General features: G+C 35.4%; 1 protein-coding gene and 1 pseudogene across 1 annotated transcript; both read left to right on the top strand.

The window, feature by feature from the left end:
• Window positions 1-27,199: 27,199 nt before the first annotated feature.
• LOC149553877 (linamarin synthase 2-like) lies at window positions 27,200-28,859 on the top strand. Its single transcript, XM_089789957.1, has 2 exons — window positions 27,200-27,722; window positions 27,808-28,859. Exons 1-2 carry the CDS (start codon window positions 27,200-27,202, stop codon window positions 28,827-28,829), a joined length of 1,545 nt encoding a protein of 514 aa, XP_089646083.1. The 3' UTR covers window positions 28,830-28,859.
• Window positions 28,860-44,023: 15,164 nt separating this feature from the next.
• On the top strand, window positions 44,024-60,089 carry LOC149553876 (linamarin synthase 1-like; annotated as a pseudogene).
• The last annotated feature ends 12,000 nt before the right edge of the window (window positions 60,090-72,089 follow it).

Raw genomic sequence — 72,089 nt, 5'->3', positions numbered from 1 at the left:
CTTCCTCAAAATGTGAGTCTCCTATCTGCTCTTTCAACATATGTCCCCTGTTGTGGCCTCTTGTCGTGGGCTAATTTCAAGGTGCCTCCCCTATTGTTTTCATGGAGCATTTCATTGCTTCCATCTTCCTCTTAAACTGAGAAGCCTCTCACACTCTATTTCTTCTATATTTTCAGTGGCTTCTTCCCTTCAACATGGAAGACTCACCTTTATTCTTCAATCGTGGGAGCTCCTCCCCTATCATGGATGCTCTCTGATGATTGTATATAGTAGTTGTGAGGTGTCTCCTCCTTAACGTGGTCTTTTTGAATGATTGTTCCCTTTGTACTACCATGGTAGTCATCTTCCTTAGTGGATTCTACCTTTATATGCAATGTGGATCTCCTCCATGAGCTGACTGCCTTCCTCCATCATAGCTGACTATATCCTCTTGTATCTTTCATCACCAATCTATAAAAATTATTTTTTGTCACATGTACACATAAGGCACCTTTCCTTCATCCAATAGCTTTTTCAAGAGCCTTATATTGTATGTTTTTAAATTCTAAGTGAAACATTATTTATATGATATTTGTGAATGCAAGTAGATAAACCCTTCACAATCTGGAGCAAGAGGACGTCCATGTGGTACCCATCTCTTTCTTTCACTTGTTAAACCCCCTCTACAATATACCTGGCTGTGGTCCACTTCAAAACCTAGTTCAGCTTCTTCTTCGAGAGGTTCAATCCAAGAGCTTACTAAAGTATGACCTTGTCCATGTACAATCATGGCTCTTGGTGCAATGGATTGATTTTCACTTGCCATTTCTTCCAAAGCTTCAAGTAGTTCAACAACTCTTCCTTCAAGATATACTACTCAAAGATACAAAGAAAGTGGATCTCCATGCTTCCCATCATTGTGAAGAATTTTCATTGCTCCCTGATAATACTTGGGTGCATGAAAATGTCTTAATGCTTCATTTATAATGCCATACTTTGTGAAAGATTCTACCAACAACACATAAGTCTTCACATTTGGCTGCACATGTTTATGACCTTCAACCATGACTCCAACCATATTAATGATTTCTTCACACCTATTACAAGAATTTTCTCTTAAGTATGCTTTGAAAACCCAATTGTATGTCTCCATTTTAGGCTTTATAAAATCTTCACCACACTCCATCTCCTCAAATGTATTTTTAGTTATTTTTGGGAATCTTGATGGAATCAGTCAGACCCCAAAGTGGGTCCGGCTAAAAAAAAAATCATTTTTGAACAACTGACAATGAAAAGTGTTCCATTGACCATCTCAAAATGACTAAAATAAAAAATAGGCACTGAATCAAACTTTAAAACTTGTTTTAACATGTTCTTTGCAAACGATGATTTTATGATAACAAGGCTTGTTGCCTAGTTTTAAAAATTGACATAAACACCTAGACGAGCTCCGAAACTCTGGATATCCTATCCCTCTAACATATTCAACAATCCTACCAAATCTCATCACTTGAAAAATTCTCAATAAAAATATATTGACTATCAAATTTGCCCTTTCAAAATTGCCCGCAAGAAAACAAGTCAGAAAACCATAAAATGCTTTTGGATTTGGCTTTGAAAATTGGGCAAACCGACACATTGAGGTACAAAAATTGGGGCATTGGTTCACTTTCATGAGGACAACATAAATATAGGATTAGGGCTCATGAAAAATAAAAATATGCAAATGGCACGCGGTTAAAGTGGGCTACTCGGATTTGCAAACTGGAAACACTGATAGAAAAACATTTTTTGCAAATGGAATGGACCTGGAAAGGTGTGCAGATAGATTCATCAAGACTTGAAAATTTGCACACTTTAATTATTTATAGAGTAAAATGTAGTGGTACAATCCTTTTGATTTCACCTATTTCAATATATGACATCATGAACAGGGGTTCCGACTAATTTGCACTTCTTGACACTAGTAAAAAGCTACAAGTTGTGTTTGGAATTGCATTTGAAAACTGATCAAATGGATTTGTGATAATCTCAAAATTGAAACATAGAAAATAACTAACCTCTAAAATGTAACACAAAAGGAATTTCATCATTTTAGTTTACTAGGTCAAAGTTATAACAAATCAAACAGGGCTTCCCAAAATTCAGAACAATTCATATCAGCATGACATCAATAAATGACCAACTTTGAGAGATTCAAAACCTAGTCAAACAGATTCAAAATGACTCAAAATATGAAATATAGGCTCTCTTATATGGACACTAAACACTCCCAAAGTGGAAATCTATGACACATTACTGGGTGCAAGATATTCAATTGCAAACACAACCTCCTGTCATTGTTTGACACTTAGGCAAAAATGCAGATTTGGACATTGCTCAAAACGAGACTTCACGAAATGGCTTGGAATGGAAATTTATCTTCATGGAACACATAGATGCACTAAATGCAAGGTGTTAGAAACATTAAACACCTAATGGGTCTCAAATGAACAGTCAGGTACATATGCATCAAAAGCGTTTAAGGGCTTGATTTTTTCAATGGTACTCAAAATCAAGGCTTCAATTTTGAATCCCAACAATGGCTCTGTTTGGGGATGCATGTCCCTTGTGTGCATGACAAGGATTCAAATCTCTGGAAGAAGTAGACCACACACCAAAACTTCAAAAATTTCTCTCTCAAATAGCTTTATTGAAAGAAAGAAACAACTACTCCTACTATGTACATACGATGGCCCCAGGCCACCGAACTTCATCAAAACTTCTTACCCCTATCATAAATCTAATTTTTGTCTAAAATTTTGTGATGTAAGTTGGAAATATTATTCATATCAGTCTTGCCAATCAGATTAACATCTTGAATCAACTCACTTGGCAAAACTAAATCTCCACCTTGACTTTCATAACGCATATAGAAACTAGCTTCACTTTCAACCACTCGCTCATTATGAAAGTTATGATCAGCATGATCAAAAATATCAAACTCAAACTGAAACTCTTCTTCAAAAAATGAATCATGCATGCTATCCATTTTGAATATGAAAGCTTCATACTCAACTTAGGGAAAAGGATCACACATACCTTGAAATTGTCTATCCTATTGTATAGCCAGATGATACTCAAGTGAGCATCATATTTGTGCTTACACATGTCATCAATGTCAGCATTTCAAACTAATCCGAGATCCTCTAGTGATTCATTGAAATTAGAAAATGGATTAGTCATTACATTAGAGTATTCATCATAAAACTCATTACAAGGTGCATGTTGATTTTCACTAATAACTTCATCAAACACCTTGTTATCCATATTATGAGATGCAACATCATCATGATAATCACTATCAAACTTGAAAGAAGAACAATCTGATCTCTCACAGTAGTAGGATAATGTATCATCATTAAGATCATCCTCAACTAAATCTAAACATTCCATGTCTTCTTCAAACAATGGGTTGATAATTCTATGTAATGATCCTCTTTGAATATCTTGACAAAATATAGGTTTATCATCATCAGGATCTTCATCATATAAAGAATTAGCATATAATTTAAACTCACTACCCATTTCATCTTCATGGAGACTTTCAACATGTGAAGAAAAATTAAAACTATGTGAAGACTCACTTTCTACTCCATCAATGAAGCTTGTAGAAAATAGATCAATATTAGTTGCATTGTCTTCATGAAGGTGATTCAAATATCTTGCAAACCAATTATCTTTAGGTGTTGATGCATTAACCTTAGAATCATTTGTATATTGATTATCATTGCAAGCATCCTCAAGACATTCATCTACACAATCAGGTAATCCATTCTTATAGATAATCTCTTTGTCTTTATAGTGTGTAGACAACTCTTCTTCACCACTTTCAGATTTAGAAAAATAACTCATACCTTTGCTTTCATAAGAGTATTCACTTATGTATTTGCTTTCTTCTTCCCTATTTGCATCAGATTTATGTGAAGAAAAACATTTACTACCACTGTCCTATTCTTGACTTGAGAAACAACTCTCATCATTGTCTTTGCATGAGGCTTCTTCATAATACCTCAGATCAACAACTTCACCTTTATCACTTGAAAATTTTTTAGCTTCTTCATCCTCATACTGTGATGAGTGCCTTTTCTCTTCATGACTAGTTATGTTTTCAACATAATGCAAATCATCAATAGAAGAATGAATAACTAAATTTATATCTTATATGTATACTTTGTCAAATGAATCAACTATATCATCTGTTGCTTTAATACTAGAAACATGTGCATTACATTCTAAAATAATAGGCTCATCTCTTCCTTGAAACCAAGAAACTTCATCTGCACATGTCTTTAATTCTAAATTTTCAACAAAATCATCTACCATAGTAGGGATATCTACTTGCTGATCTGAATTTCCCACTTGATTAAAACTTACAGCAGGGGTATTGAAAACTAATTTGAAATTGAAGCATTAATACCACATTCATTCTTTCTTTCAAACACATTAATTCTAGCAAAATGACTTCTAGTCAATCCATATTTCAATTTTTTTCCAATCTCTATAGTGGTCATAAAAGCTTGATATAATGTCCTAGGTTCTTTATCCCTTAATAAATAATGCATTTTCTTGTCAAATGCATCAAAATCAACAACTAAAAACATTTGATCATTCGGTCTATGATTCTTAAAGCTATCATTCAAAAAATTTACAAATCTGATATTGAATTGAGGCACAAGTTTATCACACTTAACATGAATCTTCAAGAAATTATCATAAGAATCAAATATGCTTACTCTTTCTCCAAATTTCTCCATGAAGGTGGAATGCAACTCATCCCAAGATGAAATAAAACATGCTGGTAGAAAAGAAAAACAATCTCTAGCATCACCTTCCAAAGTTTGAAAAAATAACTTCATGTGCAAATCCTCATGAGCAATCTCATAGTCACCCATCAAATCATTGAACAACTCAACATGATGACTAGCTGAAACAAGATGGCTCCCACTAAACTTAGGCAATTTATTTCTAACATCATTAGGACTAACATTCGGGAAACCATGAATGCCATGAAAACATAATGGCATATACCGCTTGGTAGAAATAGATCTAGAAATTTCACTGATAGACTGCATACTAGATGAAAGGAAACTTAACATTCTTCAAAGATTTGAAACTCATTCACCAATAATAAATGTTAGATTCACAACTTTCAGTAGATCTATACAACCTTCTACCAAATAAATCTCTTCAAATACACTTCACAAACTTTATACATGTAAGACATGCACGAGTACCCTATTTTAGATTTCATAATTATGAGATCCTATTAGAGCCTATGCAGACTCTAGCAATGATAAGTGTAATCACCATTAAAGAACTTTAGAAGGAATAACTAAAATCACCTGAAAATGAAACTCTCTAGTTTCAATCTAAGAACTTGATCAAGGATTTACATAATAGCTCCCTAGCCAAATTAGGAAGGATGAATTAACATTTACTCTTCTAGGGGATAACAATGAATGTAGGTTAAAGCGGAAATAAGACATGATTACATGTGAAACTTGTGTTTAAAGAATGATGACACACTTTTGAAAACATGTTAATAGATTGAGGAATTTAACCCTAGAAATTTACTCACAAACCCCTCGTAATGTGATAAAGGGATATTGCTAGGAATGTCGGTATGTTTAACTTGATTGAAAAATACTAGTTAATACTTCTGCATATTAGTGAGTTTCACTTAAGACATGTGTACTATAGTCCATTTCATATGTTTTGATTTTTTAATGATTATAAGAATGGAGATAGTACTTAGAACAATAATTCATTATGCTAATACCCATATGTTGATATTGCAATGTGTTGAATATGAATCAAATGAAAGTTAATTATATATGTATTTAGACGAAAGTTAAATGGATAGAACGAGAATGATTAGATAAAGTAAAATGTATATGTTAATGTGCATTATGTGACATCAGATTTATTCTGCATTTATCTATATGTATTCTTTTATTGGGCTACTAATGTTTAAGTCAAGTGTGTAGGAAAGTTGAACCATGGAGATAAATGGGGGAAACAAGGTTCAACCTTATGTGAACACGGTGAAGCCAAGGTGAATCTTTGGAAGATTCAAAACCTCATTGTATTGTGTTTCTTTTGTAATGTGATTTCCCATGAGTGTTATAGTTGGAAAGTATGGTTAATTAAAAACATGTAATCATGATGTGTAAAGTGTTTTAATGTGTGTGTGTGTGTGTGTGTGTGTGTGTGTGGCATTTGATACTTGTAATGTTTATGTGTAAATGACATGTCCAATAGGATTCTTTGGCATGAAGTCACTTAACTTGACCTTAATTCTCATTATGAAATCACTTAACCCACCTTGGAGATAGTTAGGAAGAGTCACCTTCGTGATAGAAATTCAAGTTAGAATTTGATAGGAACTTTAGAGAGCCTAACATGATTCCCAAGTGTTAATTTTGAGAAAATAAGTTACCCACCTGGTAATAGTATGTGTTGGGAGTTTAAATATAAACATAAGTTGGTCTAGGGGACCTAGGAGACCCTCAAAAATAGTCATTTCCAAACCAATTCGAAAATCATATTGTAACATGACTTCTTACCTTATTACACCACTTGGATAAGTTCTTATTGGTGGAAAATACAAGAAAGTAAGAGGGGTAGGTGAGGAGGAAAGTGAACGTCTTTATAGGGAGCTTGTGCTAACCTTGGTAGTGGCTACCCACTCTCTAGTTGTAGAGACACATATGGTTAAGGAGGAAAAAATTTTAGAAGCCAAGGAAAAATAGAAAGAAATCTTGTTCACCATTGTAGAGCCATAGTTGAAGAAGGTAAGTGCTTCATGCCATGGTTCTTCCTTTCATGATGTTGAAGTTAGACATTGTAAGAATGCTTCTCGTAGGATCTATGAGTGTAGTATGGAACCATGTGTTGTCATTGGAGATTTTGTGTTGTGTTGTGTTGTGAGGGTGTATGTTCTTTCATGAATTTTCTTGGGGCTTCTTCTTTGATTTCCTTATGTTGTTTGAGTGCTAACTTTGTTCATGGGTGTGAAGGCTTCACTCACCCTTGGGAGGGAAGAGCAAGCCTTGGTTGAAGGGATTAGTTGGGCTTGAGATATAGTTGAGAACCTTGGAGTCTGGCCTCCATTGTACGCCATATGCCTTCATAATTTGTTATGGATAGTAAGGAGAGTGATGGTGTGGTAAGAAGGTTGATGAAGTATGGTTTTCAAGGTGGTTGTAGTTGATGGTAGTATGAAGGGAGAATTCTTGTGGATAGCCCCAAAAGGGCATGAAATTATTGTTTTGTGAAAGCTCGAAAGGCATGAAAATCATTGATTTATGAAGCCCCGAAAGGGCATGGAAATTTTTGTTACAAATTTTATAGGATATGGCGAATCTCCTAATTGAGATCTCACCTTCACCCAATATTTATGATTCCATGTGTGAATCATTGTGCAAGCCTTGGTTGGGAATTGTAAATGTGATGTTAAACTGAGATATTCCTATTGGTTTTGTTATTGTGATGATGTTTGAGTGTAACCTGGTTGAGCCTTGTTTCTCCTAGTTCGGGGGTCATCTCCTTGAGGCCTAGGTTGGGAGGTGAGCCTCCATGGTTCCATATTTTTTTGTATTTGCAGGTTATTTGATGTCTTGGATGCTTGGAGGTTAAGAGGATTTCATTGCATAGAAGAAAGGAATGTTGTTGTAATTGGTTTAAATGCGATCTCCAACTTGATATGTGTTTCTTCTTGTGATCAAGGTGTTTGGTGTTGTTTATATCCAATTGGAAATAGAGGAATTGAGGAAACATCTGATTATGTTAGCAAAGTCTTTCCATTTGTGTAATATTGTTATAGTGATTCCACCACCTTTTTGTGTATCTTAGAAATTATTGGAGAAAGTTTCCATTTTGTGTTTGAGGATAAACTATCTTGTTCCTTTAGTTATTGTATTCTTGCATCTCTATGTGGATAGTAGGAATGGATTTAATCATCATGAAAGAATAGAAACACTGAAAGATTTGGATTATGGAATGTTATTTTTATTTTAGTTTCATTGCATAATAGTTGTATATCCAAGTTCTCATGTAAAATGCATTGATATTAGAATAAGTGAATGATCAAGGTTAAAAGAATTCTTTCCCTAACAATAATCTTGGAAAAATCATATAAAAGTTGCCTTGGGATTTAGGATAGAAAAAAAAATAGTTGGCATCAATGCATAAGTGCATAATCTTAACCTTGTTGTAGGAGCTCATCCAACATTCTGGAAAATATACGAGAAAGAGAATAACCTTTTTCTCTTGATTACAGATCAATAAAATATTCATGGGAGGATATACTTGGCATCCTATCTAGGACCCTAGGTGGCTTAGGAGTTAGGATAGGACTGAGTTAACACTAAACTCTCCAAATTAACCTAGTCCCATTATGCAATATTTGGGAAAAGACATATAATCCTAGTCAAATCAGGGTATACTACACATGTAGTAGAAGAAATAAAATATATATTAAAATAAGTCTTCACATCTAAAACAAATAAAAACTGAAATTAAAAAAAATATGTTGCTCACTTTAATAAGGAATTCAATCAAGTCAACAACAATAAATCAAATAAATCTAAAAGGGGACATGGTCCCACAAGGCACCCAACTCCCTAGCCCACTTCTAATCACAAATAGTGATGTATTCTGACTCATGTCAGACCTTAATCCATTATGGGTGCCACATCATAATTAAAGATGGTAGGAGTTTTTAGTTCAAAACAAGACTTGGGTAAACGTACCCTTCTCACCCATTATCCTCCACCTTGGAAAAGAGTACATACCCTCTTAATTGCTACTCATGTTTTGGGATGAGGCGCCTATCCATGTTCAATGAGAATGGAATAAAAGTTGCATGAATTTCAACTACCCATGCCTAGGAAAAAGGAAAGTAGTCAAGTGGAAGTTAAAGCCTAACTACCTTGCTAGCCACTTGGCATGACCATCTTGAATGGGGAGAAGATTGCGCTGCATTGTTTGAAATATGAGAAGTGCAAGAAACAAGGGAAAAAAAGAAAAAAAAAAACTTCAGCAAATCTTTGACCTGACAAGACCCTCCTTCATCCTAGGCGCTCAACATGGAAGCATATTTTGTGGATTCCTTCCACTTACACCTAGGGATTAGTTAGAGGCTAGTACAAGGTATTAGGTTGTAATGAGTATGTGGGTTAGGATATAAGGAGCTTAGGGTAGTAATAGTATCGTTATTATAGCTATGTGTCATAGTTGTGGTATAGAAAAATTAGTGAGCTGAATATATATAAATATTAGATTATTATACTTTCATCAATAAAAACAAGAGACATATATATTAAGGAATAAATTTGGGTTTTTGATATATCATTAAATTTTGAACATAAGGAGTTGTAAATCAGGGGTATCGTTTAATGGATAAAATCTCATTGTTTAGTATAGTAAAAGAACTTAAAAAGATTAATATGATTAATATGAAAAGATTAATATGATTAATATGATTAATATTAAAAAGATTAATATGATTCTATAATGAAAGATGTATGGGGATATTGAGGAGTTATTAATTAGCATTTTAAGTTTTCCTTATAGATTTATTAGAGAAAAGAAATAAGAATGTTACCTTTGATTGTGAGGATTGAGTTGGAAAAACAATAATTTAGAGATATTATTTACATAAAATGTCAGTATCAACAATATTCATGAAGCTTGGTTACAAATAATATCCAATTATATATATCAGTCAGTGCTATAAAGCACATGTAAAATATCAAGTATAAGTATAGTGAATTTACTAAAGAACGACCTCCATCAAATTTAGTCTTCAATTAAGTCAGCCAATGTTAGTGAACAAAGTAGAATGGTAAACATCATAACAGCTATATATCCAAAATGTAGTGTGAGGAAAACCTGATATTATAAAGGCAAAATCTATTGTGTGAGTAATGCAAAAGTTCCATGTCTATCTAAAGAAGGACTTAGTGTTAACAAAGTAGAGAGTTAAAGTGCAAGGGTGTGTTGTTCATTTGAGGGTGTTCCTAATGTCAAAGAGAGTTACAAGTAGTTGGATTGATGTCATGTATTAGGTGCAAAGTTAAGTAAGTAAAGGTTAACCTGATAATAATATTAATATAAAACTAATTAAACCAAAAAAAAATTTAAAAAAATTGTTGTGCTTGTTTTGTTTACCTTGTCAGGTTTTGGGCATGACAATACAACAAGATGAAACTCAATCCAATGAAGTGCATAAAACTTTTCAAACTATTCTCCTCCTCTTAGGGCTGAAACTCACTTGATGGAGAACACTGCCTTTTAACAATCAATTTTCATGACAAGATAATACATGAAAATAAAAATACCTCAAGATCTGGATGGCTGAAATTTCTCTGTCCACTATTTACAACAGCAGACCCAAAATCTCATCAATTCTTTATTGAACCATTTGAACTAGCACATAACAAATCTTACCAACCATTTGAATGTTTCAAAGTCTTCAAAACTGCTCTTCTCCTACAACAACTCATCACAATTCATGTATAGAACTACACTAGTGCATAGATTAACTTTGAGTTGCCACTCACATTAAGTGAGACATGAATTGCATTAGTCTTGAAGATACCACAAACTAATTTGAAACAATAGCAGATAGAAGACACCTCTTCATATTTATCTTAAATTTGAAACCTCTACACAAAGTTGAAACATAACTTTCTTGACTCTAAAATTACAATAGCAACTCACACCAAATTGAACTGATTGAAGGCATACTCATTTCTCAATACAATTTGCATCCAATTTAAGAATTACTATTGTAAGAGAATAAAGCTTACTAGGGAACATAAAATTTCAGCAAGGATATGAAAATAACACCATAATTCCTCGTTTTTGTAGCAAATTCTTCCTATTGTATTGAATCCTTTTCAAATTCTCAAGGTTTATCTATCACACAAATTCAGAAAATGCTATTTATTTTCTAACAACTGAAATATTCAATTAACACCAAAGGTTCTTGTCCTTGTAATAAAATTTATTGCCATCTTATTTCCCTAGAAAAGTCACCATTTTGTTGGTTCTTTGATTTAACAGAGTTTGAATAATCAAGTATGCAAGGCAAGAATGTATCTATGGGTAACTATATCCAATAATGGACACAATTCACCAAGATCTTGGGCTAACTATAAGGCTACACTCCTTCACTTTGGGCTCTGCAAAACCTAGGCATGTGAACCTCTTAAGATCTAATTATGTAACTAGTGTAATGAGCATAATTAGGATCTAGAATAACAGATGAAGCCCCTAAATCTTCTATACTTAACCAAGAAATCACAAACATGAAATAGCTAATGGCATGACTCATGAAACTAGTCAGCTGAGTGAGGGTTTTCTATTGTAACTCTTCAACATGAAAGGGAAAAGCATTTGATTAATGATGTTGATAACAACAAGACCTAGGTATGAGCAACCAAACTAAATGGTCCTGTGCCTGATTAGTACCTTATCTATTGGGCAATTACATGAATTACAACCATACATCTTCTAGAAATATTTGACATAACTTCTACATCAAGATCCCTGATCTATCTTTCACCTTGTGAATAGACATCTGCATCAAAATGAATCTCATACTTCAAACTATCCCATCATGAAATCTACACACCCTATGATAAATATCAAGCAATTACATGGCCCTTTGTTCCACAAGAAAAATACTTCAACCACATGCACTTTTGAACAAAATGCAACCTAATTTATGCTCTTGGTTCACAAATTAGAAGAAATTATAGATCCATGAATAGGAGACAAGATTCAAAATGAATGTAAACCCTTTGCTATGTTTTATTCATTTTCCTTGAAAACAAATAGCTGAAAGATGTATAGAAATGATTCACAAATCACCTAACAAATAAGAACTATATGCATAAAACTTAAATGCTACTCAACATATGAGAAATTTCTGAAAGAATTGGTATCACAACAATAAGAACATATCAAATACTGGAACCAATGGTCTCACAGTGAAAAACTGGAACCCCAATGGTATCACAGGATTGAATCTTTTTTTTCTCCCAAACACTAGAACCATTACAAAGAATGAGAAAGAGAATCATATAGAGGAGAGTGAATTCCCAAATCTGTTATGCATTTGACATGTGTCCACTTGAAAAACCTCCTTAAGAAGTGAATAAAATCTCTCTAATCTCTCTCTGCAACTGCATATCAAATCCTTGATCATTTTGGCTCCTAAAAGTATAAAGTATCTCAAAATATTTGATTGGAGAGGTAACTAATTTTGATGCTAGATTATGAAACTAAAGACCTAAAAGTAAAAATCAATTAAATATGACCTCTAGAAGCCAAGAAAACCTTTTAGAATCAATTTTCTTCACATTCATACTTCAACAAGCCTTTATTTCTGCCTCCTAACCAACTTTGATGCACAATGACAAAATCTGCCCATTCTACTAAGAATGTCCTAGAAAACATAAATCTACTTATAACTTGAACCAATGAGCACCTATGCAAAATCTGATCTCATATTTGGAAAGTTCATTTTCTCCCGATTCCAACAATATATTGAAGTGCCTATTTTGGACAAAAATTTCCCTTGTGATGGCCATTTAAAATTCAGGCTCCTATTCATGACTTTCATAGCACTTTATTATTGCAAAAATTTAAATTTTTCTATAGTTTAAAACCATATTATAATTCAAACTTTATCTAAAATTTTCAGTGCACATTCAGCCAAAACATAAAAAATTAATTTTATGACTCATTTTTTCCTTTATTTTCTCATTTGGATCAAACTTGGTTTGACCACCCTTGCCATGTGTCAGCATTGGATTGGTTCATTTTTTGCTTTATCATTAGACTCCTCCAACTGGGCAGCACATGGCATCATTTTATTCATCCTCTATTTTACCATGTCAACATGCCATGTCATCAGTCACTATGTTGTTATTGTAGTTAGCATTCTGCCATGTTAGCAGCAACATAATGACCTCATGATGCATATCACTCTCTGTCATGTCAAAACCATGCCATGTTTGAAGCCTCTACTACATGTTAATTTCTGACTCGTCCACCTCACTACTAGCTCGCCGCCACATGTCAATTCTTGATTGAGTCACCATGTCATTATGTTAATGATTGAGCAACTTTATCTTGGTGACATAGTGACCACCGTTGGATTTTCCACGTGTTGCAATCTGTTGACTTTTAATTTCAATCAACCACATTAGCATTTTATTCATAGTCTACTCGCCACATGCTACCAGTTGTCATCACACGATTGGTCAAAATTCCACATCAGCATCTAGTCATTGCACACATTGTTCTCTCATTAGATTTCAAGGTTTTCTAGTGGGTTGTTTGCCAAAATTTTAATTTTTCAAGAGGTCACCATGTCACTACCAGCGTGATCCTCCCATTTTCTAGTGGCGACATGGTGACCACTTGAATTCTGAAATTTTTCGATGACTGTTCTAACTTTTTTGGCAACTTTTTTCATTTGCTCTATCTATCAAAATATTGTTCGTTATGTTAGTTGTCATCCACTTTTGGGCCCCTCCACATGCTCGCAACTTACAAAATCTATTGTCTCAAAGACAACAAGCACACTGTGGGCAGGAGTATTTAAAAAGTATAAAACTTCCCCACGGCACGAATGTGGGATAAAAGTTCCCTCACTATTTTGCCTTGTTCATACGGCTTCCTCTTTCTATTGGTCTATTTTCGTGCATGGGGTTGGCTCTTTCTTCCAACTACTAAATTACTTGCTCACATACATTGCTCCAAGATGTATTTTCAAATGAGCTGGAGCCACCTCTAATCTACTCATACTTCCATCTCTCCACCCACCTTTTGACAATCCTACCCCTCAATTACCATTTCCAGCTAGGTGGAGTGAAGAGTCTGCTTTTTTATTATAGTTTTCAGTTGGGCAGAGTGAAACTTTACACTTGAAATTGATGCAGGGTCACAATGAAGGGATGTTCAATATGAATGAAGTCATTAATCACATTTTTCTACCCTACAATTCCAAAAGAAAATGTAACTCGTTCAACATTCATCTATGAGCTGATTTCCCTCTATAATTTTGTCATGGAATTGCTTGGATTTTTTGTAGCAAAAAATTCAATGGCTATTTAGGACCTTTTTCACATATCTTTTGGACACCGGGAAACAAATTACTCAAGATTTCTTCCAATTCCTGATGAGCAGAACCTTTGAGAATTTTTCATAAATACACACCTCCTATAGATGTTTGTTGAAAAATGACACCCAATATAGCTCCTTCGCTCATAATTTTATTCCCTTTGTATGCAGCCATTACCAGGAATGTTGGCATCCACCTCTTGCCATGGATTGCCTTCCCAACACTATGGCTAACTTTACTTGGCATTAGAAGTCTTCCTCAAAATGTGAGTCTCCTTTCTTCTCTTTCAACATATGTCCCTTGTTGTGGCCTCTTACCATGGGCTAGCTTCAAGGCACCTCCCCTGTTGTTGTCATGGAGCATTTCATTACTTCCTCTTAAACTGAGATGCCTCTCTCACTCCATTTCTTCTATATTTTTAGTAGCTTCTTCCCTTCAACATGGAAGACTCTCCTTTATTCTTCAGTCATGAGAGCTCCTCCCCTATTGTGGATGCTCTCTAATGATTGTAGATAGTAGCTGTGAGGTGTCTCCTCCTTAACATGGTCTTTTTGCAAGATTTTTCCCTTCATACTAGCATGGTAGTCATCTTCATTAGTGGCTTCTACCTTTATATGTAGCATGGATCTCCTCCATGAGCTAGTTGCCTTCCTCCATCATAGTCGATTATATCCTCCTACATCTTTCATCACCAATCTATAAAAATTTTGTTTTGTCACATGTGCACCTAAGGCACCTTTTCCTTCATTCAGTAGCTTCATCAGGAGCCTTATATTGTATGTTTTTAAATTCTGAATGCAATTTTCTTTATATGATATTTATGAATGTAGGTAGATAAACCCTTCACAATCTAGATCAAGAAGACATCCACGTGGTACCCACCTCTTTCTTTCACTTGTTAAACCCCCTCTGTAATATACCTGGCTATGTGGTCCACTTCAAAACCTATTTCAGCTTCTTCTTCAAGAGGTTCAATCCAAGAGCTTACCAAAGTATGACATTTTCCATTTACAATCATGGCTCTTGGTGTAATGGATTGATTGTCACTTTCCATTTCTTCCAAAGCTTCAAGTAGTTCAACAGCTCTTCCTTCAAGACATACTACTCAAAGATACAAAGAAAGTGGGTCTTCATGCTTCCCATCATTGTGAAGAATTTTCATTTATCCCTGATAATATTTGAGTGCACAAAAATGTCTTAATGCTTCATTTATAATGCCATACTTTGTGAAGGATTCTACCAGTAATGCATAAGTCCTCACATTTGGCTACACACGTTTATGATCTTCAACCATGACTCCAACCATATTAATGATTTCTTCACACCTATTAGCAGGATTTTCTCTTAAGTGTGCTTCAAAAACCCAATTATATGTCTCTGTGTCAAGCTTTATAAAATCTTCACCACACTCCATTTCCTCAAATGTATTTGTAGCTATTTCTAGGAATCCTGATGGAATCAGTCGGACCCTAAAGTGGGTCCAACTAAAAAAAAATCATTTTTGAACAACTAACAATGAAAAGTGTTCCATTGACCATCTCAAAATGAATGAAATAGAAAATAGGCACTGAATCAAACTTTAAGACTTGTTTTACCCTATTCTTTGAAAATGATGATTTTTTGATAACAAGGCCTATTGCTTGGCTTTAAAAACTAACATAAACACCTAGTCAGGCTCTGAAACTCTAGATATCCTATCTATCTAACATATTAAATAGGGCTACTAAATCTCATCGCATGAAAAATTCTCAATCAAAAGATATTGACTATCAAATTTTCCCTCTCAGAACTACCTACAAGAGAACAAGTCAGAAAAACAAAAAATTCTTTCGGACTCAGCTTTGAAAACTAGGTAAACTGACACTTGGAGGTACAAGAACTGGGGCATTGGTTCACTATCATGAGGACAACATAAATCTAGGATTAGGTCTCATGAAAAATAACAAGACACAAATGGCATGTGGTCAAAGTGGGCCACTTGGATTTGCAAACTGGAAACACTGACAGAAAAGCATTTTTTTGCAAACGAAATGCACCTAGAAATCTATGCAAATGGATTCATCAAGACTTGAAAATTGACACACTTTAAGTATTTTCAGAGTAAAATGTAGTGGTATAATCCATTTGATTTCACATATCATATATTTTAAGATATGACATCACGAATAGGGGTTCTAACTTATCTGCACTTCTTGGCACCAGTAAAAAGCTACAAGTTGCATTTGGAATCACACTTGAAAACTGATAAAATGGATTCTTCATAAACTCAAAATTGAAACATAGCAAGTCTCTAACCTCTAAATTGCAACACAAAAGGAATTTCATCATTTTGGTTGACTAGGTCAAAGTTATAACAAATCAAATAGGGCTTTCCAAAATTTAGAACAATTTGTATCAGCATGACATCAATAAATGACCAACTTTGAGGGATTCAAAACCTAGTTAAATAGATTTAAAATGACTCAAAATTTGAAACATAGGCTCTTTGGTATGCACACTAAACACTCCCAAAGTAGAAAGTCATGACACATTACTGGGTGTGAGATATTCAATTGCAAACACAACCTCCTATCATTGTTTGACATTTAGGCAAAAAAGCAGATTTGGACATTGCTCAAAACAAGACTTCACGATAGGGCTTAGAATGGAAATTTATTGTCATGGAACACATAGAGGCACTAAATGCAAGGTTTAAGAAACATTAAACTCCTCATGGGCCTTAAATTAATGGTCGAGTACATATGCATCAACAATATTTAAGGGCTTGATTTTCTCAATGGTACTCAAAATTAGGGCTTCAATTTTGAGCCCCAACAAAACTAAGCTCCAAGTTTGTTTCTTTTGTATCTACTCAATCTCCTCTTCCATGGCCATGTACCAATCATCACTTTCTAGTGCATCACTCACTATTTTGGGCTTTGTCTGACTCAACAAGCATGATTCACTTCTTAATCTATTCCTTGTCATTGGTTTGGAATCTCTAATTCCAATGATTTTTTCAATAGGGTGATGCCTTTTGACATATTTGGATAGTCTTGGTTCTACCCTTGTTTCTATGTTTGTTCTTTTAGCTTCAGAGTCACTATGTGCATCTCTTTCTAGTAACTCAGCATCTTTGTTATGTGTGCTGACTTCAAAATTAGAATGAGCATTTTCTTCATTCTGTAACTCAGCATCTAAATGCAACTCAGTATTCACTGGCTATGACTCGGTACTTGTTGAGACTTGTTTCTAATTCCCAACTTGATTGGCAACATATTCTTCAGTAGGCATTCCCTCATAGAAGTATACACATGATTTGTATTCCTCTGGTCTTTTGATGGGTTCATCATTATGAACTTTTGTATATTCATCAAAACTTACATTTGCACTTTCCATAATTTTGTTAGTGTTAATGTTCAGACACTAATATGCTTTACTTCTTGTGGAATAACTAAGGAATACACCTTCATCACTTCTTGCATCAAATTTACCATTTCTAGTATCCTTAAGAATATAAAATTTTCTACCAAATACTTTGAAATGTTTGACATTGGGTGAGTGACCATACCATAGTTTAAAAGGTGTTGCATCTGTACTTTCTTGATTTGTACTCTGTTCAAGATGTAAATAGCTATACTTACAGCTTCTCTCCAATACTTTAAAGCAAAATTCTTTTCCATCATTAGTGTTCTAGCACAGTCCATCACTGATCTATTTCTTCTCTTAGCAATTCCATTCTGTGGAGGGGTTATTGGTGCAAAAGTCTGTCTTTTGATTCCTTTGTCATTATAGAATGTCTCAAATTCTTTTGATGTGAACTCTCCTCCTCTATCTGATCTTAGAAACTTCAAACTCTTTCCTATTTCTTTCTCAACCCTAATCAAATACCACTTAAATATTTGAAAGGCATCAAATTTTTGCTTTAAAAATGTGACAGTCATCATCCTAGAGTAGTCATCAACAAACAACATTATATATTTGTCTCCTTTTTAACTTTGTACTTTTATTGGACCACATAAGTTAGTATGAACTAACTCTAATACTTATTTGGAAGTATAGGTTTTTCTTTTGAAACTTGACTTGGTCATTTTGCCTAACTAACATTGTTTGCATATTGCATTATCAAGCTTCTTCAATTTATTCAAACCTCTAAATTTCTTCATATTACTGATGCTGATCAGATTGTCAAAGTTGACATGATATAGCCTTTTATGCCATAACTACACATCATCAAATCTTACAATAAGATAGGTAGAATCCTCCATACCTAGGTAAAATAGATTACTCCTAGTTTGTTCTCCTTTTCCTATCAGATTTCCATCATTTTCATAGATCTTGGCAATTTTGTTTCCAAACTCTAATTTACATCCTATATTGCTTAACTATGACACACTCAATAGATTGTAGTTCAATCCTTCAACATAATATGCATTATCACATGAGATCTTCTCTATAAGCTTAATGGAACCTTTCCCTTTTATTAGACATGGAGCATCATTTCCAAATCTAACACTATTTCCATCATATTGAGTTAAGGTAACAAACTTACATTTGTCTCTTATCATGTGATGTAAGCATCCACTATCTATGATCCATTTATCATTCTTGTTCATATAGGTTACTAGTGTTGTTGCCTCATCTTCATCTGACTCACCCTTCATAGCTACATAAACTACCTCATCTCTTCTATTTTTGTACTTGTTGCCTTCTTTGTAGTTCTTCTTTTGTGTGCACCTTGCTGCAATGTGACCAACTTCATTGCAATTAAAACAAATGATAGGAAGATTACTTTTGAATTTACCTTTGCCTCTATGAAATCTTCTAGCCAATAGTGCTTCCACATCTTCTTCATCTACATTATTGTCACTAGATGCATATTTTATCTTTCTTTTCTTCTTCTTTGGTTTCACTTCTTCAGTGTCTTTCAACAATAGCTTGGCCTTGAAAGTAGATTCAAGACTCTCAGGTTTGTAGTTATCAAAGTTGGATAACTCAAATGCAGTAAGTCTTCCTACTAAACCTTCAAGACTTGGTTTGTTTCCTGGTGTGCACCTCAGTTCTTGAATAGCTAATACTCTAATAGCATAAATAGGTAGCAAGGTTCTTAAAACTTTGCTAAGGACAGTTAAATCATTTAAATGACTAGCAGAACTTCTAATTGCACTTACAACTTCTTTTTATTCTGGAGGCATATTGAGCAATGTTCTCACCTTCCTCCATTCTCATGTCGTCAAACTTCCCTCTGAGGCTTTCTGACTTGGCTCCTTGTACATTCTTATCTCCTCCATAAATGGTTGACAGGGCATCCGGCCACATCTTGAATGCAGTATTACATCCCTTGATATCATCAATTCAATATAGCTGAGGGCAGAGGCAATCTCCAACATTTCCTGGTGGTGCTCTTTTTTCTTCATATCTTTAGTAGTAAGCACACCAACTGGATCAACATGTTCCACTGTGATTGAGGTTTGTGCATGATCGCCTATAGATCTAAAGTGCAACTTCATTAGACTTTTCCATGTAGCAAAGTTGTCTCTATTGAGCTTGGAAACTTCTCTCTTAGAAATATTGATCTTTATGCTTCTACTACCTTCAAACTAAATCAGCAAATGACTTTGATACCACTTGTTAGAAATGCTTTAGAATAATTGAGAGGGGGGTGAATCAATTATTCAAGGTCCAAATGTCCCAATAAAACTTTTTCACCAAGTGTAGTGAGCCCATTAAACATTTTATACATCCAAGCTAAACATTCTAACTAGCAAGTTACTGTTAAATCAACATGCAGCAATAAGACATGAAAAATTAACACATAACACAATGATTTATGTGGAAACCCAATTTGGGGAAAACCACCAGTAACATGCTACTATTTTCTCACTCTTCTAAAGTGATGCCCTATGAAAGGCCTACCCTATTAAAGGCTACAACACACATTGTTAAATTTGACCCAGTTAAGGGATTTCAATCACCTTGTTAGAAGTAAGCCTAGTTAAAGGACTTTAGAACATTCACTTGGAATGCCACCCTATTAAAGGATTTTTCAATGGCTATTAGGCCAACCTTAGTCCAAAGGATTTTCCCTAACTAATACAATTGCTAGAGAGTATTCAATAAGGGCATTTGACCTGATACAACTTATAACTTAACTTGCATATTTTAGATCGCAATTCAAATCAAAACTCTACTTGGCTTTCAGTCTTTGCAGCTCAAACAGCTTGTCCACTCATCAACCTTCTGTCTCCATGAGTCTCCCTACTTGTTGTGCTAATGCAGTCACCTCTGTGGTCACTTATCGAAGCAGAGTCTCTATACTTTGTTCTTCCTTCTTAATGCCTTCTCCTTGACACCACACACTCTATTCAACCACTCTTTGCTTCATGGCCAGAAACTCCTTAAGTAGGAATATTGGAATGCTTTTCCTGCTCTTATTTCCCTTGTTTAGATTAGGGTTTGAATTGATTAGGTTAGATACAATGTATCTACCCTTTATCTTATTTTTTTAGAAGCTTCACGTAGAATCCACTTGTAATTGCCCAAAAATGGTTAACCTCACATTCTGTACCACCAACTCATCATCCTTATCTTCCACTTAGTTCACAAAATTCAAGATAACAAACTTTTCGTCTTAAATTTGGTGAATCTTTGAATTTTCAAATAATGGAGCAGCATCGGTACATACTATGTTACTCAACATCAACTGTGAATTCACTCGACATGTACTAAATTTTACTAGTGCTCAATATCTATTAAATTTATTTGGCTCGACACATGAACTTGCTCGACACCATCTACTTCACTCGGCACACACTAGAATTTTCTTTTACTCGGCACCTGTTGATTTTCTGCTTGGCATGAACTAACTTTGCTCTGCACCCACTAATGAATTTAGTCAAGCCTTGTAGATAGTTTTCTTAAAACTTTTTCTTATAGAGTTTCTAAGTGTATCCAACCTCTATACCTTCAAGTAGATTATCAATATATCATTTCACCATTGTCTTAACTGATCCTTGCACTTCATTACAAAATCATAACTCAACCTTTCCTCTAGGTGATGTTGTTACATCTTATTGATTAATTCCTCTTCATCAATCAACTAAGTGATAGTACTTGGATCTTATAAGAAATTTTCATTCCAAAAAATAGCATGTTTGACATCACTGACAAAAAAATGATTGAAAACATCCTTTCATCGACAATCTTTCTTTCTCAATAATGATCTTTTCAATCAGATTTCAACACGTGCTCTTTGTGCCAAATGGATCATACATGTCATTACTAGAGATGAAGCTTGGAAAGTTTTGGTTTGACATTGCATTTCTTTTGGGTTTCTTGTTAATAGGCCTACATGAAAGGGGATTGGCTTTCAAACCCTTCTTATCATGCGGGAACTTGTGCACATACAAGACTCTTTTGTTATCAAGAGCGTCTGGAAATCTTGGGAAGTTGTCAAGCCTTGGCTTTGCTGGTTTGGTGGTAGTGTGATGGGTTTTCTTTGAATTAATAGAACATTTGGTGGTCTCAACTATTTTCCATCCAAGGTGTTCCTCTGGCCAATACTTAAGGTGCTAGTGCTCTATGTTTTTTCAAATATGGTATCAAGACACCCAAGGACCTCTTTTCTAGGGTCTTTATGAGTCTCAGATCCTAGGAAGATATGCAAGCCCAGTTCCATCTTGCCCATTTAGATCAATAGACTTTTGATATATTGCTTTCTACAATTCCAGATCACTTAAGTCATAAGGTTGATGGATAGGCTGGAAGTGGTATCCTGCTACTCCCTTCACTAGCTACAAGCCAAGTTTGGGATATTGATGGCTTTCTCCCCATTTTCCAATGTTGAATACCCTCAACCAGCGCTGGCATTTGTAGTCTTCCCGTTCTTAATAAAGAAAGTGTTTTGACACTATTTAGAGTGCCATTATGGAGGCCATGATTGCTCACTTTTCTTGGTGACTAGTTTTTCAAGGTCTTCTCCTTAGGCCTTAACTCAAGAATATTGGGGTTCTAGATTCTTAGTGTCCTTTTTGTAGGTAGCTAGAGACATTTTTGCATAATTTTTGGTTATGTAGATGTACTCAAAACTATTGGCACTAAATTCATGATTTCTTTAAGTTGTTTCATCCTAAACCTTTTTCCTGGCATATGGTTATTTTGGGTGACTCCTCCAGGTTCCCTAGAAAGTTTACCCAAATCTATCATACTTTCAGGATGGAGTTTTTTTAACTTTGTGGAAAGATAGGAATGTTGTTCTTTTCACTCACAATTTTCTTGACATAAATGTTGCTATGTACACTAAAGCATGCATTTGTAACAATGTAATGATGCAGATTCAAGTAAAAGCCAATAAGGTAGCTCTAGAGGTGGCCCATCTTCAAGAGCTACTAAATCATTGGGGTAATGCTCCTTGTACAGTTGCTAGAGTGCCTCCTAATGTTTCGACTAATACTACTCCACCTAGGGGCCACCGTTGAAGGTGCGACTCTTTTGGCTGCCACTCACACATACAATGCTCTTAGGCTTCCCGCCACCACTCTCCTAGTGGTGGCGATGGTGGTTGGCATTGTCACTCAAATTTCCTACCCCGTGGTATCATAGGTTGGTCCTCGGGCCTAGTTGCTCCCCCTCCTAGTGCTCGATGTGTTGTTTTGGTAAATGGCCCCTTTGCCTAGAGTTGGCTATTTCACATTCGCAGACTGATACCAAAGATGAAGACCAGGCCCACGATGATGCTACTGATGGTTGGACTATTCCCAACTTTCCTACTAATCCCAGGGATTACTAGGCATTTCATGATCAGAAGGAATCACCCCCATAGCTGGCACTTCATTGGCAGCTTGAGGGTTGTTTCTTATAATTTATTTTTGACGAATAGTTGTTGATTCTAGCTATGGCTGTGTGAACTTTCACAGGGTGATCATGTATCCCCCAACCCCTTTTTTGTGAATTGTAACTAAGTATATTATTTATTAATAGAAAAGGACTATTAATCAAAAAGAAAAATTCAAAACATGAGGATGGTAAGAATTATTATTTTATATGTTCAATATTGGAAATAAAAAATGATACAATGGTTTAGCTATGAATTGTAATGGATGTAAGTTGATGAAGATTTGGGGAGAATATGTCAGTTTAAAACAAAGAGTGAATATTTATTATGTAATTATTAATATTCAAATAGCCTTTTGAAGTATGATTCCCAGAGGCTTGGATAATTATTAGGGAAAGGCAAGGATGAAAGTACACATATGGCTCTCTACCTCCAATGGGATAGATTTTTAAAAGACGTTTCTTGTAATTATTATTCTAGTTTGTCTTTTAAATTTCTTGTGAAGCAACTTGAGCTCATTTTTTCCTAAGGATATTGAGAAATAACTAGGGTATTTGTAAGTTTAGCAATCTAGAAGTTTTAGAGAACTCTTAGCATGGCTCAAAAATTTTGGGGGGGATATGGGTTGTATTAAGCCCTTTCTTTAGGATTGAATATTATGCCAAGAAATTATGTGCTTTGATGGCTTTGAGTGAGTATGGCCTTGTTTTGTTCATGAAAGCTATAGAAGGGTATGATGACAATATTTTGGCTCAATTGTGAACACTTGAGTGGATATGAGAGTTAGAGTTACCATTAGTAATATTTATTTTCATGTGAATGAAAAGATAATTGTCATCACCACTAGTATCTTTATGGACATGTGGAAATGGAAAAAGGATATGAAGACAAGATCACCATGAATAGATCTTTCAACAAGAACGAGCAATTGGTGAGTTTTCGTGGTGGTTTCTACAAAGAAAGTCACCCTTCCCCATGGAATGAGGTATGCATTTTCCTCATGAAGTATCTTTCTTAGAGGGTAGGTTTTGGGTCTGCTATTTTTATCATTTCCCCTTGTTGAATCACTTCAGGCACCACGATAAAATTTCTATTTTTTTTTCCTTTTGCATGGTCTTGAATCCACTATAGACAATGTTAGGGATAGGAAATAATAGACTATTGTGTACCAAGGTTTAATTCTTTGGCTTTATAATCATCTACAATTATAATCAGAATCCTCGCTCTATCACTAACAATTTGGGCCTGCCTTTTCCACCTGGTAGTTCTATAGGTTTTTCTACATCTCCCACACCAAAGCCCTTCCCAGTGTCAACACCCTTGGGAAATTCCATAAAGAATGGAACCCCAAAAAATCTGAAAGTCAAAAAAGAAAGAGGAAATTAAACTAATAGATTTAGAAGAAGAGAATGAGAGAAGTTGAAGGAGGACATGGAGACTTACTAAATATAGGGCTAGAATGAAAAAAACCTATAGGGACTAGGAGAATAATGAGGAAACATAGTCTAAAACTAGTGAGAGAAGATAAAAAATAAAAATAAAGAATCACGAAGGATGAAGAAATAGAGGGGACAGGAACTAAAGAAACTAGTTTGGTGTTAGAGTAGATTAGAACAAAGTAAAAGAAGGAATTTTTTAGCCAGGACATAACCCATGTGTTGGCTAGCTTCACAATGAACATAATAGATTTGTAGGTTAAGGTTAAATGGTTGGACATAGTAACTATGTTGGCTGCCAAGAGCTATTTGGCAATGTTAAGGACATTTAAGTCTAGGATTTGGTGGCTTTCAAGGAACATTTTGAAGAATTGGATGAGATTTTTACACCTCTATACAAATTCTCTATCAAGATCACTCATCCTCTTGACATCACTCTTCTATTGTTACAACATGAGAGTTAGGTGAACAACCTTGGGGTAGAGGACTCTGCTAGGCTTTAGGCTTCTTGGTAGATGACTAGGCCAAACTACTATTGGCTAAGAAAGGGAAGGAGAAGGCCAATGTTCAGGCCTAGTATTTGTTTTATTTTCTCATGAAATTCTTTTAGTAGTTATGTCCAGCTTTTACCTTTAATTTGTGGTCATTGGGCTTTAATGACTGTTTATTTTTAAGTTTTAAACTCTATGGTAGATATATTGGTAGATATGTAGTTAGAATTTTTTTTTTAAGATGAAATATTTTATGGAGTTTAATAGATACTATCTTGGTTATGTGATGATTTTTTCTCCACTAGTGGTTTTGGTATTTCTACTAGTGGTAATATGAATATGTATGTTTGTAGATGGGTTGGGTGTACTAGTAGGGATACTATTTTTTTTTATGTTATTGGTACGATAGGTTGTTGGTAATGGTTTAACCATGGTTATGTACCTAGGGCCAGTCCCTTTGTTTTGGCTGCTATTAATATTTTTTTATTTTTTTAAAATTCTTTTTAATACACTTATTTATGTCTATCTTTGGAATATTTGTATTATCTTATTTGTACCTTTTATAAATATTAACTTAGTATAGTATTCTCATTAGATAATATGTACTATGTATTTAGGGTTGGTGTAATGGTAATTTAAAGGTAGCATATAGGATTGGTTATAAAGTAAGGCTTCAATGCTAAATTGAAGCTTAGGTCAATTTTAGGTTTAGTAACAAGATTATATGTATTGTTAACATTCATGTATAGGATTATCATTTTGGTATAAAGTGTAGGGTTAGGGCTATACGTAAACTAGTGTTGAAGATATTTTAAAGTTGGGATTTAGTTAATAGTAGGATTAGGGTTGAAATTTATTTTTAAAAATTAAGTATTTCATAATAAGGTTAGGTTGCAATTAAGGTTACAGTTGTATCTACAATAGGTATGATCATTATCTTGACCTTAATCCTAAGTCTAATCTTAACTCTCAAAATTAATTCTGTTTCAAATCCTAACACTAACCATCATTCAATCCTAACAAAAATTTGAGCTTACTCTTAACCAAGTCTCTTACTCTAACTCTAGTCTTAGTTTTAATTTTAAAATTCTAACACAAACCCTAATCTTCACCTTAGCATTAACCCAATTCTAATTAATTGATAATCTTAACACAAAACCTAACTCTAATTAGATGATAATTCTAAACATAATAAATTAGATAATGATCTTTACACTAAACATCATTCAATCAGAACAAAAACTTCAAGTTACTCTTAACTAAGTCTCTTACTCTAAGTCTAATTTTAATTTTAATTTTGAAGTTCAAACCGAAACCCTAATCTTCATCTTAATCTTAAGACTAAATCTAACTCTAATTAGACGATAATTCTAAACATAATAAATTAGATACATCAATAATCCTTTATATAATGATTTGAGAAGACTTATGAGAATTAATTCAAATATTGATTTATATTTTTTATGCTAAACTAATGTCTTATGAGAATACCGCAAACTAATGTCACTATATTTTTAATTTAAATTCTCCCATATATTAGTTTAGGGCCCCTTTGGCTACGGGAATAGGAATAGCTATTCTGGAATACTTATTCTAGAATAGAAAATGGGGCTACATTTTCCTGTTATCTATTTGGTTCAGCCAAAATTTGATGGGGAATTCGCGGACCCCAAAATTTATGTTTTCTAAAATAAATAACACTGAAATAGGAATATGTATTCCAATAACACCTATTTGGGTGGAATTGCAAAACCTCATTTTTGGACCAAAATTGGAATAGGTATTCCTATTTCACTTCATATTCCAATTCTGATTTGATGCATCCAAACAAAAAATTCAAAATGTTAAGAATTTACATATATATTCCCGTTGCCAAACGGGCCCTAAGGAATATGGCACTTCTTTTTGTTACTAGTCAGTAGGAAAAATTGAATATATTTTCCACTGGATAGACATGCCTGCAAAATCGGTACCTGAGAAAATGATTTTGTGAAAAGCTTATATGTCCCTGCCAATGCTTCCACGATAAAAACACAGACCGCATAGATTTGAATGTCTGCTTTCTTTTTGGCGGATGGGCTTGGCTATACCCTACAAATAAATAAGAAGGGTAGGGTTGAGTATATCTAACTTCGCCTCACAAAGCCCTCGATCATTGAACAACTGGCTTGACCTTCGGGTTACCATCCTTTCCATATGATTTCCTTGAGCTTGAAATCCCTATAAATAGCTGCTGAGAAGCCCAGATAGGTATTCACTTGTGTCATTCGTTTTGATCGTATTCATTGATAGTTTGAGAATGACGAATGCGAATGGTGTGAGCGATGTGACTGTGCACGCAGTGTTGGTGCCATTTCCTGCGCAGGGCCACGTAAACGCGTTCATTCATCTCGCCGATCTTTTGGCCGCGCGGGGTGTTTTCATCACTTTTGTCAACACGGAATGGACTGCGAAGCTCATGTTCGAGAGTGCAAAGCAAAAGTCCCAACAGCTGCTCAACTCCAGATCCAAACCCAATTTTCGGTTTTTGTCATTCCCGGACGGTTTGCCAGCGGAGCACGGTCGCACTTCCCAACTGGGCGAGCTCTTTGCAAAGCTGGCGAAGCAGGGAGACGCCTTGGAAGCCGTCCTTCGCGCCGAGAGTGGGAATGGGGTCCCTCCCGTCACGTGCATCGTAGGCGACTCTTGCATGTCCTGCACCGTCTCAGTCGCCGCCAACATGGGAGTGCCAAGAGTCGTCTTCTGGCCGATCTGTGCCGCCTCCTCCGTTTCTCAGAAATTTGCTACTTCTCTCCTTTCCCAGGGCCACATTCCTGTCAAAGGTATTCTTCTACTCAACTACTTACAATATTACCTTGAAAATTCTTCTTTTGCTGCAGTCTGAGTATTGACTTGGTTGTGTTACAGTGAGCGATTTAGGGAATCATCCGGAGAAAATGATCACTTCTCTGCCGGGGAACATACCACCTCTATTCCCTAGCGACCTGATGTCGTTCTACCGCGAGCAGTTAACGTCAGATGTCATCTACGAAGCGGTGCTGTTTGAGTCCCGAATGTCCAACACGGGGGACTACGTGCTCGTCAATACCTTCGACGAGTTGGAAGGAAGAGAGGCGGCGGCGGCGCTTTCCATCAACGGGTGTCCATCTCTGGCAATCGGCCCTGTCTTTCTCCCCAACTTTTTGAGAGGGGAGAAGTCAGCGCAGAGAAACATGTCAATGTGGGAGGAAGACGATGGATGTTTGCAGTGGCTCGACAAACAGCGCCCGCAATCTGTGTTGTATGTCTCGTTCGGCAGCTTGGCCCTCAAATCGCAAGAGCAGTTGGACGAACTGGCGCTGGGTCTGCAGGAGAGCGGTTATGCGTTTTTGTGGGTTCTTCGCGCCGACATTGCTCAGGGGCAGTCTGCTGTTCTGCCAGAGGGATTCGAAGGGCGAACCAAAGATCGGGCGTTGATTGTGAAATGGGCGCCGCAAGTGAAGGTGCTTGCGCATCCGTCGGTTGGAGGGTTTCTGACTCACAGCGGGTGGAATTCGACGGGGGAGAGCATAAGCATGGGAGTGCCCATGATTGGCTGGCCTTACTTCGGCGATCAGTTCCTCAATTGCAGATTCGCTAAAGAAGTATGGAAGGTCGGCTTGGATTTTGATGGCGTGGACGTTGACGATGGGAGGGTGGTGAGAAGAGAAGAGATAAAGAGTGCAGTTGTGAGGGTGATGGAGAGCGAGGAGCTGCGGGAGAAATCTCAACAGCTGAAAGAGGTGGCACGAAAAGCAATAATGGCGGGTGGTTCTTCTTTCGACAACATAACGACCTTCATCAGCGATATGGCACTCAAACATGCCAAATCAGAGTCACAGTTGTCTTCCGGGAACTGCGAGGAAATAAGTGAGAAAGATGAGAATGTGCACGAGAATTCTCTCCTCTGATTCGCTATTATGTGGCGAATGTTATTTGTTTGTCAGGATTTGTTTGAACCAGGTTGCTTTTGCATCGATAAAGTTCCTATTGATTAGAGTGGTTCGCAGACAACGGACTATTCCGACCGCTTCTTCTGCACCGCTTGCTTGTTGCACCCACAAAGTGTACTGTGTTCTGTTCTTTGTGCTTTAGTCTTTTGCTTGCCAACTTTACGTAGTTCTGAGTTTTAAAGTGCTTTACAATATTAGCACCACCAAGATGTAAGGGTTATGCTGCAGCCTACAAGATTTCATACAATTAATCCATATCATTGTCTTAAAATTAGCACTTGAACCTCCATAGAATCAAGAGTGACGCCAATTTCTAATACCACAGTCTTGATTTTGATTATTCATTTTTATTTACTTATAATCTACAATTTCATAGATGGGACATTTTGTTTTGTTCTCTTCTGTTCACTTTTAATTTACAATTTCTTAGAACTCAACTACTTTGAATATTTTTTGGAACTTACTTTAAGTTTAATTTGTTCCAAAACTATCTTCTACTTTTCATCCTCATCTAGAGGTGTCAGTCATTCAACCAAGCTGTCATTGAACTCCTCCTAACCTTGTCAATTATTAGGGATAAACCTTACTTCCGATAATTTTTAATTAGTAAATAATTTAGTTAGAGGGGAGAGAGATTTCTCCAATGGAAAAAAAGGATTCCTTGAAAATTGGTTTAGAATTTTGTGACTTGGATGTATGTGCTTCTATCTTCACTTGTCAACCCAATTTTTTCACTACTACGATGATTCATTCCAACAAAAATTTCTTCTAAATCATGATTACAAGTAAACCAAATGGGCTGTATAGAGGTGCTTGCAACATGGAAAACAAATATTTCAAATAAGATATGGATTTTTTGTTTCATAGACTTGGACTCTCGTGAATTACAAGACAAGACCAAGGTTTCAATGTAATGTCCCATTTTGAATGTACCTTAAATCGCTCTTAACTTCCAATTTAAGGTTCTGTGGATGACTTCGAATATTTATTCTATATTTGAAAATATGTGAAATTTGTAAGGATTCCCAATCTCTTAAGTAACATATATACAGAAAATATGACAACTTCCTATAAGATAAAATATATTTGAAACTAAGAATTTCTCCTAATAATATATCAGTTGTACTACCCTCCTATTTACAGATTTATGCCTCTTTTACTTTTATTGGTAAATCAAACTTAAATCTTATTATCAATGTCCTTTTTATCTATCGGTCTTCTTTATGAACTTAGCTCCTTTGTAAATTCTTCCCAAAATCATTATGGTTTATGTATTGGCAAAGTTTATTAGAACTCGTGACTATTTCCGGTCTTTGCAAGGTCTTAGCTTTTATCCAGGATATTGGATATGCTTTTTGCCTTCATCCCACATCCTACTCTATGCCAATGTAGACCCGATGATGGTGCTCGCACCTCCCTTCCTAATTCACTCCGTTCTTCAATCTTATTCTCTCATCCTTGAAAATGCAACTTGAATGCTTTCAAAATGGTGAGCGGGCTATGATCCTTTAACTGTGTTCCATGTCCTTCTATTAACGGTGACGAGGATTCCGATCTGAAGGTACTTATCTCTCTGTATGAATGTATTTATTGCAGCTTAAACGTTGACGGTCTTTAATCTTCCACGTCTTCTCCAAAATGGAACTCGGTCCTGCCGCCTTTTAACCATTCGCTCACCTCCTTAAATGTCAGCTCGATGTGACACGACTCTTCCTTACGCCAGCAGTGATGTCACCCCTTTCCATTAGTTAATGTCATCGATAGTTTATATAATATATTTGATTAAACATATCATATTGGTTAGGTTTATTAATCAGTCTTGTGTATTGATTGTATAACCGTATATAATATTAGTAACATCAAATATTATTATTATTATTATTATTATTATTATTACATAGTGTATTTGCTTTATTTATAATAATATTTATTACTCATATTTCTCTGTATTATAATGATTATATTATAATATTATTCTTGGATATGTTCATCTCATAATATACATTATAAAATTATTATTGTTATTTGGTATTATTTATAATTAATATCTTTATTTGTTATAACTATTATATATCTCATAGATTATATTATCATTAAATATATCAAAATATATGTATTTATATCATATATTTATCTATCTATATTAATCTCATATTATTATTATTTAACTCTTAATTTCCATTAAATTTTTTTCTATAACTAGGGACATCACATTCAACCTTGAAGAGCATTTGGACAAATAATCAAAATCATACCAATCATCTAGCTCAAAGAGAGTGTCTAACTTCTGATCGTTTTACAAGAGCATGTAGTAAAATAAAATAAAAATTAGGCTTCTATTTTTTAAATCAAAAGAAAGTGTCTAACTTTTGATCTTTTTACAAGAACATAGTACAATAATAAAAAAATTGGTTTCTTTCTTCAAGATTGTCACCTATGAAAAGGCCACATTCCAAACATGTTTTAAAATAATTTGGGATGTATAACATTCTAGATTTTACCATCTTGTGATATTCATTGTATCTTATTTCATGTTCTAAATTGCAATATTTTTTTACTACTCACCATGCTAGATGAAGTTAATGTAACTAATGTCACTTTAGTTTACATCAATTATTTTTGAACATTTAAGAATTTGTTTTGGAAGTGGAAGGAAGAAACAAACTTAAAGGAAATGTGGGAATTTGATAGTGTATTAATTGTGATAATATAAATTATAGTTGAGATTTTCACAAAATATAAATTAGTCCATGACATTTCATTTTATGTAATTGAAAGTCTAATATAAGTTATTAATAAATTATAATTATTAATATGTAAATTACTATAAAATTACTGTATATTAGCTATAGTTTAAAAACTTCAAAAAATTATCTTCTTTATCCACTTTAAGACTAAATCTCAAAAATATTTCCAAATGTAGATGAATTTATCTTCCTTGATAATTTTTTCAATGTATTTTAAATCTTAATTTTTAAACCACTGATTTCTAAGTTTTATAAGGGGTTTGTTAGAACTTGTTGAGAAAAGTATCTCCACATTTGTAAGAGCGATATTGACATCATCAAGACTGGTGTCCTCTTCCTCCACAAGTTTCAGAGGATAGTATCCTTCCTTGGACCACTCATTCTCAATTATTTCTAGTATGGTTGTTCTTTGTAGAAACCCTAAATTATTTAGATAATTATGTCTATAATATTTCCAATCACATATATCATTGAAAGGATCATCTTGAAACCAAAAAAGAGGTTCCAGAGAGTATAGAATGTAGAGGAGATGATGATAGTGAAGTTATGGTTGGGGGTGAAGGCGACTGTCATCATGCCATAGTGGATGAGGTACAAGAAGGTGAAATTCAAAAGAAGAGATACCAAAAGATTTGGTCAGTCATGGCATAGACTAGTACATTGTAGATGACTGCTTGGAATAGAACATAGGGAAAACCTCAAATTCTTCCCACACATGAAATAGTAGGGAAAAAGTCAAGAATTTGGTAGGTGAGAAAAAGGCATCTAAAGTTGAGTTGAGAGGTGTAGCCACCTGATGTCCTTATCATAATAATGAAATGAGCCTTTACAAGTTTAGAGTGTCCTAAAACTTTCCATGAGCAAATAATTATGAGGCTTGAAAGCTTATTGAAGAAGACTAACATGTAAAGAAATTCATACTCACCCACACACACAAACATGTGCATGTGTGCATTTATAGGTTAAAAGTATCCTACAAACCTCCTTGCCCTGATGTTGGGGAATTCTTGGTCCATTTTTGGATTAACTCAAAGTTACTATTAGATTTTCTTAAACTTTCTAAATAGTTTAATTACATATAATATTGGTTTAATTACATATAATATAATTTTAATTCTAATTGACATTTTTTTCAAATTTTATAATATAGATTAGTAGATTTTTAAAAAAAAATAATAATTGATAATTAGAAAAAATTTAATTGTTGAATAATTACTTTGAATTACTTTGCTAAAAATTAAAAAAATTGGAGTATTAATAATATTTTAAAATAATAATTAGAAATAGCTTTTGAAATATAGATTTCAACTAATATTATAATTATACATTTTGAATTGTAATTAAAATAACTCTTTTGTTTCCAAAAAGTGTTAATATTGTTTCAAAAAGTGTAAGTATTGTAATTAATAATTCCTTTATTTTCAAAAAGTGTTAGTGGGATTATACATTTTAAATTGTAATTAATAATGACATCATTCTTCAATGGAAAATTTTTTCTTTTTCAATAAATTTGACGTGCAACTATCAATTATAAACAAAATCAATATATAAAAAAATATAAAAGAAATATTGAGTGATACAAGATTTATTCCATTTTGCTTTATATTAAAAAATCTAAGAGTAAGATGTTATATGATGAAACCAAATTTGAAGAAAACCAATATGTGAAATGATATTTGAAGAACTTCACCATAAACAAATTCTCAAGCAACGTGAGGTCATTGAAACTATGCTCCATAAGTTTATCAAAATATTTGTTCAAAAGTTTATTCTTCATAAGTTTATTAGTGCTTGGCGATAGATTTGAGAGCAGTGATGTCTAATATGTAAGCAACAAATTGGATACCTTGAGTTCTTATTTCAGCACTTGTATAGTAGCTTTTGCTTCAATTTCATCTCCACCTTCAGTCACATATAAAATTTATTTAATGGATTCTACAGTGGATATGATATGGATGAATTCAGTTTCCTAATTGTATAATGGTGCAGTTGTCTTCATAAAAAAAATAGATTGAGTGAAATTCAATTCACCATTGTTAATCACAACCAATATTGACCATTTTCTTTCTTCATACCAATCATTTAGGAATTTGAGGCAAAATGAAAATCACTTAAAAGAAGATTAAGAAAATTTAAAAGAATGAAACAGTTGCATTCAGTTGCTTAGGAATATTTGTTTACTTTCAAACAATTTAATATTCTAAATATGATATCTCTCGGCTTATTTTACTTACATTTAAAACATAATATAGGTATGCTAGTAGATGGAGTAGATGTGCTTAAATGACTTGGATGTTTTCTATTCAATTGAAGAGTTCTACATTCTTGATTAGAGTAAAAATTAAAGAATAAACTATAAATAATATAATTTTTAAAAAAAACTTAACAAAATGAGATTTATTTTTATTTAATCGGTGTTAAGTATAAGCTAGTATTAATTTTTATTTTTTGTTGAGATATATTATTATTTTTTAGTTTGAGTAGTTTCAAACAAAAGACCTTCTAAATAAGAGACTCAAAATTTACCCCCGTGTTGTAGGCTTTTGCCCTAAATCAAATATGATTTTAGACCATGTCTTGATTAACAAATTTTGGATGTGATAGAGGGAGTGATGATAAAATATTCAATTAGATGAATGTAATTATGTAATCAATTCATTGTCATGAATTGATTTTAAAAAAATAAAAAAATCAAACAAAGTAATTCAATTACTTGTTAATAATTTTAATTGGTGAATTAACTAAATTAATTAACTCCTTGGTTTAATGGAATTAAGGTAAGATTAATTATTTTAAAAAATTTAAGGGGACAACAATTATGTCAAAACCTAACATGAAAAAATATTATACAAATTAATCTATACACTCTTTCAATGTTTACATTTCTCATTGTTTGCAATTGCATTACAACTAGAAGTATTGAGATAATTTCAAAGAAATGGACATAGGGTTTACCAAAATTAACGAGAGATAATGCCTTGGGTATCAAATGTTAAGGGTTGATTCGTTGGATTAAAAAAATTAGAATCATTGATTAATTATATTATTGGATTCAAAGGATGGTTCAATTCTTGGATGAGAATCGGGTTCAAAATAGTTATGTATTTTTGGGATTGGATGAGATGATGAGTGATGATGTTCAATAAGTGGATAGTTAAGTTTGAAGTTCACAAGTATTTTTCAAAATAGATGCAATGATATTAACAAGGGCATGATGTATGAATGAAGGTTAATAGGTATAATGAGGCATGGAGAGAATTAATGTGTAAAATGAGGAGAGATGCTACAAATGTTGAAAGAAGGTTAAGAGAAGTAGGTTGATGGAAAGATTGGGAATGAGTGTCATATGATGGTTTAATGTAATACTAAAAATAGATCAATATGAATGTTTATGATGTCTGCTTAAAGTATTCAATCTCAGGCATATGCTATCACCTTATGGAAGATTCTTATGTGTTTATGTACAAATATTAATATTGCATTATATTATCCACATCCTGATATAAGGGATTACAATATGACACACCATTTGCATAAAGGATTAACTCAAAAAATTCCCTGAGATATTCAATTTATAAATGTAATTTCCTTATGGATATATGTAATGAGGACCAAACTGAAATGTCTTTTGTTAATACTTAAAATAAAATTTGGGCTTCTATAATTTTTTTCTAATATATCTAAAAATTATTTCAAAGATTTTCAAGAAATTGTTTATAGCATCACTCACAAAATACCAAGAAATTCATATAAACTGTTCTACTAGTTTATATTTATATTTAAAATATATAAAATCGCATCGTTTTTGTAAATTGAGTATGAATAGGAAAATATCTCTACAATAATTTATTCCAAATATTTGAACAAAATTGTCCTATCAAGCACATCAAGACAACATTATGTTCAAGGAACAAGATAATATATCTATTTAAAACATGGAATAACAATAATTAAAAAATAATATTCTATTATCAAACAATACAAAAATATTGAAATACAAGTTCTCATTAAAATTCCAACAAACCACTCATCAATCCCATACAATATGCATAGAGAAAACTATGACATGTGGAGCTTCTTTCCCAATGGTAATTCCTTTGTCATACTACACTAAGTGGTGAATCTCCAAGACTCCCATTCTCAATCCACTTTGAAATATTCAAACATATTATCCTTGAGCCTTCCTCTCCATAGTTATGACAACCTAAAAAGAACAACAAATTTATTAAGAAAAATATCAAGTTTATGAGTGGATTTTAGAAGAAAAAAGTTAAATAGATTTTGAATTTATAAAATTAAGCTTGGAAAATCAGTAAAAATTTGAAAAAAAGCCGATAGATAAATTAAGACCATGGGATTCTAGTCTTATTAATACTAAACACAAAAGATATATATATATATATATATATATATATATATATATATATATATATATATATATATATATATATATATATATCAAATTCATTAAGAAAGGCTACAAAACTTTAACAAAAAGGATCCTACAAAATAGGAGATCACACAAAGAGATATGATCAAGCTTCATTTTCCCAAAGATCTACGTAATTCATTATAGTTTGAGAAAAATGAAATTAAACACTTAGTTTCAGTGCCCTTCTTTCTTTTGTTGGCCAAAATATTATCATTTATACCTACTAGAATGACCTACAACACACTTACTAGGAAGCTAATGTTGTGGTAGATGCTAAAGATATCTTGGGGTTGAAAGTCAAGAGCTTATGATGCTTGAAGACAGTGAAGGCTATTCCTACTAATACTCAAACTCTAATTGAGAAGGAATATAATTTTATACAAAATATTCAATGAGTGTGGTTAAAATAATAGGGATTTACTGGTTCTTGTGGGTGGTGATTTTATTAAGGAGGGACATGGTTTCAAAATTTATTTCAAACCATGATGATGGTAAGAATTATTATTTTATATGTTCAATATTGGAAATAAAAAATGATACACTAGTGCAGTTATGAATCATAATGGATGTAAGTTGGTGAAGATTTTGAGAATATATGTCAATTTAAAATAAAGAGAGAATATTTATTATGTAATTATTAATTATCAAATTATTGGTATGAGTTTGTTTTGAAGTGAAGAACATGTAATGGAACAATCATTATTTTGTCAATGATGTCAAACCTAGTGCCTATTGGTGAAACAATTTCTTTTGCTCTAAAAGCGATCATTTAGTTGATTGATGAAGAGGATTTGAAAAGATGAGGTAACAATAACACCTAGAGAAATGGTGAGTTATTTGGTATGTAAAAGAAGCACTAAGACCAAGTAAGACATTGATACTATAGTGTATTGCTTATTTACTTAAAGTCTGAAATGAAAGATTACTCAAGATAAGACTGGAAGAAGATCAAGTATGAAAAGTGTCTACCAAGCCTTGCTAAGTAATCAATGCAAGCTGAGCAGAAATTAGTGGAAGCTGAGTGAAAAATAAGAGGTGCCGAGCAAAGATGAAAAATATTGCAATCTGAGTGATTTTTAGTATATGCAGAGTAAAGTTTAGTTGGTGTTGAGCATTAGTAAACTTTAGTGTTTACTGAGTGAACTAGTGTTGGCCAAGTGACAAAATAGTATAGTTGACGAGCAACAACAAATAGTGTTAAGTCAACGATTTGATGAATCTGATCGAACTATTTTTTTTCTTGAATTATGTGAAATGTGTGGAAGATAACTATGATGAGCTAGTGGCATAGAATTCAAGGTAAACCATTTTGAGGCAAATTCAAGGAAGATTGTAGAAGAAGTTTTTAGAGAAACCAAATAGAAAAGTAGGTAGATTCATTATATCCTACCTAACCCTAAAATGGATGATTGCGGTTAAGTGACAAAAGATCTAAATTCTCTATTTATGGAGATAGTTAGTCAAAAGCAAAGGTTGTCATGTGCAAGAACCTAAGGAAGACAAGGATTCTAGGGTATTGCTTCATTCAGTGGCTGAATAGAAGTGACTGTAGCTAGCATGCAAAGCAAGAAGGCTTAAGAGTATGAATGTTTGAAGGGTGAACAAGCTATCAAACCTAAAGTGTGTGAATGCCAAGAAAAATGGAGAACTAAAATAGATATTTGTAATCTACAAGTGAGTTATAATTTGTTATCAGATCAAGCCTTACTATTACTTTCTAATCATTGTAAATCCTTTAATTGGGTGACATTCTAATGGAATTGTCTAAAGTCCTCTAACAAAGTTCACTCCTAACAAGGTGATTGAAATCCTTTAACTAGGTCAGATTTAATAGTGTGCATTGTAACCTTTGATAGGGTTGGCCTTTCATAGGGCATCACTTCAGAAGAGTGAGAATTAGTAGCATGTTACTGGTGGATTTTCTCAAATTTGATTTCCACATAAATCCTTGTGTCAAATTATGTGAATGTTCTTATGTTGTTTCATGTCTACATTTTTGGAAAGTTGTTTTGACCTAGGATAGTAACCTACAAAGTTTATGTATTGTATGATCTAATGGATGCATGCATAATAAGGTTTTATGGATATGGGTCTACTAAGCATTGAAAAGTTTTATTTGTACATATGGACCTTGGATAACTGATTCACCCCCCCTCCCCCCCTCCCCCTCACTCAATCATTCTAAATAATTCCAACATGAATAGCCTTTTGAAGTATGATTCCTAGGGGCTTAGGCGGTTATTAGGAAAAGGCAAGGATGAAAGTACAGACATGTCTCTCTGCCTATGATGGGATAGATTTTTTAAAGGCATGTCTTGTAATTATAATTCTAGTTTGTCTTCTTAATTTCTTGCAAAACAACTTGAGTTCATTTTTTTCCTAAGGATTTTGAGAAATAACTAGGGTATTTGAAGTTTCAAATAGCTCTTAGCATGGTTTAGAAATTTTGGCGGGGATATGATTTGTATTGAGCCCTTTCTTTAGGATTGAAGATTATGCTAGGAAATTATGTACTTTGATGACTTCGAGAGAGTGTCTCCTAGTTTTGTTCATGGAAGCTATGGAAGGGTACAATAATAATAGTTTGGCTCAATTTGTGGACACTTGAGTGGATATGAGAGTTACCATTAGTGATATCTATTTTCATGTGTCTATGTACATGTCGAAATGGAAAAAGATTACGAAGATGAAACCAACATGAATAGATCTTTAAAGAAGAATGAGTAGCTGGTGAGTTTTCATGGTAGTTTCCATAGAGAAAGTCTCCCTTCCCCATGGAATGAGGTATGTCTTGTCCTCATGAAGTATCTTACCTTAGAGGGTAGGTTTTAGGTCTACTATTTTGGTGCAGGAGCACCCACGATAAATGGTGAATCATCAGGGTCCTAATAACACCTAGAATATGTTAGATCGGTCAATTAGGCATCTAGACCAAATTGTAAGACATAGTTCCAAGATTGGCATAGTTATAAGCCCTTGGTCAACTATGGTCAAAGGGCCTAGAATCTTAGTATTTTACTTTATTTCATGTTTTTACATGTTTAGAACTTTTTGGGTTATTTGGATTAAGTTTCATTAGTTTTACTTGTAAGTTTGCAAAAATTGCAAAATATGCAAAATTGCTTAAAAAGTTGTCAAGCAAATTTAGCAACTTTTTGCAAAATATTGCAAAAACTTCCCCAACGGCTCAAAAAAATTCAATTTTTTTTATGACTGTTGGAAGGCTTATAATAAGACATTTCAAGCAGGTGATAGGAAATAATGATGTACTTTCACTTTTTAAATCAATAAAAATATCTTGTTTTAGTGCAATCTGTCTATTGTCCTACATTGCATGGATTTACATACAGACTCATCTAGTGTTGAAAATTACATTTATGGATAGGTGGATGAAGTATATTTACAACTCATCAAGTTTAAAGTCTCCATCTATCTTCAAACTCAAGTTATGCTTATTTTTGCACAAGTTGCTCTAAAAAGTTGCTAACCTAGGGTTTTAAAGCATTTTCAAGTATAATTAGGGATTTCACCATGGGAATCTAAAGATGTTTGCTCAAATCCTAGTTCTTAACATGTATGTTAAGATGCAAGTGGTTTTAGGTTTGTACTTGCAGGGATCCATGAGTTATTTGATGCCCTAGGCATGGAAGACCTATGTGCATGCTAGGAAAAGAATGCAGCATTTCCTACAACTTGCACCAGACTTGGTACCAAGACTTGAAATTAGGTTTATGAATTTTATAGGGCTTCCCTCACATGTTCCCATCATGTGATTTTAGGATGGAGTCTTAGAACATGTACTTCCTTTGTAAATGGAGACCTAATAGCCCTAATTGCCTAGGCGAGAAATTGAACAAAAGCCTACTTTTTCGTGTCATAAAACCTTTGTGCTTCCACATGTTTTTTAATTCCCAAAAGGGTATTTGAAACTATGAGTTTTTCCCTAGGTTGTGTGGAGATATTCTCTTTTAAGTCAAATTTTATCAAAAAGTACTACTAGCCTTTTTTAGTGGTTTAACAAAGCAACTATATGCTAGAAGTTGCATAGTTGGTTTTTAACCATTGATTCATTTCATTTATGACCTAAATAGACTATTTACATGAGTATGAGTCTCCTCTGGTCATTTCATGAAGTTTATGGTTGTTTTACCAAATTGGGTCAAATTGTGCATTATGAGCAACTTGTGATAAGTTGTCTTCTTTATAGGTTTCCCTTGTGATTAGGATCTTCCTTGTTTGGATGAGTGGTTTTGATAACCTAATATCAACTTGAAGAAATTGTAATTGGTGCTTAAATTTTTTTATCATCATACAAAGACATTTGGTTGAATGACTTCAGTGAAGAGGGTTATTGGACTAGTTGATCATCATTTGATTAATCCCACTAGGATCCATTGCATCATAATTTTATCATTTCCCCTTGTTGAGTCACCTTAGGCACCACAATAAAATATCTATTCCTTTTTTCCTTTCGCATGGTCTTGAAGCCACTACAAGTGATGTTAGGGATAGGAAAAATAAGGGAAAAACCTACACTATTTTGTCCCAAGGTTTAATTCTTTGGTTTTATAATCTCCACCTTTCCCTAGCCCCTTTCTGTTCTATTATTAACAATCAGGGTCTACCTTTTCCACCAGCTAGTTCTATAAGTTTTTTTGCAGCCCCCACACCAAAGCCCTCCCCATCATCAACACCCTTGGGAAATCCCATAAAGAATGGAATCCATAATAATCTGAAATTTGAAAAAGAAAGAGGGAATTAAACTAGTTGATTTAGAAGAAGAGAATGAGGGAGGCCGAAGGAGGACTTGAGACTTACTAAATGTATGGCTAGGATGAAAAAAAACCTATACGAACTGGGAGAATAATGAGGAAGCAGAGTTTGAAACCAGTGAGAGAAGATTAAAAAAATAAAAATAAAGAATCATGAAGGATGAAGAACTAGAGGGAACATGAAGTGAAGAGACTAGTTGGGCATTAGAGTAGATTAGAACAATGTAAAAGAAGAATTTTTTTTATCTAGGACACAACCCATGTGTCAACTAGCTTCACAATGAACATGGTAGATTTGCAGGTTAAGGCTAAATGGCTAGAAATGGTAACTATGTTGGTTGCCAAGAGTTATTTGGCAATGTGAAGGACATTTAAAAAGGATTTGGTGGCCTTCAAGGAACACTTTGAAGCATTGTATGAGAGTTTCAAAACTCTATACAAATTCTCTATCAAGGTCACCCTTTGTGATAACCTAATATCAACTTGAAGAAATTGTAATTGGTGCTTAAATTTTTTTATCATCATACAAAGACATTTGGTTGAATGACTTCAGTGAAGAGGGTTATTGGACCAGTTGATCATCATTTGATTAATCCCACTAGGCTCCATTGCATCATACTTTTATCATTTCCCCTTGTTGAGTCACTTTAGGCACCACAATAAAATATCTATTCCTTTTTTCCTTTCACATGGTCTTGAAGCCACTACAGGTGATGTTAGGGATAGGAAAAATAAGGGAAAAACCTACACTATTTTGTCCCATGTTTTAATTCTTTGGTTTTATAATCTCCACCTTTCCCTAGCCCCTTTCTGTTCTATTATTAACAATCAGGGTCTACCTTTTCCACTAGCTAGTTCTATAGGTTTTTTTGCAGCCCCCACACCAAAGCCCTCCCCATCATCAACACCCTTGGGAAATCCCATAAAGAATGGAATCCATAATAATCTGAAATTTGAAAAAGAAAGAGGGAATTAAACTGGTTGATTTAGAAGAAGAGAATGAGGGAGGCCGAAGGAGGACTTGAGACTTACTAAATGTATGGCTAGGATGAAAAAACCTATATGGACTGGGAGAATAATGAGGAAGCAGAGTTTGAAACTAGTGAGAGAAGATTAAAAAAATAAAAATAAAGAATCATGAAGGATGAAGAACTAGAGGGAACATGAAGTGAAGAGACTAGTTGGGTGTTAGAGTAGATTAGAACAAAGTAAAAGAAGAATTTTTTTTTATCTAGGACACAACCCATGTGTCAACTGGCTTCACAATGAACACGGTAGATTTGCAGGTTAAGGCTAAATGGCTAGAAATGGTAACTATGTTGGTTGCCAAGAGCTATTTGGCAATGTGAAGGACATTTAAAAAGGATTTGGTGGCCTTCAAGGAACACTTTGAAGCATTGTATGAGAGTTTCAAAACTCTATACAAATTATCTATCAAGGTCACCCATGCTCTCACTATCACTCTTCTATTATTACAACATGAGAATGAGGTGAACAACCTTGGGGTAGAGGACTCTGCTAGGCTCTAAGATTCTTGGTGGATGACTAGGCCAAACTCCTACTGGCTAAGAAAGGGAAGGAGAAGGCCAATGTTCAAGCCTAGCATTTTTTTTATTTGCTCATGAAACTTTGTTTGGTAGTTATTTTTAGCTTTTACCTTTGATTTCAGGTCATTGGGCTTTAATGACTGTTTATTTTTAAGTTTTAAACTCTACAATATATATGCTAGTAGATGTGTAGTTAGGATTTGTTTTTGAGATGGAATACTTTATGGAGTTTAGTAGATACTATATCGATTATGTGATGATTTTTCTCTCCACTAGTGGTCTTGGTATTTCTACTAGTGGTAATATGAATATGCATGCTTGTAGATGGTTTGGGTGTACTAGTAGGGATACTATGTTTTTGATGCTATTGGTAAGGTAGGTTGTTGGTAATCTTTTTTTGTTATTGTGTTGGCAATGGTTTAACCACAGTTATGTACCTAGGGCCAGTCCCCCTGTTTTGGCTGCTATTAATTTTTTTTTAAATTGCTCTTTTTTAATACAATTATTTTATGTCCATCTTTGGAATATTTGTATTATCTTATTTTCACCTTTTATAAATAGTAACTTAGATTAGTATTCTCATTAGATAATATGTACTATGTATTTAGGGTTGGTGTAATGGTAATTTAAAGGTGGCATATAGAATTGGTTATAAAGTAAGGCTTCAATGATAAAATGAAGGTTAGGTCAATGTTGGGGTTAGGGTTATATGTAAATTAGTGTTGGAAATAGTTTTAAAGTTAGGATTCAATTAATATTAGGATTTAGGTTGAAATTTATAATTTATTTAAGTATCTTATAATAAGTTTAGGATGCAATTACAATTGTACCTACAATCAGTATGATCATTATGATGACCTTAATCCTAAGTCTAATCTTAACTCTCAAAATTAATTCTATTTCAAATCCTAACACTAACCAACATTCAATCCTAACAAAAACTTGAGCTTACCCTTAACCAAATCTCTTACTCTAACTCTAGTCAAACCCTAATCTTCACCTTAGCATTAACTCAATTCTAATTAATTGATAATCTTAAGACAAGACCTAACTCTAATTAGATGATAATTCTAAACATAATAAATTAGATAATGATCCTTTATATAATGATTCGAGAAGACTTATGAGAATTAATTCAACTATTGATTTATATTTTTAATGTTAAAGTAATGTCTTACGAGAATACCGCAAACTAATGTCACTATATTTTTAATTTAAATTCTCCAACATATTAGTTTAAGGGATACGGCACTTCTTTTTGTTACTAGTCAGTAGTAAAAATTGAAAATGTTTTCCACCGGATAGACATGCCTACAAAATCGGAACTTGAGCAAATAATTTTGTGAAAAGCGTATGTCCCTGCCAATGCTTCCACGATAACAACACACACCGCATAGATTTGAAAGACTGCTTTCTTTTTGGCAGTTGGCCTTGGCCATACCCGACAAATAAATACGAAGGGTACGTAGGGTTGAGTATATCTAACTTCGCCTCACAAAGCCCTCGATCATTGAACAACTGGCTTGACCTTCGGGTTAACATCCTTTCCATTTGATTTCCTTGAGCTTGAAATCCCTATAAATAGTTGCAGAGATGCCCAGATAGGTATTCACTTGCGTCACTCGTTTTGATCGTATTCATTGATCGCTTGAGAATGACGAATATGAATGGTGTAAGCGATGTGACTGTGCACGCAGTGTTGGTGCCCTTTCCTGCGCAGGCCCACGTCAACGCTTTTATTCATCTCGCCGATCTGTTGGCCGCGCGGGGTGTTTTCATCACTTTCGTCAACACGGAATGGACTACGAAGCGCATGTTCGGGAATGCAAAGCAAAAGTCCCAACAACTGCTCAACTCCAAATCCAAACCCAATTTTCGGTTTTTGTGTAAAGAACCAGCTAGATTAACTTTGCCACATTATCTTCAACGGATGATGCGGAAGAAACTATTCTCAAAAGTGGAAAAGACACACTACTCGTTAATTAAAGATAAATAATGCACTATTAAAATCGATCATCATAATTCCTTGTACATACATTCATGTTAATGTACATCATTCTGTTTAGATCTTCCAATATCAGCTTCTCAATAGTTACAAAAATAAAACAATTTACAATTTGCTGTTCCAAGCAGCTACAAGTTACCCTTTGAAAGAACATCAAAATTTACAGCTGAAATTAACGAGTTACAAGGATATAAATAAGTGCGTCGCAGATGACGAACTGGCAATCAAATTGAGATGATTCTTAATGAGATATCCAGTGGTTCCAGTCTCCAAAGGCTGTAGGTCGCCTCCCACCAGCTTTCCGAGACGGAAGTGTGGCCCAGGCGCTTTAACCTCACCAACCACGGAGTAAAGTACTCCCCCGAGATTCTTCCTGACACGAAGAATTCCCCGACCCTGGCACAAGAAGTTTAGCTTCTTGGAACAAGATGGATCGGATGTATTTGGTGCAACCGTGTAACATTTCTACATTGCAACCATGTGCCTAGTAGTCTAAACACAAAATGTAGCTGGGAAATAACAAATAACTACATATCTACTCATATGCAGTAAAGAAAAGAATTCCAAATAGGTATAACCATGTGTCACATATACAGTATTTGAAAAATAATATGGCTTGGCCAAGCACTTTCAACCCAGATTTACCTGTAGAAGAAACAAAAACAGAATGCAACCATTCTACAGTACTGGCAGATAGGGAAACTAAACATACAGATATCCACCTATCTGTCCCATAAATCGCTACATTACACCCGACATGAGGGGATATACTTATTAATGCTACCAACAAGTTTACATATAATATCAAAAGTTATTGCCAAATCATAGCACTACTGAAATTTGCTATGGTTACATGGTTTAATCAAAAAGTGTTGATTCATCCATGATACTGCGTTCATGTAAGCTTCGAAACAACATCACTAGGCTCATTGACTAAAGAATAGAATTTAGTAGGCTCAAACTGATGTTGGTGGTTGTTGTTTTACATAAAGTTCCAGTTGTTCATAGACCAAGGTTAGTCTAAACTGTAACATGACTTCTTGATTTAAAGATTAAATCCTCCAATCTATTATGTAACAGCAGTAAGACTGTAATAGCACAGTTACGTTTAGAAAATACTAAACTTTTCCAGTCAAGTTATAATGTACTCACTACAAAGTAAACGGGTGTCTACTCTAACATCACAGTTCTAGAATAATGTTTGAAAATATAGCAACATCAGAGATCAATCCATTTAACAAGGGCTTCCATAATTAAGGAAAAACAAATCTAATAGTATCACATAGTGTAGTAAGTCAGCTTAACATATTGAGAGTTCCGGTTCAGTCTGGGAGGCACCATCATACTATTGTGGTTTGAGTGAATATATAAAAAGAACACATATATGAAGGAATAAACAGCGACAGACGTTCTTAAGGTATCTTAGTGGTTTTTCTCAGTTTTAAAGCCATGGATAAACCCCAATTTTAGTTCTCATTACTGGTACGGTTTCAAGAATGCTTAAAAACCCTCCTTTTCTTTAAATAAAACAAAAACTATGATACTAAGATTCCGTTTAAAAGGATCATCAAGAGATGAGAAAATTTCAAAACAAGATTGCGATTACCGTTTTTTTTTACACAATTTAACAGTTCATTTCTATAATACACCCACAGTTTGAAAAACGTGGCAAAGAAAAACGTAAGGGAGAACCTAGACGTGATGTGTTGGTCTAAAAATGCGGCTGCTCTTACAGTCTGGTCCCTGGGTTGTTGCCTTGACTCGGCGGCCTCAAATCGGCCACACCCCGACCTCCTTCTCTATCCCTTTGCCTCTTGCTCTGTGCTGCCCCCTCCATTTTTTTTCCAAACGAAAACCCATATTTACGCATTCTTTCCCCCATTCGATGGTAACTGACCTAACTGTCCCTTGCGTTTCATTTTTTTTTATGGAATCATCTCATCACTTGTCATTTAAAAAACTTTGTTTTTTTTTGTTTTTTTGTTTTCACAAGGTCAAAAGCATATATATATATATATATATATATATAAAGTCACTTTGGTTATTTATTAAAGCAAAGATAGTAAGAACGTTCCTAAAGAGTCTTAGTGTTTTCCACAACATATCCCATTAACATCAGATCAAACTCTTCCGTCATTAGAGTTATATTCACCTAATTCAAAATCTCTTATCTAAATAAAACATTATTTCCACATTCATTTTAATTTCTAAAAAGAAAATTTACATAAGAATACACAGTTACAGTATTCTAACATCATACAAATCCTAGGTGAAGTGTGTGTGGTCGCATGGTCATCTGACACATCCCCTTCCAGGAGGCTAACCTTCTCTACCTCGGCCACACTTCCGTCGTAACAATCCCTGCATCCACTCAAACACTCATAACCATAGCAAGAAGTCTGTATCGATCATTATTAACAACTTGTTTGCATCATCATTTAAGAATAACATTAACTAAATCATAACTAGAACCATCACATCCTAATTACATCAAATAACATTATCATTGAATGTAGTATTTCATATGTATCATCATCATAATGCATTTTAATTTAAAACATTAACTTTCATTTAACTTTTAACTAAGTCCTATGTTTGACCAAGTCAACATAGCCACATAAGCAAGGAAGAAAAAGTTCTAGGGTGAGACATGACACCCTTTCCCACTAGGAAAAGGCATCGTTGCGATGTCTTACACAACAAAAATAAATTATTTACACATACCAAAAATGTTATGTTTTCTGAAATTAAACAGCTATACAAAAAGATGGGGAAAAGATTTTTGCAAATCATCAGCATCTTCCCAAGTGGCACTTTCTACCCCGAACTGGTCCCATTGGACCTTATACTAGAGTACATCCTTATCTCGTATCTTAAAGGTACGTTGTTCAATGATTCGGGTGGGCTGAACTACCATCACCCCTGGATCCTGTACCTGTAATGCACGCCAGTCAAGAATGTGACATATAGCAGGATGATAGGATTTAAGCAAAGATACATGAAAAACATTGTGGATGCGGGCTAAAGCAGGCGGCAAAGCAAGTCGATAAGCAACTGGGTTGATGACTTCTAGAACCTCGAACAGACCAAAAAATCTTGGAGCAAGCTTTGAACTCTTGCCAAAAGAGATTGAACTCTTTTGTGGCCTAACCCTGAGAAACACCTTATCCCCGATTTGAAACTGGTGGAAAGAATGTTTCTTGTCCGCATAACTCTTCTGTCGATCTGCTGCCTCCTTCAACCAACTACGGATTAGAGACACCTGCTCTTCCATGTCTTTTAGCATCTCAGGACCTACAATAATCCTGTCCTCAACCTTATCCTAACTGAGAGGGGTTTGACATTTCCGACCATAGAGAGCTTCAAATGGGGCCATACCCAAAGATGAATGGTAGGAGTTATTATATGCAAATTCTACCAATGGGAGATATTCCTCCCATTTGTACTGCTGATCCATATAGTACATGCGTAGCAGATCTTCCAACATCTTATTCACCCGTTCTATTTGTCCATCAGTCTCAGGGTGGTATGCTATACTGAAATTTAAACGTGTACCTAAAGCAGCGTTCAAGGTTGTCCAAAACCTTGAAGTCATCCAGGTGTCTCTGTCAGAAATAATAACCTCAGGAATACCATGTAGTTGAAAAATCTCTTGAACAAACTTCCTTGCCAGTGTTGGAGATCCGTCCTTCAGACTACCAGGAATAAAATGAGCAACCTTCGTTAACTTATCAACTATGAATAAGATAACATCATGCCTCTGTCGAGTCATGGGTAAACCCTGTACAAAATCCATGCTAATAACTTGCCATTTGTATTGTGGAATCTCGTGGGGGTATAAAAGACCTGCTGGATGAGCATGCTCAGCCTTGACACACTGGCATTCTAAACACTGGGTTATATATTCCGTCACATCCCGTTTGAGTCCCAGCCAATAATACAAGGGCCTTAAGTCAGCCATCATCTTATTTACCCCTGGATGCCCTGAAAATGGAGTGTTATGCATTTCCTCCAGTATAATTTTTCGCAATCCTTCACGATCAGGAACATAAATCCGGTTTTGGTATATAAGTAGACCATCCTCATCCAAGGAATAATCATCAAATTGTGGATCGGTAGCATCCCTATCCAAAACTAACTTTACCCATTCATAATGAGTATCCCCAGGAAGATATTGAAGGATATACTCTCTCATGCGTGTTCGAGATGTAGAGATAGCAGCAATATGTCTTCTGCAGCTAAGTGCATCTGCTACTCTTTTTTCTTTACCCTTTATATACTCAATGCCAAAATCGTATTCACTGAGGAATTCGAGCCATCGTCTCTGTCGAGCATTTAGGTTAGGTTGAGTGAAAATGTACCTCAATCCCATATGATCAGTCTTTAGCTCAAATGGCCTTCCCAAAAGGTAGTGTCGCCACATTTGCAGAGCATGAACTATCGCAGCCAATTCTAAATCGTGAGGAGCATAGTTTTCTTCATGAGATTTGAGTTTCCTAGATTTGTATGCCACAACTTTACCATTTTGCATCAGAACACCCCCAAGTCCATCCCCTGAGGCATCGGTGGTGACAACAAAATGCCCATTTGGGTCTGGAATAACCAAAATAGGTGTTGTAGTAAGTTTTTCCTTGAGTAACTGAAAGGCTTTCTCACATGCTTCCGTCCACACAAACCTCTTCCCCTTACGCTGAAGAGTCGTAATTGGTGCTACTATGCGGGAAAAAATTTCAACAAATTTCCTATAATATCCTGCAAGTCCCATAAAACTTCTAACTTCACTGAAATTCTGCGGAGTTGGCCATTCAAGGATGGCTTTGATCTTTGCAGGATCCACGACAATGCCCTTGGCTGACAAAATGTGTCCCAAATAATGGATCTCCTTTTGATAAAAGGAACACTTAGAGAGTTTCCCATAAAGTTTATTGTCTCTTAATCGCTGCAACACTATCCGCAAGTGTTCTTCATGCTCTTCCAAATTCTTGGAGTATATTAATATGTGATCAATAAATATCTCGACTAATTTATCAAGACAATCTCGAAAAATGCTATTCATCAGGTTCATAAAAGCAGCTGGTGCGTTTGTTAGTCCAAAAGGTAAGACTACAAACTCATAATGGCCATATCTTGTTTTGAATGTAGTCTTAGGTATGTCTTCCTCACGGATTCTAAGTTGATGATACCCAGATCATAAATCAATCTTGGAGAATATGGTTGCCCCTTTCATTTGATCAAAGAGTTCATCAATCCTGGGTAGTGGGTACCGATTTTTAATGGTCACTTTGTTCAACACACGATAATCTATGCACAACCTCAAGGTACCATCCTTCTTCTTGACAAAAATTATAGGAGCTCCCCATGGTGATACACTAGGGCATATGAATCCTTTATCTAAAAGTTCTTGTAACTGCATATTCAATTCATGCATTTCCATAGAAGTCATACGGTAAGGAACCTTTGATTGAGGTTCTGCTCCTCGTATGAGATCGATAGAGAAATCAAACTCCCTTTTTGGGGGTAAAACAGGCAAATCTTCTGGAAATACATCTCTAAACCCTTGTAAAATAGGGTGATCCTCTATTCGAGGTGGAGTCTCATCCTGATTTCTAATATGGGCAATGTATAACTGACACCCCTTCCTTTTAGCCTTCCTCAACTGCATTGCTGAAATTTGCCTCAATTCTAATGATCGTTTAACGCCATTTAATGTCACAGGATGACCTGAGTCATCAAGGCATCTAATTACCTTATTCCGACAGTCCACTAAGGCCTTATGCTCACTTAACCAATTTATTCCTAAGATGACATCATATGAGCCCAGAGGCGCTATATACAAGTTGACCTCAGTTCGTAGACTAGGAAGCTCCAACTCACTACAAGATAAGCATTGCTCTACCCTACGTTCAGCCCTGTTACCAAACTCTACAATCCATGGTTCTGCCATAAAACCAGCCCTAACAGGTATCTGAGTTAAGATTTTTGGATCTACAAAACATTCAGTAGCACCAGTATCTATTAAGATAGAAACAGGGTAACCAAAAAGTGTACTAGTCATCTAAATGGGAGTGGCTTGATAGTCTGCTTGTCGATGATCTACTGCTGCATGGATACGGTGTTGCTGAGGGAAATCTTTCTTATCAATTCGTTGCGAACACTTAGCAGCATAATGGTTTCCTCCACATATGTAGCAACCTCCCGTAGGCATACTTCTATTTTGACCTCCTCTAGTGTTTCCATTCCTGCCACCACCATTTCTAAAATTTTGATTGTTGTTCAAATTTTCTTTATTCCTGTCAAAATTTTCGTGTCCTTTATCCTTCATGTTCTTGATTTGCTGTTTCTTTTCTTTTCCTTTCTCTCCACCATCTCGATACCCTATGCTATCCTGATATGTCCTGCTATCCTAAAACTTCCTCTTGTAGTTCTGGTTGAAGGATTTGTAGGATGAAGCATCCTTCAACCTCTGCTCCTGCTTCAAGGCCTTATGCAATGCAAAGTCCATGGTTTCAGGCTCCTGCATCTCAACCTCACTATAAATTTTAGGTCGCAAGCCCATTACAAGCTTTCGTGTTCTAAAGAGTTCATCATGCTGATACTGTGGAACATATTTCACCAAATGGCAAAATCACTCGTGATATTGCGTAACATTCATGTTCCCTTGAACTAACTTATAGAACTCTGTTGTTTTCCTGTCATAATAAAGCTGGGGTAACCATCGTTTGCGAAAAAACTGCAAAAATACTTCCCAAGTAACCTCTCCAGGTTGGAGTTTCTTTTGAGCCATAACATTCTCCCACCAGTTAGCTGCTTCACCCATTAGCTGATAGGTGGCCCATACTGCTCTAGATTTCCCGGTGTAGTTTCGCACTAGGAAGTACTTCTCCATGCTAGTAATCCTAGCCTCTACATCTTCCCCAGAAGCTCTTCCATGGAACGTGGGTGGAGTTACCTTCTTGATATCTTTGCTCAAATCAGCGGCTATCTGAATCCTATCGGAATTAAGGAGAGCACTGCTACGGTCAGCTTCTGCTTTATGCTCTATTTCCGACCTCCTAAGAGCTTCAACCATCTGCTCATCCTCTCATTTCTTCCTTAGCTCCTCTTCCTGCTTACTCAAGGCTTCAGAGCGTTGATCCTCCTCACGCTTCCTGGCCTCTTCTTTGGCTTGTCTACCTCGAGCCCCTTTCTCTAGGTTGTCCATCCACTGACTTTGTTGTTGTAACAAAGCCCCTTGTTGGGCTAATAGTGTCATAATTTGATCCAACCTTTTATTGGGTTCTTCAGCCCTTGCACTACTGCTCGATCCAACTTTTCTTTTAGATCTTGTGGCCATGGTATTGTTTCAAAACACCTATCAAACATAGGCGCCATTAGCATCGTAGCCCAAGGCCTAGATTTAAACCTTGCTCTGATACCATATGTAAAGAACCAACTAGATTAACTTTGCCACATGATCTTCAACGGATGATGCGGAAGAAATTATTCTCAAAAGTGGAAAAGACACACTACTCGTTAATTAAAGATAAATAATGCACTATTAAAATCGATCATCATAATTTCTTGTACATACATTCATGTTAATGTACATCATTCTATTTAGATCTTCCAATATCAGCTTCTCAATAGTTACAAAAATAAAACAATTTACAACTTGCTGTTCCAAGCAGCTACAAGTTACCCTTTGAAAGAATATCAAAATTTACAGCTGAAATTAATGAGTTACAAGGATATAAATAAGTGCATCTCAAATGAAGAACTGGCAATCAAACTGAGATGATTCTTAATGAGCTATACAGTGGTTCCAATCTCCAAAGGCTATAGGACGTCTCCCACCTGCTTTCCAAGATGGAAGTGTGGCCCAGGCACTTTAACCTCGCCAACCACGGAGTGAAGTACTCCCCAGGGATTCTTCCTGACATGAAGAATTCCTCGACTCTGGCACAAGAAGTTTAGCTTCTTGGAACAAGATGGATCGGATGTATCTGGTGCGACAGTGTAACATTTCTACATTGCAACCATGTGCCTAGTAGTCTAAACACAGAATGTAGCTGGGAAATAACAAATAACTACATATCTACTCATATGCAGTAAAGAAAAGAAGTCCAAATAGGTATAACCATGTGTCACATATACAGTATTTGGAAAATAATATGGCTTGGCCAAGCACTTTCAACCCAGATTTACCTGTAGAAGAAACAAAAACAGAATGCAACCATTCTACAGTACTGGCAGATAGGGAAACTAAACATACAGATATCCACCTATCTGTCCCATAAATCGCTACATTACACCCGACATGAGAGGATATACTTATTAATGCTACCAACAAGTTTACATATAATATCAAAAGTTATTGCCAAATCATAGCACTACTAAAATTTGCTATGGTTACATGGTTTAATCAAAAAGTGTTGATTCATCCATGATACTACGTTCATGTAAGATTCGAAACAACATCACCAGGCGCATTGATTAAAGAATAGAATTTAGTAGGCTCAAACTGATGTAGGTGGTTGTTGTTTTACATAAAGTTCCAGTTGTTCATAGACCAAGGTTAGTCTAAACTATAACATGACTTCTTGATTTAAAGATTAAATCCTCCAATCTACTATGTAAAAGCAGTAAGACTGTAATAGCACAGTTACATTTAGAAAATACTAAACTTTTCCAGTCAAGTTATAATGTACTCACTACAAAGTAAACAGGTGTCTACTCTAACATCACAGTTCTAGAATAATGTTTGAAAATATAGCAACATCAGAGATCAATCCATTCAACAAGGGCTTCCATAATTAAGGAAAAACAAATGTAACAGTATCACATAGTGTAGTAAGTTAGCTTAACATATTGAGAGTTCTGGTTCAGTCTGGGAGGCACCATCATACTATTGTGGTTTGAGTGAATATATAAAAAGAACACATATATGAAGGAATAAACAGCGACAAACATTCTTAAGGTATCTTAGTGGTTTTTCTCAGTTTTACAGCCATGGATAAACCCCAATTTGAGTTCTCATTACTGGTATGGTTTCAAGAATGCTTAAAAACCCTCTTTTTCTTTAAATAAAACAAAAACTATGATACTAAGATTCCGTTTAAAAGGATCATCAAGAGATGAGAAAATTTCAAAACAAGATTGTGATTACTATTTTTTTTTACACAATTTAACAGTTCATTTCTATAATACACCCGCTATTTGAAAAACGTGGCAAAGAAAAATGTAAGGGAGAACCTGGACGTGATGTGCTGGTCTGAAAACGTGGCTGCTCTTATAGTCTGGTCCCCAGGCTGTTGCCTTGACTCGGCGGCCTCAAATCGGCCACACCCCGACCTCCTTCTCTGTCCCTTTGCGTCCTACTCTATGCTGCCCCCTCCATTTTTTTTCCAAACGAAAACCCATACTTACGCATTCTTTCCCCCATTCGATGGTAACTGACCTAACTGTCCCTTGCATTTCATTTTTTTATGGAATCATCTCATCACTTGTCATTTAAAAAACTTTTAATAGAGCATCACCCTGATTTCTAATATGGGCAATGTATAACTGACACCTCTTCCTTTTAGCCTTCTTCAACTGCATTGCTGAAATTTGCCTCAATTCTAATTATCGTTTAACACCATTTAATGTCACAGGATGACCTGAGTCATCAAGGCATCTAATTACCTTATTCCGATAGTGCACTAAGGCCTTATGCTCACTTAACCAATTTATTCCTAAGATGACATCATATGAGCCCGGAGGCGCTATATACAAGTTGACCTCAGTTCGTAGACTGGGAAGCTCCAACTCACTGCAAGATAAGCATTGCTCTACCCTACGTTCAGCCCTGTTACCATACTCTACAATCCATGGTTCTGCCATAAAACCAGCCCTAACAGGTATCTGAGTTAAGATTTCTGGATCTACAAAACATTCAGTAGCACCAGTATCTATTAAGATAGAAACAGGGTAACCAAAAAGTGTACCAGTCATCTGAATGGGAGTGGCTTGATAGTCTGCTTGTCAATGATCTACTGCTGCATGGATACGGTGTTGCTAAGGGAAATCTTTCTTATCAATTCGCTGCGAACACTTAGCAGCATAATGGTTTCCTCCACATATGTAGCAACCTCCCCTAGGCATACTTCTATTTTGACCTCCTCTAGTGTTTCCATTCCTGCCACCACCATTTCTAAAATTTTGATTGTTGTTCCAATTTTCTTTATTCCTGTCAAAATTTCCATGTCCTTTATCCTTCATGTTCCTGATTTGCTATTTCTTTTCTTTTCCTTTCTCTCCACCATCTCGATACCCTATGCTATCCTGATATGTCCTGCTATCCTGAAACTTCCTCTTGTAGTTCTGGTTGAAGGATTTGTAGGATGAAGCATCCTTCAACCTCTGCTCCTGCTTCAGGGCCTTACGCAATGCAAAGTCCATGGTTTCAGGCTCCTGCATCTCAACCTCACTATAAATTTCAGGTCGCAAGCCCATTACAAACTTCCGTGTTCTAAAGAGTTCATCATGCTGATACTGTGGAACATATTTCACCAAATGGAAAAATCACTCGTGATATTGCGTAACATTCATGTTCCCTTGAACTAACTTATAGAACTCTATTGTTTTCCTGTCGTAATAAAGCTAGGGTAACCATCGTTTGCGAAACAACTGCAAAAATACTTCCCAAGTAACCTCTCCATGTTGGAGTTTCTTTTGAGCCATAACATTCTCCCACCAGTTAGCTGCTTCACCCATTAGCTGATAGGTGGCCCATACTGCTCTAGATTTCCCAGTGTAGTTTCGCACTAGGAAGTACTTCTCCATGCTAGTAATCCAAGCCTCTGCATCTTCCCCAGAAGCTCTTCCATGGAACGTGGGTGGAGTTACCTTCTTGAGATCTTTGCTCAAATCAGCGACTATCTGAATCCTATCGGAATTAAGGAGAGCACTTCTACGGTCAGCTTCTTCTTTCTGCTCTATTTTTGACCTCCTAAGAGCTTCAGCCATCTGCTCATCCTCTCGTTTCTTCCTTAGCTCCTCTTCCTACTTACTCAAGGCTTCAGAGCGTTGATCCTCCTCACGCTTCCTGGCCTCTTCTTCAGCTTGTCTACCTCAAGCCCCTTGCTCTAGGTTGTCCATCCACTGACTTTTTTGTTGTAACAAAGCCCCTTGTTGGGCTAATAGTGTCATAATCTGATCCAACCTTTCATTAGGTTCTTCAGCCCTTGCACTACCGCTCGATCCAACTTTTCGTTGAGATCTTGTGGCCATGGTATTGTTTCAAAACACCTGTCAAACATAGGCGCCATTAGCATAGTAGCCCAAGGCCTAGATTTAAAGCTTGCTCTAATACCATATGTAAAGAACCAGCTAGATTAACTTTGCCACATGATCTTCAACGGATGATGCGGAAGAAACTATTCTCAAAAGTGGAAAAGACACACTACTCGTTAATTAAAGATAAATAATGCACTATTAAAATCGATCATCATAAATCCTTGTACATACATTCATGTTAATGTACATCATTCTGTTTAGATCTTCCAATATCAGCTTCTCAATAGTTACAAAAATAAAACAATTTACAATTTGTTGTTCCAAGCAGCTACAAGTTACCCTTTGAAAGAACATCAAAATTTACAGCTGAAATTAATGAGTTACAAGGATATAAATAAGTGCATCTCAGATGACGAATTGGCAATCAAACTGAGATGATTCTTAATGAGCTATCCAGTGGTTCCAGTCTCCAAAGGCTGTAGGACATCTCCCACCTGCTTTCCGAGACGGAAGTGTGGCCCAGGCGCTTTAACCTCGCCAACCACGGAGTGAAGTACTCCCCCAAGATTCTTCCTGACATGAAGAATTCTCCGACCCTGGCACAAGAAGTTTAGCTTCTTGGAACAAGATGGATCGGATGTATCTGGTGCGACCGTGTAACATTTCTACATTGCAACCATGTGCCTAGTAGTCTAAACACGAAATGGAGCTGGGAAATAACAAATAACTACATATCTACTCATATGCAGTAAAGAAAATAATTCCAAATAGGTATAACCATGTGTCACATATATAGTATTTGAAAAATAATATGGCTTGGCCAAGCACTTTCAACCTAGATTTACCTATAGAAGAAACAAAAACAGAATGCAACCATTCTACAGTACTGGCAGATAGGGAAACTAAACATACAGATATCCACCTATCTGTCCCATAAATCGCTACATTACACTCGACATGAGGGGATATACTTATTAATGCTACCAACAAGTTTACATATAATATCAAAAGTTATTGCCAAATCATAGCACTATTGATATTTGCTATGGTTACATGGTTTAATCAAAAAGTGTTGATTCATCCATGATACTGCGTTCATGTAAGATTCGGAACAACATCACCAGGCGCATTGATTAAAGAATAGAATTTAGTAGGCTCAAACTGATGTAGGTGGTTGTTTTTTTACATAAAGTGCCAGTTGTTTATAGACCAAGGTTAGTCTAAACTGTAACATGACTTCTTGATTTAAAGATTAAATCCTCCAATCTATTATGTAATAGCAGTAAGACTTTAACAACACAGTTACGTTTAGAAAATACTAAACTTTTCCAGTCAAGTTATAATGTACTCACTACAAAGTAAACGGGTGTCTACTCTAACATCACAGTTCTAGAATAATGTTTGAAAATATAGCAACATCAGAGATCAATCCATTTAACAAGGGCTTCCATAATTAAGGAAAAACAAATCTAACAGTATCACATAGTGTAGTAAGTCAGCTTAACATATTGAGAGTTCCGGTTCAGTCTGGGAGGCACCATCATACTATTGTGGTTTGAGTGAATATATAAAAAGAACACATATATGCAGGAATAAACAACGACAGACGTTCTTAAGGTATCTTAGTGGGTTTTCTCAGTTTTACAGCCATGGATAAACCCCAATTTTAGTTCTCATTACTGGTACGGTTTCAAGAATGCTTAAAAACCCTCCTTTTCTTTAAATAAAACAAAAACTATGATACTAAGATTCCGTTTAAAAGGATCATCAAGAGATGAGAAAATTTCAAAACAAGATTGGGATTACCGTTTTTTTTTACACAATTTAACAGTTCATCTCTATAATACACCCGCAGTTTGAAAAACGTGGCAAAGAAAAATGTAAGGGAGAACCTGGATGTGATGTGCTGGTCTGAAAACGCGGCTGCTCTTACAGTTTGGTCCCCGGGCTGTTGCCTTGACTCGGCGGCCTCAAATCGGCCACACCCCGATCTCCTTCTCTGTCCCTTTGCGTCCTGCTCTGTGCTGCCCCCTCCATTTTTTTTCCAAATGAAAACCCATATTTACGTATTCTTTCCCCCATTCGATGGTAACTAACCTAACTGTCCCTTGCGTTTAATTTTTTTTTATGGAATCATCTCATCACTTGTCATTCAAAAAACTTTTTGTTTTTTTTTTTTTAGTTTTCACAAGGTCAAAAGCATATACATATATATATATATATAAAGTCACTTTGGTTATTTATTAAAGAAAAGATATTAAGAACGTTCCTAAAGAGTCTGAGTGTTTTCCACAACATATCCCATTAACATCAGATCAAACTCTTCCGTCATTAGAGTTATATTCACCTAATTCAAAATCTCTTATCTAAATAAAACGTTATTTCCACATTCATTTTAATTTCTAAAAAGAAAATTTACATAAGAATACACAGTTACAGTATTCTAACATCATACAAATCCTAGGTGAAGTGTGTGTGGTCGCATGGTCATCCGACACATCCCCTTCCAGGAGGCTAACCTTCTCTACCTCGGCCACACTTCCGTCGTAATAATCCCTGCATCCACTCAAACACTCATGACCATAGTAAGAATTCAGTATCGATCATTATTAACAACTTGTTTGCATCATTATTTAAGAATAACATTAACTAAATCATAACTAGAACCATCACATCCTAATTACATCAAATAACATTATCATTGAATGTAGTATTTCATACGTATCATCATCATAATGGATTTTAATTTAAAATATTAACTTTCATTTAACTTTTAACTAAGTCGTAAGTTTGACCAAGTCAACATAGCCACATAAGCAAGGAAGAAAAAGTTCTAGGGTGAGACGTGACATTTTGTCATTCGCGGACGGTTTGCCAGCGGAGCACGGCCGAACTTCCCAACTGGGCGAGCTCTTTACAACGCTGGCAAAGCACGGAGACGCCTTGGAAGCCGTCCTTCGCGCCGAGAGTGGGAATGCGGTCCCTCCCATAACGTGCATCGCCAAGATGGGAGTGTCAAGAGTCGTCTTCTGGCCGATCTGTGCCGCCTCCTCCGTTTCTCAGAAATTTGCTACTTCTCTCCTTTCCCAGGGCCACATTCCTGTCAAAGGTATTCTTCTACTCAACTACTGACAATATTACCTTGAAAAGTCTTTTTTTGCTGCAGTTTGAGTATTGACTTGGTTGTGTTACAGTGAGGGATTTAGGGAATCATCTGGAGAAAATGATCACTTCTCTGCCGGGGAATATACCACCTCTATTCCCTAGCGACCTGATGTCGTTCTACCGCGAGCAGTTAACGTCAGATGTCATCTACGAAGCGCTGCTGTTTGAGTCCCGAATGTCCAACACGGGGGACTACGTGCTCGTCAATACCTTCGACGAATTGGAAGGAAGAGAGGCGGCGGTGGCGCTTTCCATCAACGGGTGTCCATCTCTGGCAATCGGCCCTGTCTTTTTCCCCAACTTTTTGAGAGGGGAGAAGTCAGCGCAGAGAAACATGTCAATGTGGGAGGAAGACGATGGATGTTTGCAGTGGCTCGACAAACAGCGCCCGCAATCTGTGTTGTATGTATCGTTCGGCAGCTTGGCCCTCAAATCGCAAGAGCAGTTGGACGAACTGGCGCTAGGTCTGGAGCACAGGGGTTATGCGTTTTTGTGGGTTCTTCGCGCCGACATTGCTTAGGGGCAGTCTGCTGTTCTGCCAGAGGGATTCGAAGAGCGAACCAAAGATCGGGCGTTGATTGTGAAATGGGCGCCGCAAGTGAAGGTGCTTGCGCATCCGTCAGTGGGAGGGTTTCTGACTCACAGCGGGTGGAATTCGACAGGGGAGAGCATAAGCATGGGAGTGCCAATGATTGGCTGGCGTTACTTCGGCGATCAGTTCCTCAATTGCAGATTCGCTAAAGAAGTATGGAAGGTCAGCTTGGATTTTGATGGCGTGGACGTTGACGATGGGAGGGTGGTGAGAACAGAAGAGATAAAGAGTGCAGTGGTGAGGGTGATGGAGAGCGAGGAGTTGCGGGAGAAATCTCAAGAGCTGAAAGAGGTGGCACGAAAAGCAGTAATGACGGGTGGTTCTTCTTTTAACAACATAAAGACCTTTATCAACGATATGGCACTCAAACATGCCAAATCAGAGTCACAGTTGTCTTCCGGGAACTGCGATGAAATAAGTGAGAAAGATGAGAATGTGCACCAGAATTCTCTCCTCTGATATTTTGCTGTTATGTGGCGTATGTTATTTGTTTGTCAAGATTTGTTTGAACCTGGTTGCTTTTGCATCGATAAAGTTGTTATTGATTAAACTGCTTCGCAGACGGCCGACTATTCCGACCGCTTCTTCTGCACCGCTTGCTTGTTGCACCAACAAAGTGTACTCTGCCCTGTTCTTTGCGCTTTAGTCTTTTGCTTGCCAACTTTACGCAGTTCTGAGTTTTTAAATGCTTTACAATATTAGCACCACCAAGATGTAAGGGTTATGCTGCAGCGCGCACGATTTCATACAATTAATCCATATCATTGTCTTAAAACTAGCACTTGTATCCGATAGGTTCTAAGAGTGATGCTGATTTCTAATACCACAATCTTAATTTTGATTATTCATTTTTATTTAATTATAATCTACAATTTTACAAAACTGGGACATTTCATTTTTTCTCTTTTCGACTTTGAATTTTTTTTGGAACCTACTTTAAGTTTAATTTGTTTCAAAACTATCTTCTACTTTTCATCCTCATCTAGAGGTGTCAGTCATTCAACCAAGCTATCATTGGACTCCTCTAGACCTTGTCAGCTATTAGGGATAAACCTTACTTCCATTAATTACATAATGATTTAATTTGTTATTATTAAATAATTTAGTTAGAGGGGAGAGAGATTTGTCCAATGAAAAAAAAGATACAGTGAAAATTGGTTTAGGATTTTGTGACTCGGATGTATACCCTTCTATCTTCACTTGTCAACCAATTTTTTCACCACTACGATGATTCATTCAACAATATTTTCTTCTAAATCATTATTACAAGTAAACCAAATGGGCTACATAGAGCTGCTTGCAATATGGAAAATAAATATTCTAAATAAGATATGCATTTCTTGTTTCATAAAATTTTACTCTCATGAATTACAAGACAAGACCAAGGTTTCAACCTTGAAGAGCATTTGGATAGATAATCAAAAGTGTACCAATCATCTAGCTCAAAGAGAGTGTCCAACTATTGGCATAAAGTTATTTTCCATTAGTGACAACACTTACAGTTCACATCGAGTAATACAGTTCACACCGAGTAATACAATTCACAGCGAGTAATACAGTTCACAGCGAGTAATACAGTTTAGATCGAGTGATGGCGACATAGTTCAAACCAAGCATCGCAGACACAGTTCTAACCGAGTGAAGATGCACTTAGTGTTAACCGAGTAAAGATGCACTCAGTATTAACCGAGTGAGGAAGCACTCAGTGATGACCGAGTGAGGAAGGACTTAGTGATAACCGAGCTCAGGAGGTTATCGAAGAAGTTAGTTTCTACCGAGTGACACTATATCTACCGAGTCACCAATGGTTACCGAGTTCCAGGCAACGTTGTATGACTAGTATGAACCGAGCCCCTACCTCTACCGAGTGCATGGCAATGCCGAGTAACGTAGTGGATGCCGTGTATCAGAAGGTCATCAAGTCTGTCTAAAGAACCCGAGTTTATTTTACCATTTGGCCGACTCGGTTATATTTTGTTCACTTGTGTTTGACCGACCTTGCATAAATAATTATTGGAATGGTATATCTATGTAATGTATTATATCATTCAATAGATATATAGAGAGATACAATAAAGACATACAAGATATAGAATATTGCAAAAAGGAGGGACATAAGATATGATATGTAAATTCATCAGTAGAAAAGAATACTCAGCAAGGTCTACCAGGAGCAGAAATGATTTCATCAATCACAGAAGGTCATCTACAATAAAGAACTCAGTAAAGTTGTAAGTTGATCTGTTGGTTCATCCTAATAGGTGAATCATTTTTGGAAATCCTTTAACAGGGTAGACTTAACTGTCTTTATTCAAATATCCTAACAGAGTGCATACTTATAAAGTATGTTTGCAAATCCTCTAACAAGGTGGATCTAGCAATCCTCTGTGCTCCTAATAGGGCAGATCACCAGAAGTGATCATTGTAAGCCTTAACCAGCCAACTTCATACTGCAGTAACGAAGCTTTGTGAGTATCATCCCCACCCCAGTTTTACTTTCTGTTTGGAAGGTTTCAGGGTCACCAAATCTCTATGCATATATGGTTTAAATGTTTAAGTGTTCTTTTATGCAGCAGGCTAGATGAGTAAAAGTTGTATATGGTTATTCTGAATTGACTTAAAAGTTTTATGGTTACTGATTCACCCCTCCCCTCTCAATAACCTATTATATCTTGAATATTTCCAACACAAACTTCTTATCATTTTACAAGAACATAGTAAAATAAATTAAAAAATTAGGTTTGTGTTTTTTAAATCAAAAGACAATGTCAAACTTTTGATCTTTTTACAAGAACATAGTACAATAAAAAAAATTGGTTTCCTTCTTCAAGATTGTCACCTATGAAAAGGCCATGTTCCAAAAATATTTTGAAATAATTTGGAATCTATAATATACTAGATTTTACGATCTTGTAATATCCATTGTTTCTTATTTCATGTTCTAAATTGCAACATTTTTTAACTACTCCACACACTATATGAAGTCCTTGCATAACCTTTTTTGTTTCCTCTATCTCATTGTCCTTTAGACTCTGTGTAGAGGTATTTGTGTGGCTTAGTCCCATTATTATATCTTCACTATTAGTGGTGATAATCTTGGCAAGTTTTTGTGCCTATATTTTTTGTGATCCCATCTAGTTTATGGAAGCATAGTCTTCTTGAGACATTGCTTGTTGAAGTGCAATTGAGAGGGGTGGAGTTGCCTCTAAAATTTTCCTTGAAATTGTAAAAACATCACTTGGTATATTTATTCTTCTCATATTAGGTAACCTACATGCATAAATTAGTAGAGATTTCATGTTTTATTTTGCAGTCTCTTACTACAAAATAAAAGTAGAGCTACAAGGGTATGATGTCTTATTTACCATCACATTCTTAAGTAATCAATGACAAGCAGGAAATGTTGTAAAATAATGCTAAAGGCTACCAAGAAAATAAATAGTGTAAAATTCATAAAATAAATGAAAATGGGAAACATAGATATATTTTTTGGAAGATTGTGAAAAGAGAACAACATACTCCTCTTACTTTTAGGAGAAAAATCTAAACTACCCAATCAATGTTGGCTAGCTGCAAGGAAAGTTCATGTTTGTCATTTGCAATAGAGTTGAAGAAGACATTAAATTCAAAGAACACCAATGTCTCTTTCATCAGTTAAAGTTATAACGATGTAAATGGTTTTAAAATGTATCCACGTCCATATCACATCAGTGAATTTCCCAAGTTTTTTCATAGACCTGTGCTAAATTATCCCTGATTATTGAGCAATTAATGTATATTATAGTACTTTTAACTTTTTGTAAAATTAGCAATGTGTTTCATTGATTGATTGTTTATCTTTTGATCATATATTGAATGTTCTCCATGATTGTTGAGATATTAATGTCTGCTAAGTTGGTGTAACTAATGTCACTTCAGTTTATATCAATTACTTTTGAACATTTAATAATTTGTTTTGGAAGTGGGATAAGATAATATTAATTTCCAACAAGAGACCACAACATGGGTCTATGGGACTAGGAGCTTACAAACAAGAAGACACCACCAAACATAACACGAAATGGTGCCGATAAAAGAGAAAGCACAAAACCTAAAAAGGATGATGAAGAATAGATGAAGAGTCACCCCGAATAAGAATAGGCTTTAGGGATCATTCCTTAGATAAGGTTGATGTCTATCTCGACCAACCTCAGTAGGATAGTAGCCTGAGTGTAGGGAGGAAGAAACAAACTTAAAGGAAATGTGGGAATTCGATAGTGTATTAATTGTGATAATATAAATTAGAGTTGATCTTTGCACAAAATATATTAGTCCATCTCATTTCATTTTATGTAATTGAAAGTCTAATATAAGTTATTAATAAATTATAATTATTAATATTTAAATTACTATAAAATTACTATATATTAGCTATATTTTAAATTTTCCAAAAATTATCTTCCTTATCCACTTTAAGAATAAATCTTAGAAATATTTCCAAATGTACACAAATTTATCTTCTTTGATAAAATTGTTCAATGTATTTTAAATCTTAATATTTTTTAACCACACATTTTTTAGTTTTATAAGGGGATTGTTAGAATTTGTTGAGAAAAGTTCCTCCACATTTGGAAGAGTAGTATTGACATCATCAAGACTAGTGTCCTCTTCCTCCACAAGTTTCAGAGGATAGTATCCTTCCTTGAACCACCCATTCTCAATTATTTCTAGTATGGTTGTTCTTTGCAACAACCCTAAATTATTCAGATAATTATGTCTATAATATTTCCAATCACATATATCGTTGAAAGGATCATCTTAAAACTGGAAAAAAGGTTCTATAGAGCATAGAATGTAGAGGAGATGATGATTGTGAAGTTATGGTTCAGGCTGAAGATGATTGTCATCATGCCATATTGCGTAAGGTACAAGAAGGTGAAATACAAAAGAAGAGATACCAAAAGATTTGGTCAATCGTGGTATATACTAGTACACTGTAGATGACTACTCGGAATAGAACATAGGGAAAACCTCAAATGCTTCCTACACATGAAAAAGTAGGGAAAAAGTCAAGAATTGTATAGGTGAGGAAAAGGTGTCTAAAGTTGACCTGAGACATATAGCCCCCTGATGTCCTTATCATAATAATGAATTGAGCCTTTACAAGTTTAGAGTGTCCTAAAACTCTCCATGAGCAAAGAATTATGAGGTTTTAAAGCTTATTGAAGAAGACCAACATGTAAAGAAAGTCACTCACCCACACCCACAAACATGTGTCTATGTGCATTTATAGGTTAAAAGTCTCCAACAAACCTCCTTGCCCTAATGTTGGGGATTTTTTGGTCCATTCTAGGATAAAATCAAATTTACAATTAGATTTTCTTAAACTTTTTAAATAGTTTAACTACATATAATATTACTTTAATTACATATAATATAATTGTAATTCTAAATGACATTTAGTTCAAAATTTATAATTTAGATTATTAGATAGTTAAATCAATTTTAATTGATAATTAGAACAATTTTAATTATTGAATAATTATTTTAAATTTCTTTGCTAAAAATAAAAATTGGAGTATTATTAATATTTTTAAATAATAATTAGAAATAGATTTTGGAATATAGATTTCAACTAATATTGTAATTATACATTTTGAATTGTAATTAATAATTCTTTTCTTTTCAAAAAAGTTTTAGTATTGTAATTAATAAATCTTTTTTTTTCAAAAAGTGTTAGTAGGATTATACATTTTAAATTATAATTAACAATTTTTTTCTTTTCAAAAAGTATATGTAGGATTATAATTGATTAATCGAGAAATATTTAGTTAATTAAAATAAGATTTAATTATTAAAAAAAAAATGAAAACTCATTAGAAAAGTGTTGAACTTTGCTATCATACACACTAATCTATTATAGAGATGATAGATGATCAAAATTATCAAACTTATGTCTCAAACTCTGTCATTCAAGACACTTTGGAAAGATGAGATTGTTTGTAATTAGATCTTGAGAATACTGAAGCATAGTCTTCAAAGCATGTGTCCAAATGTTTCATCAACTTCACTAGTGAGTGCCATAAAAAATGGACCAGCAAAGAAGGCATAGGCTACTATTGATATTGCCTGTACTATTACATTGTTGTAAAGAGGAAATACCATGACAAGTAGTGCTCCAAACACTTCAATCCAGATGGTAATAACAACCAAAATAGGGATATGGAATTTGTCCATCATACAAGAAGAACGGACAGAGTCCCTCACCTCATTAATAGATGATTTTTTTTTGGAACAAGGAATAATGAAATCAAATAACTTGTAGCTATACAAAAAGGAATTAGTTTCTTTGTATACTGAATGCAAAGAGTAGCCTAGTACATATTTCAAGTAGCAGAGATTGAATGAAGACAATTGTGTCTTGAAGCTTTTCCCACTAAATAGTTCTATTATGGTTCTTACCAAGTAGGACACCAACTATGCTACTACAATGGGTGTCTCCTCATCATAGCTATCACATAAGGAATTTATTCATTAAGGAAACATGATTTTGGATTTCACAAAAAAGCTAAATTAGAGTCCATTTCATTGGTAGAAGTGAATTGATAAACAAAATTTGTGGGGTTGCAAGGGAGGAGAAAAATGAAGGTAAAACAAAATTCCTTAACAAAAGAAGTTCAAGGATATAAATTTGTGCGAGAGTATGAATTGAAAATAAAAAACTTGCTGACCCATTGATCTGTTCAAGTGCTTTAAAGGCCACTAGTGCCCTTAAATATTTTCCACATTATGAGAAACACCAGAGTTCAAGAAAAATGATTGATTCACCAAGCTTTGGAATGCTCAAATAAGATATTTCAATGCCGCAGCTTGAGTATCCATAAAGCTTCTCAAATTTAGAATGAAGAGGGTTTTAGATATGATTACCTTATGGTGCCTCAAGACGTTGCTTGTACCATGTCAAGCCCAAAGGCAAAACAAGCCATGTCCACTAGTACCATAGTTTTAGCCACAATGCACTCAAAAATGTCATGCCACTGTTTCGTCCACATGTTACATCCCAATTTAGCGCCAGATTTACAACACATGAGAAGTTCAATTACCAAAAGCATTTTGATTTGATAAAGTAATCAAACATATATGAAAAGTGGTGGCTTTTGTAGTGCCTCTCCCATTTGACTTTTGTAAGTCGTCCTGATGGATGCAACCTTCCTGATCTTTTGTTGTGATGGATCATGATTGTGACCCTGAGTGGTCTACACCGTCGAGGGGTTTGGATTTATATTTTTGTATCAGTTGCTTTATTTATGCTTTTGACTGATCTATGAGATTATGATGTGATTTTTGGTTCATTGAGGTTTGTGCTAGTGGTTACCAAGATCGATGTGGTATCATGAGGTTGTTCTATGATTACCCTAAGATGTGTGCAGAGATTGCACAGTGTACTTTTACCATGCTACACTGGACTAGGCTCCTGTAGCAGTGGTTAGTCATGTTTTTTACTATGTTCGTTTATGTGTTTTAAGTGCCTTATTTAATGCCTAAGTAATTAAATGGATTGTTCATGTGGGATTATTTTGGTTATGTGCTGCGGACATTTACCTTGTTATATTTTTGATTAGAGAGATATTTGTTACTCATGTTATGTTTACATTTGAGATGACCTGAGGGTCAAATGTTACTCTTTGATTCCAATATCATAGATATTAGACTACTATGTTGTTCAGTTAATCATATTGCATGATGATGCTATTTTGAGATGACAGTGTGTTTTATGATGTTATCTGGTTATCTAGTATTTGGACATACCTCTGATTTTTTTATGTGATGGATTTAATGCTATGGTTATTTACTTCATTCCTGCATTGCTGTGCTTTTTGCGAATGTGAGTGATGTAAATAGATTATTTTAATATAATTAAATAAATGGTTAAATTAGGTAATTTAATACATTTATTGCTTCGGCTATGTTATTATATGCAATTGCACTTGATCGTGTTGTTTAGTGTGCAAGATTTATATCCCTAGCAGTGGCACATGGAGTTAGTGATTCAGTCGTTCATACTTTACCAATGTCGTCCTTGTATGGTCGACATATCCTTAATTAAATGTTTAAATTAAACCTTTCGGTGATTATTAAATCCGAACTCATTTGCATTATGTGATTAGACTAGTAAGCATGTCTGTGCATTTAGAGGTTCCCATTGTCGCGAAAAGTTATTAAGGAGGTTTATGTGTTTTTGGGTTTTTGGACTTTTTAATTGATTTATTTTAATTTTTGGCAGCTTTTCCATAGATGAATTCCTATTTATAGGAATAGCCTGTTTTCATTTGGGTGGATTCGGGGTTTAACTAGATTGATTGGTTAAATGCCCTAATCAATTATTCACCTGAAAAGTGAATAAGTATCCAAAAAGAAATTTAATTCCTGACTTCTCACTTTCAAATTGGAAAGTTGGAGAGTAAAACCCAAAATCCTCTTCGTGAGGATTTACTGTTTTGTTTGTTGTGGGAGCTATGGGCGTGGGATCGTTGTGAGGTTGGGCTTGTTGGATCCAGCTCGGGGAAACCTTGGATTGCCGCAATTTTCAGCTACTTCTACAAGATATTTATTTTATGGTTCAGATTCCCGTTTTGCCCTTTTGGCTATGAGGTAGGGCTTTCCCGTTTTATTGTTTCTGCTCTGTTTCTGCTTCTATTTTTGGTAGCCGTTTGTTTGGAGGCTAAGAACTAGTGTTCCCTCCCATTTTTGTATGTTAGTTCTACCCGGTTGGGCGGGTATGAACATTTTCCTATTTTTTGGGATGAGGGTTTAGAATTTTATGCCGTTATGCTAGCCGTTTTTGCATACGGTGTTCGATTCCATTTATTTTTGGATTTTTGGGGTTTTTGAACCCAAAGGCCAAATAGGTTTTAATTTTGAAGTTTTCCAAAATTTGGGATTTTTACCTCATTTTGCATGCCGCCCTGTTTTTTCGAGTTTTCTTGGCACAATGTGGGTTGTGGACTTGGATGATCCATTTGGATATCAGTCAGACCACTTTTGCACTTTTATGTTGCATTGAGATACGTGTTGCATCCGTACTCTTGACGTTTTGTTCGGTTGAGTGATTTTATACTCGTTATGGTTTTCTTTTGGACCTTTGCCTTGTTTCATGGACATTGGGATTCGTGTAGAATCCATACTCTCGAATTGAGGCCGGTTGAGTAAGTTCATGTCTTTTGGTCTTGTTCATCATTGGGATTCGTGTAGAATCCATACTCTCGGATTGAAGCCGGTTGAGTGATTTCATGATGTATGATTTTATTGGCTTTGGGATTCCTATAGAATCCGTCCTTCCCATGTTGCTTTCAGTTGGGTGTTTTCTTTGCATTGTGTTCTCATTCTTGTCCTTGTGTTATGATCTTCATGATGGTGGTGTGCCACACACAAGTACGTGTGCGTACATTTGTTGGGTGACTTGCGAGGCCCAATCTTCCGTGGATTTCTTGGAAGTTATGATCATTGGGGTTGGGATGGGAGTATGCATGCCCACGGGCACTTGTCGTAGGATAAGCATGGGTAGGGTAGGGTAGCATATGGAGGGGGCTTCTATCCTGTAACCTGGTGAGTACTTCCCGGTTGGCAGAGGAAGTTTTATATAAGTGATATTTAAATTAAAACTTTGGGTGGTAATAAATACAAGATAATTAATATGTGTGGGTTGTGCGCCTTCTGTCGTGAAGAGTAGCTGCCCTAGGTTGTGCGTCTTCTGTTGAGAAGAGTAGCTACCTATACTAGCTTGGGCTTGTCAATGCCAAGCGACTCTGCATGATGTCAGCCCCTACTTAGTAGCCTATTGAGTGTCTAACTAGGACCTATACTCCTTGCATTGTCTTATGTTCTTGGTTGCAACCATCATACTGTCTAGCGTGAGTGTTAGCCATGGATGTTGTGTTTTATGTGTGGTTGTGGTTGGATCATTATCTCCATCAGCATGGCAGGTGTGGACCTATGGGTGCTACGTGGTTGGGAGGCATAGCTACCTTCACCACTGCTAGGGATCGGTGTATAGAGATGATCTTTTGCCCTAGTGCGACTATTGCTGGATGTTTTCAGTTGGTACTTCGGGTTCCGGAGTATGCTTTCTTGTGATTTATGCTTTCATTGGGATGGTTTTATATCATGTTAAGATGATGTTATTTTATTTGGCGCATTCCCTTATTATGATGTTTAGCATATGATTAGATGATGTGATTTGCTTTAGTAGTATATCTGTTGCTTACTACTGTTTAGCATGTGATAGGTGATGTTATCTACTGTAGGATTATCTTATGCATTATCACTAGCATGTTAGATTTTCTTATGCTGTTATTATGCATGTTTTAGTAGTGACGTCCCTATTATGACAGTACTGACGATTTGGTCGGTGGCTTGGGATGTTACGCGCGAGGGATGGCTAGGACCCATGATGGTCTTATGATGATATTGACAGTTGGGAGGAACCACGTACTTAGTTTGGTTGTTTTGTTCCTAAGATGTATTTATGTTCATTTCGATGTTGCTTTTGTTCTTTGCGATGTTCATTTCAGTGTGTTCTTTGTTGCTGTAGTTTAGATGGATAGATGTTCTCCTTTCTATGTTGTTCTTGCACTCGAGTGTTCATTCCTCAAGCCTTCATGGATCCAGTACTCCCCGGTGTGGAGGTTCTTTTGTCAAATTTTCCCCATTTTTGAGTTCTGGAAGTGTTTTTACTTTCTATGGGCGACATTTGTTTAGCATTGTGCGACACTGATAAAGTATCGCATGCCCATAGAAAGAATGTTGTACGATACTATAAAGTGTCACACGCATTACTGGAGAAGTGTCGTACGACACTGGAATAGTGTCGCATGGCTTTATGAGAAATGTCGCGCGATACTTTTCCAGTATCGCACGCGTTCTTGAGAAGTGTCGACCTCCCTTAGTAAAAAGTGTCGCATGGTTTTTGTGAAAAACCTGCGCGTGCCATCAACGGGCACTTTTCTTCGTGATTCGATCTTTTTGAGAGTGGTTTTGGATACCCTTTTGGGCGTTCTTCGAGCTTATGTTGTTGCATTTTGAATTCAGGAGGTTTCTTTTGAAATTCAATTTTTGGGTTTCTGTTGTAGTCCTTCAGGGTTTAAAATATATCGTTGAAGTATAAGTTGACGTATATTTAATTAACTTATACTTATGATATATTTTAATATATGTGACAAATCATTTGAGATAGGTTTCAGACCTCTCAGAGATAAGTTATGAATTCTAGAAAATTTCAGGGCTTCACAAATCCAGACTTAGCCAATTTTCAGGGCTTCAAGATTTCAGGCTTAGCCAAATTTTGGGATTCTGCATTTTACCCCAGCTTGGTGTTTTTTTGATGAGTGGTCATTTCTTGTGCCCTCATCTTGTTGTGGTGGTTGTTGGCTTTTGTTGGGTGTATCAGTTAGGTAGTGGCATTCGGAGATTCGTTGGTTGCCGGGATTGTGTTGAAGTCTTCCGTTGCGATCATTGTGATCCCTGTATGATGTTTTCATGTGCATTCATACTTGTAAAAAAAAAATATCTTGGCTTGATTTGATTCCTTGTTTCCAAGGATCTCCGGGCGGGGCATTACAACTTTCATCTATTGAAACAGGAAATGTGTGCACAGGGTGTTGGAACATTCTAGAAATGTTAGCTTAAAGAATAAATTTGACAACTGAGTGTCAATACACTTAACCATTTTTCCACTAAACAATGCTGAACAAAGAGTAGGTGCTGAGTAATATGAAGTGCCAAGCTATATCAAGTGTCGAGTAACAGTAGGTGCCGAGAGCAACAAGTGTCGAGTGTTAATAGGTGCCGAGTGTTAACAAGTGCCGAGTGTTAACAAGTGTCAAGTGTTAACAAGTGCCGAGTGTTAACAAATGCCGAGTAATAGTAGGTGCCGAGTGATACAGTTTTGTTTAGGTGCCGAGCTATCCAGGAAACAACATGTGCTGAGCATCAGCAATGCTTCAGGAGCCGAGTAACTTAGAATATCTGCATAAGAGTTTGAAATTGCACAAACTATGATGCAAATAGTTTTTGCAGCCGACATAAGGAAAATCTTGAAGGATTTAATGATGAGATCGAATCTTTTATCTTTCCTATGCAATCTACATGCAACCAATAAGAAAAATGATAAAGGCATGCAACCAATCAGTAAAAGACAAGTATTGAGCGAGAAATTGAGATTCAATGTGGATTGTAGATTCATATCTAACCCTAAATCTTTGAAGTCTTTATAAGGAAGACAAAATTTCATTGTAAATATATATGTGTGGACATATAAGGGTGCATAAGGAAAATCTAAGGGTGCATAAGGAAAATCTACTTTCAGAAATGAGGGTTATCAGATCACAAAAGGATCAAGATCAGAGAAAGTGAAAAAGGTGCCTGCATTCAACAATCAAGGATTGTAATCTATCAGGTTCATTATACCTAATACTTTCTAGCAATTGTATTAGAATGAAAATCCTACGGTGATAGGTTAGCTTAACAGCTATTTTGTAGATCCTTTAATTAGGTGATTAAAATCCTTGAACAGGGTGACACTTCATGTTAAGTATTTGTAAAGCCTTTAACCAGGTCACTATTGACACAGTGTAAAGCCTTTAACAGGGCAGACCATTAGAAGTGGTTGAACAATATTGCTGCAGTAATTTTTGTGGGTACCATCTCCACCCCAGTTTTACCTTC

The sequence above is a fragment of the Cupressus sempervirens genome, chromosome 6 (genome assembly GCF_028749045.1).
Source record: "Cupressus sempervirens isolate cs-2001-9-10 chromosome 6, ASM2874904v1, whole genome shotgun sequence".
NCBI classification, from domain to species: Eukaryota; Viridiplantae; Streptophyta; class Pinopsida; order Cupressales; family Cupressaceae; genus Cupressus; species Cupressus sempervirens.
This window is presented reverse-complemented; position numbering and strand designations above follow the sequence as displayed.

Excerpts from the sequence above, each read along its gene's own strand:
- LOC149553877 (XM_089789957.1), top strand. The coding sequence starts at position 27,200 with ATGACGAATGCGAATGGTGTGAGCGATGTGACTGTGCACGCAGTGTTG. Across the intron at positions 27,723-27,807 it reads GGGCCACATTCCTGTCAAAG|TGAGCGATTTAGGGAATCAT; the intron begins GTATTCTTCTAC and ends GTTGTGTTACAG.